Source organism: Eptesicus fuscus, chromosome 10, assembly GCF_027574615.1.
Source record: "Eptesicus fuscus isolate TK198812 chromosome 10, DD_ASM_mEF_20220401, whole genome shotgun sequence".
Classification (NCBI taxonomy): domain Eukaryota; kingdom Metazoa; phylum Chordata; class Mammalia; order Chiroptera; family Vespertilionidae; genus Eptesicus; species Eptesicus fuscus.
In genome coordinates this window covers 18,537,950-18,610,038 of record NC_072482.1, presented here as the reverse complement: position 1 = coordinate 18,610,038, position 72,089 = coordinate 18,537,950, and the positions used below count along the sequence as shown (strand labels likewise).

General features: G+C 36.5%; 4 protein-coding genes across 6 annotated transcripts in view; all 4 read left to right on the top strand.

The window, feature by feature from the left end:
* The first annotated feature begins 5,232 nt into the window (after positions 1-5,232).
* LOC103300631 (beta-defensin 112) lies at positions 5,233-11,623 on the top strand. 2 transcript variants are annotated; one of them, XM_054722552.1, is made up of 3 exons: positions 5,233-5,445; positions 6,573-6,713; positions 11,313-11,623. In XM_054722552.1, exons 1-3 carry the CDS (start codon positions 5,388-5,390, stop codon positions 11,477-11,479), a joined length of 366 nt encoding a protein of 121 aa, XP_054578527.1. In that variant the 5' UTR covers positions 5,233-5,387; the 3' UTR covers positions 11,480-11,623. The 2 variants fall into 2 exon arrangements, with proteins under 2 accessions (XP_054578527.1, XP_027989732.2); XM_028133931.2 differs by having other exon boundaries at positions 5,236-5,445; positions 6,573-6,698.
* A 17,276-nt stretch (positions 11,624-28,899) lies between these two features.
* LOC103300617 (beta-defensin 110) lies at positions 28,900-46,353 on the top strand. Of its 2 annotated transcripts, none has more exons than XM_054722536.1 (2): positions 28,900-28,992; positions 46,152-46,353. In XM_054722536.1, the coding sequence occupies exons 1-2, from the start codon at positions 28,938-28,940 to the stop codon at positions 46,289-46,291; spliced, it is 195 nt and encodes a 64-aa protein (XP_054578511.1). In that variant the 5' UTR covers positions 28,900-28,937; the 3' UTR covers positions 46,292-46,353. The 2 variants fall into 2 exon arrangements, with proteins under 2 accessions (XP_054578511.1, XP_008155712.1); XM_008157490.3 differs by lacking the exon at positions 46,152-46,353 and adding an exon at positions 34,364-34,635.
* Positions 46,354-58,784: 12,431 nt separating this feature from the next.
* Positions 58,785-59,831, top strand: DEFB113 (defensin beta 113). Its single transcript, XM_028133925.2, has 2 exons — positions 58,785-58,879; positions 59,590-59,831. Exons 1-2 carry the CDS (start codon positions 58,822-58,824, stop codon positions 59,829-59,831), a joined length of 300 nt encoding a protein of 99 aa, XP_027989726.2. The 5' UTR covers positions 58,785-58,821.
* An 8,484-nt stretch (positions 59,832-68,315) lies between these two features.
* DEFB114 (defensin beta 114) overlaps positions 68,316-72,089 on the top strand; it is a 6,172-nt gene continuing 2,398 nt past the window's right edge. The window contains exon 1 of the mRNA XM_028133924.2: positions 68,316-68,373. Coding sequence (XP_027989725.2) covers positions 68,316-68,373 — 58 coding nt within the window. The remainder of the gene's footprint in view (positions 68,374-72,089) is intronic.

Genomic DNA, 72,089 nt, shown 5'->3' with positions numbered 1-72,089 from the left:
CCTCCACTCTCAAAGAGGATATTGAGATGCATAAAGGACTTTTACAGATTTTGGAAAACATTTTTGTGTTCTGGGGACCACATTATTTCAGTAGGATTGTAAACATAAAGTTCTGTCATAATATAATTTGCACCAAGGCTTTCTTTTCTTTTTTTTAATATATTTTATTTATTTTTTACAGAGAGGAAGGGAGAGGGATAGAGAGTTAGAGACATCGATGAGAGAGAAACATCAATCAGCTGCCTCTTGCACACCCCCTACTGGGAATGTGCCCGCAACCAAGGTACATGCCCTTGACCAGAATCAAACCTGGGACCCTTCAGTCCGCAGGCTGACGCTCTATCCACTGAGCCATACTGATTAGGGCGCACCAAGCCTTTTTATTAATTCCCTGAAAGCACAATTAATTTTATTAATTCCCTGGGGGGAAAAAAAAGGCTTTGATGAGCAGCTTCCTTTTACAAGTACAAAGATGCCATTTCCTTAACCTCAAGTGACAGAGTTAAAGGAAAGAGTAAGAAGGTGGCCATTCTATTGCTCTTTTGCTTCTAGCTTGCACATTCTGGGGCCTTACACTGGTGTACGGCTCTACTCCCATATGCTTTTGTAAATTAAATTTTTTAGAGAGAAAGAAATTGATTTTACTGATTTTAGAGAGAAAGGAATAGAGAATAGAGAGATAAAAACATCAATGATGAGAGAGAATCATTGATCAGCTGGCTTCTGCACACCCCCTTCTGGGAAACAAACCTGCAACATGAGCATCTGCCCTGACTGAAATCAAACTGGTGACCTCTTGGTTCATGGGTCGACGCTCAACCACTGAGCCACACCAGCTGGCTCATATGTTTCTGTGACCATGAGCTGAAAGAAGTCGTTGCAGTAACTAAGGAACAAGGAGGATTCTCAGATAAATATTAGCTGCACACACAAAAGCTCCAACACTGTTTCAGGCCTTATTCTACAGCCAAATTCCTTTCACTCCTACCATAAATATTCGTGAATCTAGAATCTGTAAGTCAAGAAATGTTTAATAACCATGAGTTTCAAGTCAATTCTCATATTTTGTATTATTCTCCATGCCCTTGTGACCTGATTGCTTTGATTTTCATTTTTTTCTTTTTGTCTTAAACAAAGACACAACATTTATTATTCTCACTATGTTATAAAGTTTTATCACTAATCTAATGACTACCACTACTTAGAATGCCAGTGGAGGATAGATTAAGATCAAAGGGAATGCAGCATTTTAATGAAACTGTTTATTTTGAAATAGCTATGTGGTTGGATTGAAATGTTACAAGATGTTCAGGAAGAACTTTCTATATTCTATGAATTCTGTTATCTGGGCTTGATATTACAGAATGTTCTTGGGTCTTCAGCCTTAGTGATTTCACTTTGTGATCAGCCCGGACATAGTTTCCAACTTGGAGATCACACAAAAGCATTATCACTTCAAAGTTGCCTAAATTATACCTCTTCCTGCTACATCAATTCTGGGCAAAGTTTCCTTCACCTTGAACTTATTTCTCATTTGGTTGCTTTTCCTTTCATTATCTCACTGCTGCAAAACCATCCATTGTTTTCTCCAAATGACCATATCTGTACAAGACTTTATTTATTTAAGGAGAGTTCTTTCTCTCCCATCTGCAGGTTCTGTGAAGTTATATAGAAATCATGGATATCTTCCTATTTGAAATACACACATCCCATTCTTTATTGTCTATTTCTTGAAAAAAAAATACACATCTCAAAAGCTAGGTTGATGTACTTTTTCACCTTTTTATGCCATTGATCAGAGCTAAGAGACTAGCAAATCATGGCAGTCACTTAATCCTTGAGAAGGTCCTAGAGAAAGATGTCCTTGGATTACAAAACTAGCTAGAGACTGGAAGAATATTTATATCTCGGAAGGGCAGAGAAAGAATTTATGTTCGCAAGTTTTCTAAAGTAAATGTATAAGAACACATTTATTATATTTCGGTAATATAAGGGGTCTATTGTCAGAAAGAAACCTATCTGAAATTCAGGCATAGTGAGGGGAACATTAATGCCATCTTGATCAAGAGAAGATTTACTGAATTTTAAATCTTTTAAGTAAAGAGTACTTATTATGTAAAATAATAAGTTTTTATTTACTACATAAAGAAACAAATGAGGATTAAATTAAATCTGTTTTTTACGCTTGAAGGTAAAAAGATTGAAAAATAACAGAGCAAATATTTTATCTTCACTTCATTGTCTTTAAACACTGCTTACTCAATCCTTGTACTAATTTCATATGCACTTTTGAACATATGAAATATTAACTCAAAATCAGAAGTGTATACCAAACTCTTGGTACTGCGGATGAAAGAACCACAGTTGATGGTTGCAAGGAAAAATGTGATAGAAAGGTGGATGGGGATAGTTCACCCTTTTCATTTTTTCCTGCCAAATAAATACATATGGAGTGGCAGCAGATTTTGTCATTGATGGTGTCCCTTGATTTTGAATAGAGAGAATGGAACAGTTTGGGCCCCTCAGTTCAACAAGAAACAACTTGTTGATTTTGTAATTCTTCATCTCTTTTACATAGTTTTTTTTTTTTTTTTTTTTTTTTTTTAGAGTTTATTTCTTAGACTGGATTTTCTATTTTCCTCTCACTTCTTTTCCCTAAAGTGTTTTAAAATTTTTTTAAATTCTTTTTGTGGTGATTAAAAATAATAAAGTAATTTCTTAGTAATGAGGGCAAACTTAATTAGAGAGACTCTGCTTCTGAAGAAGATGGTCTGATCAGTCCAAAGGGGAGTATTTTCTTTGTTTCTTGACCAACAGAGGGCAAATAAATGTGCATTTCCATTACCCAAGATCACATGGTTGTTGATAAATTTAAATATCATAGGTCCCAAACCATTAATTGTGTTAATAATTTGCTTCTCTATAACTGAATAAGGATAATTACGAAGTGAAGAGAATTAAACAGGATAAAATATTTAATGTACTTGCTGTATTAATTTCTACTTTAATTTCCATAGCCTATGTTTTTCTTATTAGATCCAAAAAAATCCCTAGTCCAGAAACATTGTAATATTCAATCTTCAATGTTGAACTTTGTGCTATAGGAGGGAAAATATTACACTCAGAAGACACATAAGAGACTATTTTCATACAACATAGATGGCATTTATCCTCCTGAATTGTCATATATTTCTTTTCTTGTCTTTTCAAAAATAAGTTGTTCCTCAGAATATTGACAAGGTATTTTTATCTGTTTCACTACTACTATCTATATCTAAAGTGACTATGAGTTAATCATAGAATAGTGATCAATAAATCCAACCATTTCTAAATTATCCATTTATCTATGATTTAAAATTCTTTATATCTATAAGCAAAAATATAATTTAAATAATAAAAATAATAAATGTTTAAAGGAATAGTCTAGTTCTTCTATGTCAGGGGTTCTCAAACTTTTTAAACAGGGGGCCAGTTCACTGTCCCTCAGACCATTGGAGGACCGGACTATAGTTTTAAAAAAAACTGTGAACAAATTTCTATGCACACTGCACATATCGTATTTTGAAGTAAAAAAACAAAACGGCAAAAACACCCACATGTGGCCCGCGGGCCGTAGTTTGAGGACGCCTGTTCTATGTGATATCGATCCTGTAGAATGTGTTTATCATGTTGGACAACCAGAGCAAATGATTGAGATGATGCTTACTTGTTCAAAAAAGAGAGTGATTCCCTTATTCTCCATGAGGCCTGGGTCAAAAAGTATTCTAAGTGAATTGGCAGTAATGTTTTATGTTGCTGTGGGTTTTTTTTTTCCTTCAGATTTAATAAAGACAATATCCAAAATACAGTTCTAATTGGCTTCAGCCTTAGGAGGAAGATAACGGTATTTCACCTTTGTCATATCTTTGGGAAAGAATAGAATAGAAAATTAAACAGGAATCTCCTAACAGAATTCCTACTCACTTTCAGTTAAATTACAGTATCTATTCACTTTCAATTAAATTCTGGTAAACTGTTTTTAATAGAACTTGAAATTTAATTCTAGTTACTCAACTAGTACTTCTTCTCTCTCTCTCTTTTTTTTTAGTACTTATTTTTATCCACAACAATAATATATCCTATCTTCTTCAGTTATACCACAGCTATGAGAGCTGCAATAGCCACATGGTAGGTATTTGATTAATTTCTGTTGAATTAATCTTACATGGAGATTGAGCTAAATGGTTTTAAATATGTCAGATGATGGTAAAATTATCAGTCAGGTTCTAAGCTCTAAATAGAAGATTTTAAATTTTTTTAATTAACATTTTATAGAGTGTAGAAATTGGTTGTAGAAAGAAATAATTCTTGGACACATCCCTCCATTGGTTTGTTCAGGAAGCCTTGCCAAGATTCTGAATATTGATGAATGTTGTAATGGCCAACACCTCTGTTGCTGTAGAATAAGGATGAGTAATGTTCACTGGCACTCTTTTATATCCAGATGCTTAGTGCCTTCTTTGGCCTTAGACCACTTGGCCATCCTGACTTTAGTGCCTTCTTTGGGCATAGTAAGAGAGAATCAATGGACTGTTGCTCCTAACATCTGCTCATGGGGTCTGGAGAACAATTTCAGTTGCTCTTCTCCAATATCTACTATAATGGACTTTGGAAAACTTGCAAATGGGGTCAAAAATAGTCCAAACTACATAGAAAAGAAGAGAAATGCAATCTGATGTTATAACATAGGATATTTGCACATTGACATTTATGAATCCTACTTGAGTGACTAGACCCTTCTTCAGGTACAAATAAGCTATATAAGGTAATTTTCAAACACATCAGTATGCAGTCATTATTTTTTTAATATACATTTTAAATAAAAGTGATGCATATTATGAAATCACTTAACCACTCTGAATCTCAATAGTTTGTGTGTAAAATTAAATATTCTCAATAGCAATTTCAGTCTAAATTTACATTTTGGATTTCTCATTACATTAAGATTCATTTTTCACATTAGGGACATTAAAATATTAAATGTGATTATTTAAACACATTTCTCCTGAATATTATGTGAATTGCTACAAATTATTTTTAACTTGGTCACTCAGCAATTTATATCTATAATATTATAACTGTTAAAGTTTCTTAGAGATACTGACCTCAAGAGGAGTTAGCAGATATTTTTCTAGGACAATATACCAGCTTTTTCTAGACACCATCTCTTACAACAGGGCACTATTCAACCAAGCAAGAAATGTTCTTACTTTTACTAAGCCTCAGTAATCAAGACTGCAAAAAAAGAAATCTATAAATGAAATGATTATTTTTCTTCCTTATTTTAACAACAACTGAATGAAAACAGAAGGTCTGTGGACTTTTTTTCTCCTCAGAAATCATTAATAATGAAGATTCTTCTCTTTTCTTTTATTTTGTTCTTCTTTGGTGTCTTCATTCTATCAGGTAACATGAATGTTATTGCCAGTGGGATCAGCACTTAAGGGGGGAAAGGGGAGTTGGAATTTTTAAGGTGACTATTATTAACATTATACAAACATTGTATTAATACCATCAGTAAGACCACATTATATTTATATACAGCCCCTAGATGGAGAAAATACTTGAATACATTTTCAGGGGCAATACATTAATAAAACCCATAATTAACTTTGATTACATAAGATTATACATATATCTATATATATGTAAGTTGTTGGAATAATGCTACAGTGGTATACTCAATCTCTGAAATGTGTGTTTATTCAATATTCAAATTCTTCCTATTTAATATACTTATAATCTTTTAAATGGGAATGGAATAAATTTATGCTTGGAAAAAGTTGATGACAGAGGTTAAGTGAGGTTAAATGGCTTGCTAGAAAGTAAAAATTGTATTACATTCATAACTAAGACTAGCCATACATCTACTCACTTGCAGTTAAATTCTTCTTTTCCTTGTTACTATCCCTGAATCACCACGATAACTGTCATTACTGAGCTCAAAGGAAATTAACATAAAATAAATGTATTGTATCCCATTCTTTCACTTCTACTCTGCTCTAATAGTATTCAAACATAAATAGCTTTTAGCTGACAATTTCTCACTAAAAGGGGACACGTGAACGAACTTCAATTAATAATATAACTCTTGTAACTCAAGGAGTTGGAATTAAGTTAAATAAGTAATTTTTTTCCTCATCATTTTCATAAAAATTAATTGGAACAGGCTCATTAAAATGTCATCTATTTCTAGAAGTTTTCTGATACATTATGTAGATTTACCTAGATTTCAATATGACATGATGCTTTGTTTTCTTAATTGTGACTTTAATAGCTAGCATCTATTCTGCCTTTTGCCCAAACTAATTCATTATTCCTTCCTTACAAAAGCAATGTGAGGTCATCTTATTAATAACCAAGATGTTCATTTACATATTCAACCCAACTTTAAAGAAATATATGCTATAGATGTATTATTTTCTAAAACCTCTTACAGTTTATAGGATCATGAAATAAAGACAAATATATTAGTGTCTTTATTTCAAAAACAATTTTTCTTATACTTTCGAAGTAACCTTTTTCTTTTGCAGTGGGCTCTGGCCAACCTGTTAGCGATTCTATGCCAGCAGCAGTAACATGTAGAAAGAAGCTTGAGAAAGCATATTCAAAAATACATAATCCTCCCACAATATTTGAAAAGGCACAAAATCATGCAGGTAAAATAAACACAGGTAAAATAAAACAATTATAATTCTATTTTGCACATTTAATTATTAACTGTCAAATGCAATGAAGGAAATATTCTAAATATGTTCTTTGTCCCAGTCCCTATGTATTTAGCTCTTGTCTTTCACCTTCCAGTTTTATGAAGGCAGATTTTATGTTCAAAATGAGAAAGAAGTTTTATTTTAAAGTCATAGAGTCTCATTTTTTATGAAACACTGTCTAGACAAATGTCCTTCCTATTTCTGAGGAAATATTCTCCCATCATTGCTCCCAGCACGGTTTTTTTGTTTGTTTGGTTGGTTGGTTTTTAATGTTGTTAGTGCCATTATGCTTAGGATTCAGACTGCTGTCTCAGTTTTCCTTGTAATTTCTTTTGTCAAGCACAACTGTCCATTGTCCATAATCCTGATATTTTTGGAAAAATAAAAATGTATCCTATATAATAAAAGGCCAGCTACTATAAGTGTAACTACTGGAACGACCAGAGACCAGAACCACCGTGGCCCCTCGCTGGGCTGGCCCAACCCCCAAGCAAGTGGTTAGGGGAGATCAGACAGGCAGGCAGAGTGGTTAGGGGTGATTAGGCACGCAGACCAGCAGTTAAGGGCGATCAGGTAGGCAGGTAAGTTGTTAGGGGCAATCAGGTAGGCAGGCTAGCAGTTAAGGGCAATCAGGTAGGCAGATGGCCCCTTGCTGGGTTGGCCCTGCCCCCAAGCAAACGGTTAGGGGCAATCAGGCAGGCAGGCAGAGTGGTTAGGGGTGACCAGGCAGGCAGACCAGTGGTTAGGGTTGATCAAGTAGGCAGAGAAGTGGTTAGGGGTGATCAGATAGGCAGACGACCCCTCACCGGGCTGGCCCCACCCCCAAGCAAGCGGTTAGGGGTGATCAGGCAGACAGGCAGAGTGGTTAGGGCTAATCAGGTAGGCTGACCCTGCCCCCAAGCAAAGAAAGAGAGAGGCCCAGGCTACTGGCAGGTGTGAGGCTGGCCAGAGATCGCCCCATAGAGGGATGCCCAGGCCAGCCAAGCCATAGTACTCCATGCCTGTTGCCTGCAGAGGGAGGCCACCAGTGGCAGGGGAGGGAAGACAATGATGCACAGAAGGCAAGCAGTGGCAGTGGCGGGGGTGGGGCCAGCTGTCTAAACCTGGGGGAAGGGAAGCCCCGATAGGCCCTGATATCAGGCCAGGCCTAGGGACCCTACCCGAGGGGTCCCGGATTGTGAGAGGGTGCAGGCCAGAATGAGGGACCCCCCTGAGTGCACAGATTTTTGTGCACTGGGCCTCTAGTCCTATATAATAAAAGTCCAGTGACCAAACAGCAGAACGACTAGAATGACCAGTCGCTATGATGCACACTGACCACCAGGGGGCAGAAGCTCAACGCATGAGCTGTCTCCTGGTGGTCAGGGCACTACTACAGTGGGAGCGCCGCTTGACTGACTGGGATGAGCAGCTGCTCCCACTGTGAACCCCGAGCCATGGGCAGGCAGCAATTGTTGCCTCCTCACCCCAGGCTCCTCCTCCTAGCTCCTTGCCACCTCCTCTGGATGCCCGCAAGCTATGCAGTGCCACTGCCAGGTTCACACAGCTGACCATGGAGGCTGGGAGGTGGGTTCATGGCTGCAGCAGGACTGAGGCTTACTCCGTCACCTCTCAGTGCTATCGTCCCTGGGCCTGGCCCCGGCAGGGTCTCCTAGAGAGGCAAGTGCTCTGGCTCCATGGAATATGCCGGACCAGGGAGCAGCTGTTCCGAGGGTGGGTCCACAGCCGATCAGCTGACTGTGATGAGTGGCATTCCCACAGTGGGCCGATCTCTGCAGGCCACGCCCCCTACCAGTGCACGAATCCCGTGCATTGGGCCTCTAGTTGTTATATACAAAAAGTAATTAAAGTGTCCTTATTAATTCCAAAGATGGTGTAATTAAGATAACTTGAAGAGGAAGTTGAGCAACAAAACTCTGGACTGGGTGTTGGGGAATCATTTAAAAAGGAACTCTTCTCTGTCTTAGTCTTTATCTCAATCATGATTTGACATACCATTTAGCAAAATGCTTTCTTAAGTTAGCATCTGATAAACTCTTTGTGAATGATACAAGTAAATTTCTATGGGAGGGTAAAGAAAGAGTCACTTTGTGACAGTGTTAAGAAAAAGACTGAGAGATAAGGCTTTGATCAAGTTAATATACATAGGGACCACATGTTTTCTTTAGTTTTGCTTTGCTTTGTTTTGCCACTATATCAGTGCTAAAATGTGGTTAATCACAGTGATTGCTGTACAGCAGGTACTCAGTAAAGATTTATTTAATGAATCAATGAATAAATGAATAGATAGATGCAGGGATGAAGGGAAAGAGGAGAACTAAAGAAATAGTTTTGAGGATTGCACACATTTAGAGATCAAAAAGAAAAAAAAAGATGAAGACAAAGATATTACATAGATATTTGATTCATATTAATACATTAAGCTTTGAATTTATATTTTGTGGTTTTTATTATAATACAAGAAAATATTTTTAGAAAGAAAAGAATGGAAGAGTTTGTACAAAATTGTTCTTTAGGCCTTTGCTGAGGTTGTTTGGATTATGAGACATACCTTCCCCATCTGAGAGTAAATATTGGGTTTATAGTATTGTTATTGTTAGTTACAAATAATGTGCAATTGCCAGCCAAACAGGGCCATTTAGAGTGCTAGATTCTAAAACTGATCTGCAAATCCAGCATATAATTAAAGAACTAGAGGCCCAGTGCATTAATTTGTGCATGGATGGGGTAGGGCTGGCCCACCCCGATCAGAGCCAATCGGGCCAAGCCAGCCAGGGGGAGGGGCTCTGGGCCTGTGGGCCATTGGCTGGCCAGCCCCATCCCCGATCAGGGTGGGGGACATTGAGGGTGGGGTCAGTTAGTGGGAGGGGCCGCAGTCATTTGGCCAACCAGCCCTGCCCCCTAGTTGAACTTCTGGTCGAGGGGAAAATTTGCATATTACCCTTTTTTTATATAGGATAGGATACTGAAGGATAGTGTAGTCTCAAAATCTTCATGACCTAAAATGCTTGCTGAAAAATGTATCAGTAATATTAATCCTTTATTTTAAGTGATCTTATATAATAAAAGGCTAATATGCAAATCAACCAAACTGGGGAACTACTGGTCGCTATGACACACACTGACTACCAGGGGGCAGACACCCAATGCAGGAGCTGTCCCTCTGGTGGTCAGTGTGCTCCCACAGGGAGCGCTGCTCAGCCAGAAGCTGGGCTCATGACTGGCGAGTGCAGCCGTGGTGGTGGGTGCCTCTCCTGCCTCTGTGGCAGTGCTAAGGATGTCTGACTGCAGAGAGGGCACAGGCTGGGCTAAGGGACACCCCCCTAGTGCACAAATTTTGTGCACTGGGCCTCTAGTATGTATATAAAAACCCTCTGTACAAATATTGTACTAAAATATTTTTAATAAAGGGTTGATTAATTACAGAATTAAATATATTTAATTTCAAAATAAAAAGGTATGTGGGATGAAAGTATGCTGATAGATATCATTGACAATGGCTCATCCACTCTCGCACACCTTTTAAAATATGTCTAGTAGGGCTTGATTTTATTGGCCCAGGATGGTACATATATACTTTCTAAGACAAGGTATTTCATGATTACAATAAAAGCTTTAAATGTTAAAAAGTCATTTATTATATTGAACCAAAACCTGGCTCTCCATTGATCTGCACCATTTATTTCTAGTTTTGTTCTGTGGGATACAGGAAATGAAAAAAAACAAAACAAAACCCATTCCTTACATTTCAGAACTTCTGTAATGGACAAAAACAACTCCTCATTTCTAAATATCTAAGTCATTCCTTATGATTGTTGATGTTACAAAACCAAATAAATTACAATGCCAAGTGAGACTGAGAGAAAACATTTTTTAAAAGTTTTTGTTGTTTTGGAAACCTAAGTCTGAGAGAAGGGAAAAGTGGGGAGGATAGGAGTAGCAGAAACAAATTAAGAGCCTTTCTGAAATGGTTATCCCTTCTATTAATTTCCCATTCATTATGCTAATTTCCCAAAATACCTGTTTTTAAGCAGAACTCCTGAGGTGAGGGTGGGGTGCAGACCCAAGAAGACTGCAGATATTTGAATGAAGTAATGCAGTGGTTTTCAGTATTTTAGAGCTACTGAAGTCAGGATAGATACAATGAACAATGAAACCTTTTGGAGGATGAAAGGCTTCATCATGGCACAGGACCAACTTTATGAATAACAAAGGAGAAGATGGCACTTGGCCCCCCTCTTTATTCAGTGGTCCCAGAGGATGAGCAAGACAGACAGAGGGGGGCATTCATAAACTGCAAGCTCCCCAGGTATCTCTTATTGGTTCACCACCTAATCACTTGGAAATGTGTAAAGGTGAGACATTTAGCTTAGGAGTTGGATGCGCGTTGGTTTCCTTGATTTGCTTTGGTATAGATAGGGACAGAACTATTAAAAAAAAGGAAAAGTAAAAAAAAACTTTTTTTCTTTCCTCTGTGGTCTCTATTTCCTTGTGTGACTTCTATTAAATCTTCGCATTTTTTAACTTGGATTATTAATTCCATTTGTTCTTGCTTTCTTTCAGCTTCAAGTAAAGAGGACCCTTTTGTCTTAAATCGTTCAGAGATATGTGTAAAGCTAAGTGGTCAATGTAAAAGGAAGTGTGGTGAAAAGGAATTTAGGATGGTATATTGTGTAATACCGACAGTTCTCTGCTGCATAAGAGAATGTGACCCTGAGGAGTACTATTAGCTGGAGAGCCTCATTCACACACACAAAAAAAGAGGACCAACATCAACTGTCTTCTCATTCCTTCATTACTTCTCTTACTTCATTTGTGGCCTAGTATTTCTGTCCATACATGTCTCTGATGAATAAAGAATTAAATAAAACATATTTCAGCCTGAATCAGTATGAACACTGTGCCTGCTTGGAAGAAAGAGTCAGAATACAGAGTGGAGCTTTGAACTCAGGAATAGATGCAGAGTGAAGAACAGTCCGTGTTGGAACTACTGTGTTAAGTGGGATTCTGGGGCCAATTCTATGTTTAGTATGCTGCTATACAGGTCTGTGTGCAAGGTCTTAGTGTGGACATAAGTTTTCAACTCCTGTGGGTAAATACCAAGAATCATTATTGCTGAATTGTATGATAACATAAGGCTTAGTTTTGTAAGAAAATACCAAACTCTCTGAAAATAGACCAAGCCATTTTGCATTCCCACCAGCAGTGAATGAGAGCTCCTGTTGATCCCTGTCCTCTTCATCATTTAGTTTGTCAGTGTTCAGTTTTTGGTCCTTCTATTAAGTGTGCGATGGAATCTCATTGTTGTTTCCATTTGCATGACACATAATTTAGAACATATTTTTGTATGCTCATGTTTTCCATCTGCATATCTTCTTTGGTGAGGGGTCTGGTAAGGTCTTTTGCCCATTATTTAATCAGATTATTTGCCTATCGTTGAGTTTTAAGTGTCCTGTATATATTTTGAGTAACAGCCCATTATTAAATATCTCTTTTGCAAATATTTTCTTCTAGTCTCTGGCTTATCTTCTCATTTTCTTCACATTGTTTTTAATAGAGGAAGCCTAATAGCAGAAGTGTTTTTTTTTTAATAAAACTTAGTTTATTAATTATTTCTTCAACTAGAGACCTGGTGCACAAAATTCGTGCACAGGGGGTGGGGAGGGTGTCCCTCAGCCCAGCCTGCACCCTCTCCAATCTGGGACCCCTCGAGGGATGTCCCACTGCCCATTTAGGGCAGTCGAACATCCCTCTCACAATCCAGGACTGCTGGCTCCCAACTGCTCACCTGCCTGCCTTCCTAATGGCCCCTAACCACGCCTGCCTGTCAGCGTGGTCACCCCCTAACCACTGCCCTGCCAGCCTGATTGCTGTCTAACTGCTCCCCTGCCAGCCTGTTTGCCCCCAACTTCCCTCCTCTGCTGGCCTGGTCCCTTCCAACTGCCCTCCCCTGCTAGCCATCTTGTGGTGGCCATCTTGTGTCCACATGGGGGCAGGATCTTTGACCACATGGGGGCAGCTATCTTGATCTTGTGTGTTGGAGTGATGGTCAATCTGCATATTACTCTTTTATTAGATAGGATAGAGGCCTGGTACATGGGTGGGGGCCAGCTGGTTTGCCCTGATGGGTGTCCCAGATCAGGGTGGGGGTTCCCTTGGGGAGTGGAGCAGCCTGGGCGAGGGGCCTGTGGTGGTTTGCAGGCTGGCCACGCCCCCCGCGACCCAAGCGGAGGCCCTGGTATCTGGGATATATTTATCTTCTACAATTGAAACTTTGTAGCCTGGAGCAAAGCCAAGCCTTCTGCTCGCTCCGTGGCAGCACCCATTTCTGTTGGGTTTGTTTACCTTTTATAATTGAAACTTTGTAGCCTGGAGCAGAGGCCAAGGCTGGCCAGAGCAGGTGGAAAGCTTGGCTTCCTCTGTCACCAGGGGCAACCCTAGCCTGCTCTCTCCAGCTCCGTGGCTGCTGCCATTTTTCTTGGGATTTATTTTCTATAATTGAAACTTTGTATCCTTGAGTGAAGGCCTGGGTGGGCCAGGGTGTATGGAAAGCTTGGCTTCCTCCATTGCCGGGGAAACCCAAGCCTCCCTCCTACTCTCTGTGGTGGCAGCCATCTTTGTTGGGTTAATTTGCATACTCTCTCTGATTGGCTGATGGGCTTGGCTTGTGGATGTAGCGGAGTGATGGTTAATTTGCATATTACTCTTTTATTAGGTAAGATGGATTATGTCTTTGATGTTCAACTATCTAAAATGCCATCACCATTCCCAAGGTCATCTGTGTTTTCTTTTATGGTATCCTAGAGGAATTTTATGGTTTTGTATTTTACGTTTAGATCTGTGGTCCATTTTGAATTAATTATTGGCAAGAGTAGAAACTGTCTAGACATAGATGATCATGCCATCTGTGAACAGTGATAGTTTTATGTATGCCTTCCCAACCGGTATACTTTTTATTTCCTTCTCTTGTCTTATTGCATTAAAATTTCCAGTATGATGTTGAAAGGAGGTGATAAGAGGGACATCCTTGCCTTGTAGTTTATCTTAATGGGAAAGCTTCAAGTTTCTCACCATTATAATGTTAGCTGTAGAATTTTTATAGATTTTTTAATCAAGTTGAGAATGTTCTCCTCTATTCCTAGTTTACTGATAGTTTGTTGTTGTTTTTTAATCATGAATGCTGGATTTTTGTCAGACATTTTTCTGTTTATATTGATATGATCAAGTGATTTTTCCTGTTTTAGCTTGTTAATGTGATGGGTCACATTAATTGATTTTTGAATGTTTAGATATCTTGCATACCTGGGATAAATCTCTTGGGCATAATACATGATATTTTATACAGTGTTAGATTTGATATGTTAATATTTAGTTGAGTTTTGCATCTATGTTTATGAGCAATATTGGTTTGTAGTTTTCTTTTCTTGTAATGTATGTCTAGTTTTGATATTGAGAGAACATTTTTAAACTGATGATGTTTTTCTACATCAAAACCTACATCAAACACGGGGTGGAAATGGCTGGGGGGGCTGTCAATTGGGGTAAAAAAAAAGACATATGGAAAACTTTAGACAATAAAAAAAATCTACATCAAACATTATATTTTACAGTGGAATATTACATACTTTTCTCCAAGTTCAGAAACAAATTTAAAATGTCACTTTAACAACATTTCTATACATTATACTTCACAAGCACTATAATCTAAGAATGACAAATAGTATAAAAAGTGGAAAGAGAGAAAGCTCTCATTATTCACATACCATATGATTGCATATCTACAAATATTTAAATCTGTAATCTACTAGAATAAATATATCAATTTAGCAAGATCCTTAAACAAATTTAATACTAAAAAGTAAATTATATTATTGTATATCAAAAACAAATAAAAAATAAAAAAATTAAATGATATTCTTTAAACTATTTTATTTTTTAATATATTTTTTATTGATTTCAGAGAGGGAGAGACAGATAGAAACATCAAAGATGAGAATCATTAATCAGTTGCCTCTTATGCACCCCCTATTGGGGATCAAGCCAGCAACCTAGGCATGTGCCCCATCAGGAATGGAACCATGACCTCCTGGTTCATAGGTCGGCACTCAACCACTGAGCAATACCGGGTGAGCTGCAAATATTGTTTATTTTCTCTACTTGATTTACAGATCAAATAAATTACAGTTAAAATTTCAGCAGGCTTCCCCTCATTCCTTAAATTGCCAATTTAATTCTGAAATGTGTATGGAAATGCAGAGCCAGAAAAAGACGAGATAATTTTGAAAAGAACAAAGTTAGAGAACTTATTCTACTCAATACTAAGACCTGATATATAGCCATGGTAATTAGAATAGTATGGTATCAGTGCAAGTCTAGAAGTAAACCTACATGTTCAGAGTCACTTGATTTATAACATAAGACCAGAGGAGAGAGGAAAGAATGAACTTTTTAATAAATAATATTTTTTACTTGAATATCATGTGGGAAAAAATTGTATCTTAAATAGTTCCAAATGGATTACATATATAAATGTGGATGATAAAACAGTAAGCATGGAGCATCTTCATAACCAGGAATACCAAATATAACATTTTAAAAACTCAAAATAACCATAAAACTCTGTATTGATTACCTATTTTACTTCTAATCAATTTTCTTCCTTTTTTTATGCAAACCATATTTTTAGGCCCATTGATTTCTGTTTTCTCGTGAATTCAGCCAATTGAAAATACCATAGGAAGAGTGCATGGTAGATGAGAAAAACCTCAATATTTTTACTTCTTTTTAAAAATATATATTTTATTGATTTTTTTACAGAGAGGAAGAGAGAGGGATAGAGAGTTAGAAACATCAATGAGAGAGAAACATCGATCAGTTGCCTCCTGCACACCCTCTACTGGGGATGTGCCCACAACCAAGGTACATGTCCTTGACCAGAATCGAACCTGGGACCCTTCAGTCTGCAGGCTGACGCTCTATCCACTGAGCCAAACCAGTTAGGGTTATTTTTACTTCATCCCTTCTGTTTCAAGGCAGTGTTTCCCGGCACTGTTGGCTACTTCTCTTTTTGGTTACAACTCCCATCATGGTCTCATCTCTCTTCAGGTAACCTCCGTCATAGTTCTAGATCCCACTGTATAGCTTTTAGATTCTGGAAATACAACTTCTGTCTCTGTCTCCAGCTGCAAGCACAGTACCAGGCACCAGAAACCTGCTATTACTAATTTTTGAATTACATTGCCATTCTGTTTGGCTTCTCAACTTCTCTCTTACCAGTTTAACAAAATTATGTGTTTTAAATTTCCAGTTGCATTATTTAGTTTTGTTCCTTTGATTATAAATAGATAAATTACACTAAAAACAACTTTAAATAGAAACAATTAAAATAGATAATAAAATAAATAAGTACAATTACATTTACAAGCTCTCTAGAGTTTAATACATATACACAGACATACCTATATTCCCACACACACAAGATATTTTTCTTAGTGTTTATATTTCATGGAAACTTACATATAGAAAGTTCTTCCCTCAAATTGGAAATGATTTTTCTAAAGAAAATAACTTAAACATGTGCCATGTACTTTCCTCACAGCATCCTCCTTCTACAAATGAGGAATCTTGGGGATTGAGGAGTTAAAGAACCCAGACTCCCCAAATCAGTCAAGGATATTCAAATTCATAGCTTAATATGCTCTCATTATATCCTGCTGTCTTATGGAATGTAAGAGCTGAAGTGAACCTCAAGTTTTAAGATCCAGAGCAGTCAGAGACAAAGCTGAGTTTACTGACATATTTAGTTAAGCATGTGTAATGCATCCTTGGTTTATTAAAAGTTACTTAGTCCTTGAAATCAGGTAAATGAATATTGAAAGATCTTTCCATTACAATGATCATAATGACCATAACTCCACGCAAACAGTTCACTGGCCAGATAATTTTAAATATGGAATGTTTCTTCACGTATTAATAATTATTCAAATGTGAGTACTTTATATGTAGCTTTTATATTCAAGTCACTATACTATGGATTATCAATTGAAGGATTGGAGATAAATATCAGCCCTGGTTTAGTAATCCCATAATGCCTTAGGAATGCTTCCTTTTCTTATAATTCTTCAATGTCCCCAATTATTATAATAACACTCCCAGAATTCTCCCTGTAAGTTTTCACATTAATTTGGACTAAAGGGAACATCTGTAATACTTTCAACAACAAAAATAAATTTAAAAAAAAAACAACAACAAACAACATACTATGTTCAGAGAGTCCAGCTTTCAGGAATGTGCAGTATTGGATACTGGTGACTATGCCTCAGATTTCCAATTTTCAAATGGTGGTTCTGCCATTTATTAGCAAGGTGACCCTAAGCTATTTGATTATATTTTAAACCCTTAGTTTTCTCTTTTATAAAATGGAAACAATTAGAGTACACATTTATAATTAAGTCTTAGAAAAGTATAATATATGTATCATTATTGGTGGTGGTGATTGTAGTGGTAATATTAGTATAAGCTGGTCTGGATTTAAAGTCACAAATACATATGATACTTTCAGTTTTGTTGAATGGCCGAATAATGCTCAACTACTTAAGTTAAATTAATAAAATAGCAAATACCAAATAACAAGCAATTTATAATCCTTGGAGATAATATTTTTAATAGAATGAGTCAAGTTGGGGTAAATATGACAAAGGATATTTGGTAATGTTTATACCCTTCTCCTTCTACACATGACTTTCACCTTTAACAATCTAAGTAATGAATAGATAAGACAAAATTAACATTTTTACTCTATATTACAATTAAAAGGGAGCATTAACATGAACACACACACACACACACACACACACACACACACACCCCTACACAGAGTGTAAAAGTGCCAGCTCTGCATATATGGATAGTTAGAGACTAGTAAATTAGCATCTTATGTTTGTCACATTTTCTTAACTTATTTATTTAATAAATAATGAGGAAAAATTTGAGTCTTATCTCATGCAATATGCTGTTGCTTTGCTAGAGCGATGAGGCAAAAATCAGTCTTTAACTTTGGGAAGCTCATATTTCAGGCTGAAAGCAAATATAAAAATTATAGATAGGCTGTAAATAGTATTACTATACACTAGTGGCCTGGTGCACAAAATTCATGCATGGGGGTGGGGGTTCCCTCAACCCAGCCTGCAACCTCTCACAATCTGGGACTACTGGCTCCTAACCGCTCACCTGCTTGCCTGCCTGATCACTCCTAACCTCTCTGCCTGCCTGCCTGATTATCCCTAACTGCCTCTGCCTGCCTGATCACCCCTAACTGTTCTCCCCTGCTGGCCTGATCTTGCCCCCAATTGCCCTCCCCTGCCAGCCTGATCACCCCTAACTGCCTCTGCCTCGGCCCTCACCACCATGGCTTTGCCTGGAAGGAAGTCGGACATCCAGAAGATGGCCAGTCAACCCGGTCTAATTAGCATATTACCCTTTTATTAGTATAGATAGATTATATAGGATAGGATTGCTTAAATGGGGGAGGGCTTTTTCAGCAGGAGGAGATGCTCTTGGCAGACAAAAATACATAATCCCTATATCTGGACTGATAGCCAGCCATATGCACTATACTGCCAATCCGGTCATTAACACATTGAACCGCTTTCTTACACCTTACACCAAACAGCTGTTGCCCTAAACCCCCTCCCCAGCCCCAACCTTAGGTTTTGCCTTTGCAGTTGACCCAGATTAGGTTCTGATTGGTCAGTTTCTATGCCAGTCAGCGTCAAAAGCTCTGTCTCCTAGGCAGCCATTGGCTCCTCACAGTTCACCTAGATTTGGTTCTGATTGGTCAGTTTCCATGCCAGTCAGCATCAAAAGCTCCACCTCCTAGGCATCCATTGGCTCCTCGCAGTTAACCTAAATTTGGTTCTGATTGGTCAATTTCTATGCCAGTCAGCTTCTCCAGGCTTATCTCTGGGCCTGATCAGAGAGGCGAGGCTGATCAGCAGCCGCCCCAGGCTGCTGGTGAGCAGGCTGAACTGCTGACCTCTCGGAGAGAGAGAGAGAGACATGGCTTTAGAGAGGCCCAGAGAGAGAGAGAGGCAAGGGCTGATCAGCAGCTGCCATGGAGGCTGGGGTCTGACCCAGCTTCTCTCTCTGGTCCTTGCCAGCAGCCACGGCAGCTGCTGATCATTCCCACCTCTCTCTCTCTCTGAGAGGTCAGCAGTTCAGCCCGCTTGCCAGTCCCCACCCACCTGAGCCTGCTGCAGCCTGGCCTTGGGTCATCCCTTCGGTCGTTTTGGACCCTGGTTCTTTATATATATAGATGGTAATAAAGAAAAATTAGAGTAAGCCAATAGTTTGAAGATTTTGCCTGTTTTTGCCAAGTAGGTAGACAAACCAAGCTACAGTAATGATTTCTGCACTTCAGGTTGATGTGCTGATGCAAGTTCACACTATTATATTACACAGAATTTCCTGTAACTCTTTGTAATACCACTTATGTACTTATGAGATTACTAACTGCAAGACTGTAGAGAAAAAGTCAATCTTTTGAAAAATCCCTCTTTTTAGAGTCTGAGCTTATCTTTATAAAGCTACTTGTCTTCTTTTTTTTTTCAGAAATGTCTTTAACAGAGATTTCTCAGTTTACTTAAAGCTTTGCTGTCACTGTTCGCCTTCTATTACTAATTTGTTTTAAAAATCGGTGCCCATTCATTTGGATTTGAAATATCCTTAGAAGGGTAAACTTCTAAGTAAAGATACTTCTCTCCATTAAACAAGAACATTAATTTTAAAATTTATTTGAATAGAATTGCTTTTCAGTTTGAATTTCAAGGCAAAATTGAGAGGAAGTTACAGAGATTTCCCCTCTACCCTTGCCCCCACACATGCATAGCCTCGCCCATTGTCAACTTTCCCCACTAGAGTGGTACATTTGTTACTACTGATGAATCTACATTGACACATCATTACCACCAAAATTTATAGTTTACATTATGGTTCACTCTTGGGGTTGTACATTCTGTGGGTTTTGACAAATTTGTAATGACATGTATCCACCATTACAGTCTCATACAGAGTAGCTTCACTGCATAAAAAATCCATGTTATGCCTATTTATCCCTCCCTCCCCCATGGCAACCACTGATATTTTTAGTTTTCATTATTTTGCCTTTTCCAAAATGTCATATATAGCCTTTTTGGACTGGCTTATTTTACTTAATAATATGCCCTTAAGCTTCATCCATATATCTTCATGGCTTGATATACCTCTTTCCTTTTTTAGCACTAAATAATATCTCTTTCTAATAGTTTATTTATCCATTCACCTACTGGGCACCATCTTGTTTACTTCCAAGTTTGGATAATTATGAATAAAGGATAATTATAAACATCTGTGTGCAAGTTTTTGTGTGATGTCCTCATGCACCATCTCTAGATGACTCAACTATGCATACTCTGCTTACTGTAAGGTGATAGCCATTGGCAGTGTAACTGAGATTCCATCTCAAAAATCCTGCCTATCGTGGAATTTCTCCTTTTCATCAGTCTGTTCTCCTTCAAGAAATGTCCAAGTTTCAAGGTCTGTTCCACTTTTTAAATCTTTACTACAGTGGTCCTACAGTCAAATCAAGCACTAATGATTTGTAAACAGTCATATTACAAGAATAACAGGGACTGTTGTCCTGCTATAAAACAGCAAATCTGATGTGGCAAATCTTGTCACCTAATGTAGTGGAATGCTGTTTTCAGAGAAAGTGTTTACCTTGATCTATCCAGGAAGTGGGTCGATTAAGGAGGAGCCCTGACCCACAGTATCTTTCCCCCTCAAGTCCAGTGCTATCCTAAGAAATCTGGTCTTTCACACCTCATATTGAATTCATTCATCTAATCCCTCATTGTGGGCACACTGACAGGACAATGTTGAAAAGAGGATAAATAACTCGAGAGTTATTGTGCAAAATAAGTTATACCCTTTGAGAATGTTGATTGGATTTATTTCATTGGATTGGATTTATTTAATTGAATTTTTTTCTGCAGAATTCGAGGTCTTTGTGATGTATAGTAGCTTTATGACATAAAATTATTGTGACATTCATGAAAACTGTTACAAAGATACACATAAATGTTGACAAGCTGAATTTCCATTCTCTTATATCTTTACAAGCAATATGAGCTGATAAATTATTAAACCTCTCTGAACCTCACTTTTTAAAAATATATTTTAATTGATCTCAGAGAGGAGGGGAGAGGGAGAGAGAGATAGAAACATCAATGATGAGAGAGAATCCTTGATTGGCTGCCTCTTGCACGCCCCCTACTGGGGATTGAGCCTGCAACCTGGGCATGTGCCCTTGACCAGAATTGAAACTGGGAGGCTTCAGTCCGCAGGTCTACGCTCTGTCCACTGAGCCAAACCAGCTAGGGCTGAACCTCACTTTTTCTGAGTACATTTCCTTTGTATCTTCAGATTGTGTTTTTGTTTTTCTTTTTAACATACCTCATAATTTTCTAAAGTTGGAAATGGTGTGATGGGTAAAAGGAACTGAGGTAAACAAGCCTTTATTGTATGTGAGGTTTTGTGTTTATCCGGTTAAACTATGTTGAGTGTTTGCTGTAACTATAGATATCAGAGGTTAAAATGTCCTTTATTCTCCCTTGTCTTTGGGCTTCCCTCAAGACTTAACTAGTAGACTCTCGATTCCAATAATTACAGGCTGTTGTTGTTCCTTGTGATTAAGCTCTTATCCCAGTGGTCGGCAAACTCATTAGTCAACAGAGCGGCAAACCGCGGCTTGCGAGCCGCAGTTTACCGACCACTGGTCTAAGCCATTCTTTTATCTGTTATCTCTGCTCTGTTAATATGGTGGTAAGATGTGGAGAAAGGAAGAATGCTACAATTCTGTGAGCAGGCTTCAGTCTTTCACTAAGACTTAGCCCCTGGGCTGTGAACTTCACAGGTGCTTCTTCATTTTCCCCATCTACTCCCCTTAGGTGAGATGGGTAGACTATAGGAGGCTGGAGCTGGGTGTCTCCTTTCCTCACTCTTCACCCTGATAACCTGGTGGACTCCTGAAGATAAAAATGCACAAACCATGCTAACTGGTTTGGCTCAGTGGATAGAGTGTCGCCTGCAGACTGAAGGGTCCTAGTTTTGATTCTGGTCAAGGGCACATGCCCGGGTTTCTGGCTCGATCCCCAGTGAGGGGGTTGCAGGAGGCAGCCTATCAATGATTCTCTGTCATCATTGATGTTTCTATCTCTCGTTCCCTCTCCCTCTCCCTTCCTAACTGAAATAAATAAAATATATATATATATTTTTAAATGCACAAATGTGTGAAGGATTCAATAAAACTGGGATCCCAGGAGTGTTTTTCCCTCAAATCAGTCTACAGTCAGTCTTCATGAATCAGTGAAGTATCCTTCAAATGCTCCTACCAGTTGGTGGATGCAGCTTTTGCTCCCGGTAGGCTATGAATTTTGGCATTCACCTGTCTCTCTGGGTTTCAGGGCTGTGGTTTTCTGTGAACTCAATTCTTAGATACTTCAAAGAGTAGGTATTGATTTTCTATTTATTCAGCATTTTTTTGTTTTGTTATTGTGAAGATAGGAATGATGGCTTCCAAGCTCTTTGTTGGACTGGAAACCAACCTCAGTGTTTTCAATTACAAAATGAGTATCTCTAAGGTTTATTTTAGGTCACATACTATATGTTTAAAATTTTTCATTATTTGCTTTTTAAAAATATTTGATATTAAAACAACTGAATGTTAAATGTGGTTTACATTACTACCTCGGGGATCAATTATATCAGTGTAATGCCATTTTTCAGAGCTATAATTTTAAATTATAAATACCTGCTCCTAAATTGCAATGTCTCATTAAGAGGTTGTTCCAAGTATAACATGAATAGATGACGTTTTTATTCACATTTATTGAATTGTATGCTAAGTATTTTATTTAAATTGGTTCTATTAATCTTTACAAAAGTTCTATGAAGTTGTCCATTAGTTAATTTTAATAAAATTGTATGTAGCCTCTTTAAAGTCCCTTGAAGGAGAAAGAAAAGAAGATATTCCTCTCATTCATTCTTTAACCATATTTCTCTAACTCTCAAAGCATTCACATTTGTCCTTTTCAAGGGTATCTTCCCAATCCATTTAGAGAGCTCTTACTGTTGATATAACCAAATTCAGCATGTGGTAACATAAGCACTATGTAGAGGCATGATATAAGCTGAAGGGGGAAAAAATGTACCCAAATATAACAAAGGAATGACTTTCACATTATGATACACAAATACATGTCGATGGAACTAAAGTAAGTAAAATAAATATTCTAAATATATGCCTTGTGCCAATATGTTTAGAAATGAAATTTTAATTTAATCTTAATTCTCCTCTTGCAAAATTTCCAAATACCCATCAAAGTTGTATATAACATTGCTATATATTTTGTATTAACATAAAGATGTGCTGTGTTGAAAAAGTTTCACCATTTTATGAACAGTGTAATTCTTAAACCTGAAGGAGAAGATACAAATGAGTGACAAAATCAGAATTGGAGGTTGGGATAATTTTGCTTATCATAGATCCTGTTTGCAATCAAGATTTAGGATAGTGTTTCACAGAATTCCTAACCAAGATAGGGTGATATAAAAGCAGAATGACTAAAACAAATAAAGTGTTCAGGAAACAGACGTAGTCATATTTGTGAGAAAGTCCTGGGGAAATTTTCCCAGAAGAGATAATACTGGAATAAGGGGCAGGAACTCTATTGCTTATGCCTTTCAGGTACCTGAAGCCAAACTTGACATTTGGTAGATTCTTAATAGTAATTGCTGAATTAATAATTGAAAGAGGAATTTAAGAAGGAAAAACAAAGAGTTAAGAATCAAAGTTATGATCTTATGAACCAAGGTCACCCCCAAAAAAATTAATACAAAATTTAAAAAATAACATAAAAAGAGAATTGAAGTTATAATCTTGGAGTGTGCTGCCATTTTCTCTCCTGAAAATATTCTATAGTATTAATGCAAAAGTGTAAATCAAGTATTGGGAAACTTTTTGTAAAGATAAAGTATCAGATAGTAAACATTTTGGGTTTTACAGTCCATTACTATCTCTGTTGCAATTAACAACTATGCTGTAGGCAGAAGCAGCCATAGACAACATCTAAACAAATGGGTATGGCGTGTTCAACAACACTTTATTTACAAAACCTTCAATGGTCAAATTTGGCGTGAGAGCCATTTCTGACTCCTGATCTAAATTCACATGGTTTAGGACATTTCATATATCATATCTGGATTACAATTCCACCTATTCTTTCCCTCCAGCAGCCAGAAGTAGAAAAAAGTGTCACAGCAATATGGTCATGAATATGAATTATGGAACTTTTCATAGTGAGGGTGAAATGATCTGCAAAGAAAAGGAAATATTTCTTTCTGCATTGGATCTGTGACCTCTTTTGTAGGTCATTCTATGACTATTATAAACTGAATGAAACAAAGAGATACATGAGGCTATGACAGGATCATTTCATAGCATCATTCAGAGGTGAGAACATATGCTCATGTGTCTTTGTAATGAATAAAGAAAGGAAATTTAATATTAAAGCTTGAACAATTTAGAAATAATTATCATGAAGTTACATGGTGAATTTGAATTTCAATCCTTCTTCAGTGATTTCATATACAACTCTCATAGGGAGTTGATTCTATGGCAGTATAGTTCCAAGAACCAGTTCCATGTACCATGGATTTAGTGGTTACAAGTAGATCACAGTGAACCTTAGGCAGTCCAAAAATTTAGAGAAAGCATAATTTTTTAAAAATTTTATTGTTGAAAGTAATACATATGTCCCCCTTTTTCCACCATTGACCCCTTCTTGCCCGTCCCCCATCTCCCGCCCCAGGCCTTCACCACCCTATTGTCTGTGTCCATAGGTTATGGATATATGCATACAAGCTCTTTGGTTGGTCTCTTCCCTACCCTCAACCTACCCACCTTCCCTCTGAGATTCAGCAGTCTGTTTCACGCTGAAGAGCCATCATTTTTAAAAACAAGCTTTCAGTATTTCTACCTTGTCATGGTCTCTTCAGAAACAACTTTGAGGTAAGGAAATGAAAGACTCTAGATTCAGGTGATTAAGGCCCATTCACTTGGTGAAAGCTGTTGCCCCTCATGAGTTACCCAGAATAAATCCATGAGAACTGAAGAGTATGGAGTGTGTAGAATACTTGTGGTATTTTCTTGTCCATTATAACTCTGAATGGATCTGTGCAGTAACACTCAATTGAAAATATTACTATTAAGACTTCAAACCCATAAGGATCAAGGGTTGGGTCATATCTCCAGAAAAGTCACCAAATCTTCTGATGTGATAGCTAAGGGTGAAGGATATTTATAATGGACAGTGGAGGGCGGAGGGTGTAAGTGCAAGTTGAGACCCAGCAATGAATAACAGTGATGGAGGCTGAGATTTATGTCCCTATTATCCTTTACTGAGTTTGCCTTTAGGAAATAGGACCCATGAGAATCAAGGAGGAGCTGCTCTTCAAACCTCGGTGAAGTAAATCTACATGACACAAAGGGCAGATTTAGTGGGCCATGAAACTGTGACTGTAACTAATCAGGGCCCCAGGTGATAACCTCTGAGGCCCATCACTGCATTTGTGACCATCTCTGCATTTGAGATCCATGTCTGCCTGTGTGCTGAGGCCGCACTCTCCATAGCTCCTGCTCAATGACTGGTTGTAGCAAGTAAGGCCAACACTTTCCTGAGACACAGGATTCCTCAGCTTGCTGATTTTGTGGGGAGTACTCCACTATGACTTTGCTGAACCTCTTCTAGACTGCACAACAGCCTAGAATGCACCTCTCTGAATGCTTTCACTCTGGATAAGCCTGAGATTTATCCTACTACTAGGAGCCCAGCGCGTGATTCGAAATCGCGCTGTACTACCCAACCTCAAGTCACCAATCTGGTCCTGCCTCGCTCCCTGGGCCCTGCAGCAGCTGCGGCAGCTGTTGGTCCAGCCCTGCCTCCCTCTCTGGCCCTTGAAGCAGCCACAGTTACTGCTGATCAGGCCCTCCCCCAGCGCAGGCATGCGAAGGCCCCTGCTACACTGCCCCTGACACTGTGTGCGCAACCTCCTCCTGTCCAGTCAACCCATGATGGCATCCCGCTTAATTAGCATGTTTCTCTATTATATTTATATTTATATATGTAAATATATATATATACATATTCACACACACACACACACATATACATTATATTATCCTTTAATGAGTTTTCCTTTAGGAAGAAGAACCCATGAGAATCAAGGAGGAACTGCTCATCAAACCTCGGTGAAGTAAATCTCCATGACACAAGGGAAGATTTAGTGGGCCATGAAACTGTGACTGTAACTAATTAAGGGCCCCAGCTGGCTTCACAGTCTAATGGTTCTCCTAACCTTTCCTGACTCTCTCCCTTTTTTTCCCTCCTACAGGCATTTCCAATAATAAACTCCCAGCACATTTAATTCTATGTAGGCATATATTTCTTGCACACATGGACTACACACACTTTACTAGTTTAGTAAGTACTTTAAGTGTAGTTTTATTATCTTTATTTGCATACTAGAGGCCTGATGCACGAAATTCATGCACAGGTAGGGTCCCTAGGCCGGGCCGGCAATCAGGGCCAATCGGGGTCTTCCTGCTGCTAGCCAGATCCTCCCTTCCCCAGCTGCCGGCTGAGGCATTTCTTCATTCTGCACTGCCCATTAATGGTCAGCACATGTCATAGAGAGTGATTGGTCTCCCGGTCAAACTCTCTTGGGGATAATTTGCATATTATGCTTTTATATATATACTAGGGGCCTGATGCATGAAGATTCGTGCAAGAATGGGCCTTCCTTCCCCTGGTTGCCGGCACCACCTTCGCTCCAGCTGGAGCCGCCTTTCTGCCTTCCAACTCTGCCCAGGGGCCTGGAGCGGCTGGGGCGGTGTGGAATGCCTGTGTCCTCTCCATGGCGACAATGCAAGCATTCCACCCTGCCCCTGGCTGCTCAGCGCCTGTGTATGCAAATTAACCTGCCATCTTTGTTGGATTAATTTGTATACTCATTCCTGATTGGCTGGTGGGCGTCACGAAGTTATGGTCAATTTGCAACTTCCTCTTTTATTAATATAAATAGATTGCAAAAACAGTTAAAGAGCATTTTAAAAAATAAATAAATAAATAAAGCATTTTTTTTATATACATAAAAATGAAAGTTATTGCATACCTAACAATGCTTTCTGACAAGCTAATATTCACTGTGTCCTCATGATGGTAAACACAAATTAGTAGCATACATTAATATATCTTAATTGAAGTGGATATAGTTATTACTTGTAATTTCAGTGAAAAGGGATTATGGAACTGAAAAAAAGTCAAACTATTTTTGGGTCTAAAGTTATTTAAATCTGCTCCATAAAAGATATAAACATGAACTGGCAAATTTCACCAGTTTTTTCATTGCTATGTTGGAAGGACAGATTCTCAGAGATCCTTATCCCATTATTTTAGTTGGTGTTACCCTCTAGTTAATATTTTCTTATTTATTGATTTTTTTTTTAGAGAAACATAGGTTTGCTGTTCCACTTACTTATGCCTTCATTGGTTGATTCTTGTATGTGGCCTGTCTAAGGATTGAACCCACAACCTTGGGGATGATGCTCTAACCAATTGAGATACCCAGCCAGATCATCTAGGTTAATACTTGAATTTTGTGTGTGGGGGGGGGTTTTCCCCCTCCAAAATGCCATCAACTTATAGCAAATTCCTATTTAACAAATTTTAGTGGTTAATAAATATTTGGTGAATAAATGGTACATAGTGATATACTGCAGTGGTCTTCCTCTTATCAGATGATGCTGAATTCTCTCTTTTTTTTTTTCTTTTCCACAAAGAAAGCATAGTTAAATCAAGGTCCTCACATTCTATTTAAGCCCCAAGTTTCCATTTGTTTTTGTAAAGGATAACAATTGTTAGACAAGTAAGTTCATCTCTATTGATTTCGCTTCCCTCACTTAGAACATGAATGGATTTGATTAGAATTTCTAAAGAAGCCTCACATTCTTTACTAAACTATGACATAGATTCTATAACTCTGTAGTTCATTTTTCTGATGTTTTATAGCATGAATGAATCAGGTGTCTTAGAGTAATATGTGACCCCTTTACATTATTAGCATTTCATGATCTTGTTGGAAATGCAAAATTGTAGATTCTATTCTAGACTACTAAATAGGAAATGCTGGATGAGGGGTCTTGCAATCTGTTTTTAACAAGCCCTCAAGGGGGTAGAGATGTAGCTAATGTTTAAGAACCACTGTCCTAAAAATTATCTTGACTGTGGTAGGAGATAATTAATTGTTCTCTAACTACAACATCAGTTTCTGGATACTGTGCAAGATTGCAGCTCTTCTGCGTCTATATGAAATAATAGATTTTGCAATATGCAAATTGGATCAGAAATCACTTCCATTTCCATAAACAGAATTAAAACATTGGATGTAGAATTTTAAAATCAGATAATTTATTATATGAAATTTATGTCATACTTAAAAACCTACTGCATAAAATATTTTCCATTCTCATTAGTGAATCCAGAATTTGCTGATCATATCACATTTAAACCATTACATATTATCTGAATTAAAATAAATCATTCAACCTCCCTGGTTCTCATTGTTTTCATCTGTAAAGAAAAGTGATCTCAATGGAAACTCCTATAAAATAAAATCTTATATTACTGATTCAGATATTCATTAATTTAATACTATGAGCATCAAAATATTTAGCATTATATATAACATATACCAGAGAATTGTATTTCTGCAACATTTTTACTGTGATGTTTTAGCAATCCAAACCCATATTCTTCAAAAATCCCTTAAAAATTGTTTTCATGAGAATATATTAAAGTAACATAATTAGTTGTTACTTTCATGAGAAAACATAACAATCATTTTTGTGACCATGTTCTTTGAACATGGCACAATTCAACCAAGCATACAAATGTTCTTGCTATTGATAAGCCTCAGTAGTTAGACCACTTCCCAGGAGCATCTATAAATAAAAAGGGTTCTGTTTCCTTATGTGAAAAACCTGGCTTGAAAAAGAAGATCTGTTGACCCTTTTTTCCTAAGGCATTCCCTACCATGAAGATTCATCTCTTTTTCTTTATTCTTCTCTTTTGGGTCACAATTTTACCAGGTAACATAGAAAGGTTTATGGGTATATTTGTGTGAATGAATTTGAGAAGACATCCACTATTTCTGGCTAAATATGTGGTAATAAAATAGGGTTAAAAGTAATTTTTATACCAAAAGCATTGTGATACTCTAGATTTAACCCAAGAACAGAAAAGAAGGTGAACAATGATGGGAAAACAGGTGAAACATAAATGAAGTCTATAGTTTAGTTAACTGTATTATACCAATAATAACTTCTTAGTTTTAATAAGTAAGGCATAGTTACATGAGATGTTACCATAGGGGAAGTAGGCCTCTATCATTTTTGTAACTCTTCTATAAGTTTAAAATGATTTCAAGATGAAAAATTAAAAAATGTATAAGATCAACACATTAGTCTTATCACTTCCATCCTGCAACAAACAGTTAAAAATCTGTTCTTGAGGAGAAAATAGTCTTTAACATAATCAACTGTAAAGAGTAAATGGTTCATTGTTAGGGAACAATCTATTTAACTTTGTCTTCTTTTAAGCTTATGGAAGCATAGTACTTCCAATTAGTAGAAAGCCCTCCTTAATATTTTGTTCTTTGTACTATCAGCAAATCATTCCCTTCTTGACCTTTCTTTCAATATTTTTAGTCAATACTCATGTCTTTGAGTGCTACTGATCACATGAATGTTGAGTGTAATACCTTGCATATGAGCTCATTTTTCATGAGAACTTTTTTCCCCCTCAAGGACTACATCCTCACATCAGGTATGTAACACAATTCTCTTCTTCTGGATTAATGTGTGAGTATTAATTGTACAGAAATAGACAAATAAGTTTTGGTGATGGAACCATCATTGAGTCTATTCTCTTCCTAAAGAGCTTAGGGTGAAAGGTCATACTCAAGTCTACTCAATTTATGATGCCAGAACTGAAATCAGGCTCAAATTCACTAACTATAAGAATAGTTCTTTTTAGCACCTGTATTATTTTTTTATGTCCAATAGAGATCATAACTGAGGTCTAGGAGACTAAGTTAACTTATCTTTCATTGTGAATATTAAAGAGTCCATCATGACAATAAAAAAATTTACACATAATTAACTGATTAATTATCTTTGAAAGGTTGAAGTGGATACAATTCTAAATAGGGGTATCTGCTAACAAAAATGATCTCAATGGAAACTTCTAGCTATAAAATCCTATATTATTCATTCAGACATTCATTAATTTAATACTATGAGCATTATATACATATAATAGATAATTATATTTCTGCAACATTTTTATTGTTGGGCAAATATCAATAAAGTAACAAAGTAATGCTGTTGTTAATTTAGGTAAGAAAATAAATTGTTAGAAAAAGATCTCTGGATTTTTTTTAGCTCTACAAAGAGCCAAAATAAAATTCTATTCATATATGATAAATATTTTTCTGTTAATTCCAATAGTAGCTAATATTAGTAAATCACTATGCCAAGTGTTTTTTATTTTTATTTCATTAACTTATTTTTCCTTGTAGCAGCCAGATCAGGTGTCCCTACTCATAACCGAAGTTCTTAATGTATTTTTCAACAAATTAAAAAAATGTATGTGACCTGTAGACTTAGAAATTATAAACCACTTGGGGAATATAGTAACACAGATTAGAACATCAATGTTTATTATTTGTTTATTTTTTATTATATTTACAAAATTAGGTCATTGTCCTTATTAATTACATATACACAAAACTTTTAGAAGACACTTACTATTACTGACAAAAAAATCAAAATGAAAGAAATATGTCAAGATATATATTTTCTCCACAAAATTAGAAGAGATGTGGTATAAAATACAGACATTTTAGGAAATAATAAAAACAGTAAAAATCTTGTCTTTCATCTTATAGTTAGTTCACCAACGTATGGTAGTTGAACTAAACTGAATAAAATTAAATGACATTTATATGACAATCTTTCAGAGTTGTGTTTTTTTATACCTCATCTTTAAATGGTGAAAATTCTTACTCAAAATTGAGATAGAAAACCTTATTCCCAGTTAGGACAATTACAGATGAAAAAATGTCCAGATAAATGTCCTTACATTTTCTATGCAAGGAAATTTCCAGTGAAGTCACTTAGTTTTCCTCTTCATTTTCTAGAATTTATAAATGCACTGAATGTCTAGAAATGAAGTGTTATTTTATTCTCACCTATTGTTTTATTTTATCTGCTAAATTGAAAAATGTACTATTGCCAATAATTATTTTTCTTTATATTTAGTATGTATTTTGATCATAGGATAGATAGTATAGGTACTGGAAGTGTAGTCATGATTTTCCCCATTTCCAAGGAGGTGAATGGTAGCCTAAGGAATAAAATAGCAGATTAGTAAAAATAAGAAGTCATGGGTTGAAAATATTTTAGGAATAATCTTGCTCATTTCTAGCTTATATATTAAGTAGGACTTCATATATTGTTTTAAAGAATTCCTCTACCATGCGATATGAATATTACTTGTGAGAGAAATGAAAAGAGAGATCACCTTCTTGAAAATGATCAGTAGAGACTTCAGAGAGAAGATTGTATTTGAACAACATATCTGAGGGTAGAGACAATGTATGTTTGGCTTATCACAGAACCAGGAGAACAGTGGTTTTCAATACAGGTCAATTTTGTATTGTCTGGCAATGTCTGCAGACCATTTAAGTTGACACAACTGGCACCACTGGCATCTAGTGGTAGAGGCCAGAGATATAGCTAAACATCCTTCAGTGAACAAGATAGCATCCCACATCAAAGAATTGCTCATCCAAAGGTTAACAGTGCCCAGGGTGAAAACCCTTGCTGTAGAGACTGGCAAAGAGCTTAACAAGGAGTATACACAGGCTTGAACTGTGTGGGTCCACTTACTAATACATTTTTTTCAACTAATACTATAAATGCATTTTCTCATCCTTATGGTCTTTTTAATAACACTTCTTTCACTCTAGCTTACTCTGTTGTAAGAATACAGTATATAATACACATAACATCCAAAATATGTGTTAATCAACTGTTTATGTTATTGGTAAGGCTTCCAGTCAACAGTAGGCTATTAGTAGTTAAGTATTGGGGGAGTCAAAAGTTATAATTGGCTTTTTGATTTTGTAGGAGGTTGGTGCCTCTGAGGCCTGCTTTCTTCAAGGGTCAACTGTACTTAATAGTTGAATGAGTGGATGGATGCTTGCAAAGATAAATATTAGTGATCCAAAGTCACGAGTTTGGGGACTACCCATATTTAGAGGTCAGAATGAGAAGAAAGAAAACAATAATTTTAGAAAGGTGAACTAAGTTAAAGAACTAATAAGGGAAGGGGTGAGGTCAATTGGACAATAGTGACCATTGAACAATAGTGTGAAATGTGACAGATCTCTGTCTAAAGTGAGTGTAATTCAGGTTTCTTTCACTAGCAAACCATATATGGGTTTAACAATAATAACTCCTCAGAAATAGTAGACTAGATAATGATATTTAGAAGTTAAGATTTAATCTGTGCAGAGTACCTATTTTTTTCTGCTACAAGCCATATTCTGCATAGTGAGAGCTAATTTTAATGGAAGAGCTAGATTTTATATCAGCTTCTTATAACAACAATATGGATAATGTCTATATATTCATTAATAAGTATCATTACTCACCATCAACTGTTGAAAATGCAGACAGAATATCTAGCAAGAAAGACCTGGCCCTTAAAGGCACTGATTAGGACACAAAGCTGTAATTAATGGCAGAAAGTAGTGATAAAATTTATTTTATTTCATATGAGAAATATACAAAAATAGTTGAATCTGGTCTTTGGTCAGATATCTGCAAAATTTAGAATTCTCCCATACCAGTTGTCCTTAATCTCACCATATGAGTAAGAACATTACTTATAAAAACTGATGGGTGCACAAAAGAAAAAGACTAAAACAAAGGGCTTCTGAAAACACATGGGCCAACATATAATGTGAAATATAAAATTAAAATACATTTGGCTTGGAATGGATCTTATAGCCTATCAGACCAACATCCCCTGATTCTCTGAGTATCTTCCACTATCCTATATAATAAATAGGTAATATGCAAATTGACCATCACTCCAACACACAAGATGGCTGCTGCCATGTGGACACAAGATGGCCTCCACAAGATGGCCAGCAGGGGAGGGCAGTTGGGGGGGGGGCCAGGCCTGCAAGGGAGGGCAGTTGGGAGCAATCAGGCCTACAGAGGAGGGCAGTTGGGGGGGACCAGGCCCACAGGGGAGGGCAGTTGGGGGGGACCAGGCCCGCAGGGGAGGGCAGTTGGGGGGGACCAGGCCTGCAGAGGAGGGCAGTTGGGGGGGGACCAGGTCTGCAAGGGAGGACAGTTGGGGGCAATAAGGCCTGTAGGGGAGGGCAGTTGGGGGCAATCAGGCCTACAGAGGAGGGCAGTTGGGGAGGACCAGGCCTGCAGAGGAGGGCAGTTAGGGGCAATTGGGCCAGCAGGGGAGTAGTTAGGCATCAATCAGGCTGGCAGGGGAATGGTTAGGGAGTGATCAGGCAGGCAGGCAGGTGAGTGGTTAGGAGCCAACAGTCCTGAATTGTGAGAGGGATCTAAGATTGGAGAAGGTGCAGCCTGGGCTGAGGGACACCCCCCACCACCATGCACGAATTTAGTGCACAAGGCCTCTAGTTCTAAATAATAAATTTCTAATGAGTGTCAATGTATAAGCTACAAGATAAAATATGTATGTTGGAGCCTGGTAATTTTAGAAATCATGTCATGGCCAACAATGGCCACACATTCTAGACATTTCAATTAAAAAAAAGTCAATTCTGTCATCAGACATGTGTCTAAGGTAGATTATTTCTTCAAAGAATCAAAACCAGTAATACCCAGAGGAGTTGTAGGAAGTCAGACAAATTGTCTAACAATGACCTCCTTTCTCTCTGAACACTTTAGAAGTAAAATCAAGCTGCAATAGAAATCTCTTGAAGAATTCATAAAGCACAATGTTTCTTCTAAATAATGTTTGTGAAATCAGAAAAGAGGGAAACCCAATACAATGAGATGACTGTAGAGACTAAACCCAACAGAAAATAAATTATGAACACTTTTTTTCCTGTTGACTTTGGGAACTATCCTTGGATTGCTATGTATTAACTTGTAAGGCAGCAAGTGGGGCACACCTCACTTAGGTCCCAGACACTGTCTGATTTACAGGATTGACTTTGCATTAAGGGATGGTATATTCACCTCACCTTTCCTCAGTAGAATTTTCACAGTCATAAATTAGAAGAGGCATTTTTTCTTTTGCCCTGTTCTATGATATTTTGCTTCTTGAACTTTCTTTCTCCCTTTAAAATATGGGTGTGTCATAGCTAGATTGCTAATCTCAGTAATTCTTTCCTTCTTACAGCCAGAAAGAGATTCCCCCATTATGGTAGCGTGGATATGAGGAAACTGTGCAAAAAGGGTAATGGTCGGTGTAAAGTTGAGTGCCATGAAACTGAAATTAGGATTGCTTACTGCATAAGACCTGGAACTCATTGCTGCTTACAGAGGTAAAGAGGACAGAAGAAAAGAGACACATGGTCCAAGAAGAGAGGATCAGAATTACTAAGCCTTCCCAGCACATCCTTCAAGGCCCGTGTATCTCTGTAATACACAAAGAATCAAATAAAATTTAACATTGAACCATTCAGAAGTGGTTCTATGCCACATACATATCTGGTGCCTTTACATTGCATTTTCTCTTGATCTCTTGGTACCAGAGTAAGCAGAATTTATATTATGAAAGTTCCTCAACACTATTCAAAGTTCTATGTGCCTTCGGTGAGTTGACGTAGGTAATGTTTTGAGAAACCCTAGGTCAAAGAAATGGGGAGATACATTTCTGAGATACAAGCTTGCAGTAGATTTGGGCTGCTATTTTATAGTTAAACACTGCTCACTGGATAATCCCAGGAAAAAAGACAAATCCACTGGGCTTGGAAAACTAGACATTGGGAGTGCAGATCTTTTGCATGAGAGACACAGAGCTTAAGTGAGAAAGTGAGGAAAGAACAGAAGAGCAGAGGAAAATCACAACCAACTCCAATTTCTATTCTTAATATTTCTTTGAGAGAAAAAAAACTCTTTATCAGGAAATAGAAGAGGGAGTTAAAAAGGAGGAGAAGAATGTGATAAAGGCAAAGAGGCTATATGTAATTAAATATTCTGACAGAGAAAGTCAGAAACTGTGACTAATAGGTGAATTCACCTCCTCAGTCCTGGGAAATGACCTTGACTGAGAACATAGACAGAAGTAATCTTCATTCTCAGCTCCACTTTACCTGTGTTCCTCTGATTCCTACTTCCTGGGAAGCCCACAGCATTTCCCCCCACAACACACTCTTAACCTTACCTCTGTATCATACAGTTTCTATTCAAAAGTGCAAAATCTGCTACTTTTTTGAGTTTAGCAATGCAACTTAGTAATTTCTATTAATTCAGATTTAAAAAAAAACACCAATATCCCAACATAGCAATAGAAACAGTTAGAAACTTTTCTCCCTGCCCCCCCCAAAAAAATAAAATTGAATAATTTTTTGGTAATTTAACTAAATAAAAAAGGAAATTTATTGAGTGGATACATGTGGATCAGACTTGGACTCAGATGAGAAGTCAAAGAATGTCCAGGCCCAGGTTACTCTCGTGAAATATTTATTATGACACTTCATTCCACTTTCTAACTGCAAAATATGAGATCTAAGGATCTATGTTCATACTAACCATTACCTATTACAGTGATATGCACAAGGAAAGAATATTTTTCTAATTTGATAATGTTTCTAGATATATTTCTATCACAAGAAACTGTTTAATTTTTAGAGTTTTATTTTAGTAAACGTATGAGTTCCCATTATGAAACAATTACTTGCTAAGCATACATTGGATATTTACAGGCATTATCTTTCACATATTTTAATAACTTAAAATAGATTTTGACTGCTTAATGTGCTGCCTTGTAGTATAAGTATCTTCAAGAGTGATTGTACAATATTCATTTAAACAGGTTTCTCAGCCTTGGCACTATTGATATTTTGGTCCAGACAGTCCTTTGTTGTGGGTTGTGCACTGGGTCTTTAGCTGCAGGATGTTTCTCTGCATCCCTAGCCTTTACCCATCAGATGCCAATAACACTCTTTCCACTGATTGTAACAATAAAAAATGTCTACCTACATTGCCAAATATCCTCTTTGAGAGGCCTGGGTTAGAACCCCTGGTTATAATTAAGCACTCATTTACAAAAAAATCAGCAGTGTTTTCAGGTAGTCAATACATTTCCTATGCCTTGTGAGAACAAATTTCCATTTGAAATTTTCGTATGTCATTTTATATGGACCACAGATGATATATTGATGAATCCAGAAATATATTAGCCAAATCTTAGAACAATACATATATTGTTGAGAAGCATATTTACAATACACATATAAACAATACAGCCATGTTGAGAAGATTAGTAAAATTAAATGCTTGTTATAAAAGTTTATTACTTATTTTATCTAGGTAGACTCTGGGCTATCATTACATCAAGATCTATAAGGTAGAATTGAGAAGCCTAATATAGTATAATATGGGGCAAATAAGAATTGAGTTTTTCAGTGGCCACTGAGTAGTGGTACATGGTGAGAGGTGTTCTAGAAGACACTTGAGGCATTTCTGCACATGAACTAGTCTGTGCTGGTAGATCCTTCATTCTTCTGTGTTTGACAGAGAAAGTGAAAACTATATAAATTTCTAAGCTGGTCTCTCCTTGTATATAGTTAGTTCAATGTCTATTCAAGCCATAAGCATCTGCCTTCGGTTTAAGGGGGAAATGTGACAAACTTGAAGGAGAATGTAAATCTATGAGCATCAATGATGAAATTCCGAGGAGAAATCTTTTTTATTAATATATTTTTTATTGATTTCAGTGAGAAAGGGAGAGGGAGAGAGAGAGAGAAACATTAATGATGAAAGAGAATCATTGATCAGCTGCCTCCTGCACGCCCTACATTAGGGATAGAGCCTGCAACCCAAGCATGTGCCCTGACTGGGAATTGAACCATGACCTCCTGATTCATAGGTTGATACTCAACCATTGAGCCATGCTGGCTGGGCCCTGCAGAAATCTTTTAACTATTGTGTGTGATGTTATTCATTGAAAATTCTAGAAGCCCCTTTGTTAAAATTATGTAGTCTGTTCCTTAAAGGGAAAGTGGTGTCACTAATTGTTCATATTGCCCTCAGGATTAATTAATCCCAAAAAAATATTTTAAAGGAAGAAAATAAAATTTTAAAAGGCAAATACTTACAAATGCGAAGATTTCTGTCAACTTTCTTGCTCATACACTGTAATTTTTATGGCACTGATTGACAAAACAGCTAGATATTATTAAATTCATTAACTGTAAAGACCTGAAATTTTTCATTTTCCCTTCCTTTGGCCCAGAATCTAACTTTCCATGGCACTATGTATTTCCCTTCATTTTTAGTTTTCTGTGATTCTTGATTAACATTGACCCTGATTAACTAGACTCCAGGTGTTAGACACAGTATTTTTGTTGTTATTTATACAATACACTTCTGAATCAGTTAAAAATGTTATGTTGAAATGAGGTCTATCACCATCAAACCCCAGCACAGGCCTAGGAGGAAAAGAATTATAATTCAACCTGACTCCAAATATTCAAACCCAAGTCATTTCAAGATTTATTTCCCCTCCTTGTCCTGGGGCAAGAACAATATCTAATTCCAATTAGTAATTTATTTTTTCAGACATTTGATTAATGGCTTCCTTCTTCCCAGGTTTAATGCCATGGGATTTGTATTTGAAGATAAAAACAATTATAGCTCCTATCTTAAAGAACTGATAGTTATTGATCACAAACTGAGCTTTAAGTACTATCAAATTTTATAGAGTTAAAAAATTAATAAGACATAGGATCTGCCCCCAAGCAGGTCAATGTCAATTCATAACACTGACAGTACGTGAGTTAGACACTACATTCCATACTCCTTCTCTCATTTACTCACCAACTCAAAAAGTAGTCATTGAGAACCTAAAATGTTGCCATAATATAAAATTGGGACACATCAACAAACAAAGCAAATGATATTCTCTATCTTTGTGGAGCTCATATTCTAGATGTGGAGATAAGTACAAACAGTAAAGATTATAAATAAACAAATTATGTCAGAAAATAATAAATCCAACAGTCCCAAAACAATGGTAGGCTATAATAATTTTAGATGGGATTTTTCAGGGCACCCTTATTGAAAAGGTGATATTTGACCAAAATAATGAGTGGGGAAATAAGTGGTCATGGGAGCACACTTGAGATCTGTGAGGAATGTCTATGAGGCAAGAGTGACTGAGGAGGGCAGGTGGTTAGAAAGAGAATGTGTTGACAGATTTTACCCAGAGCTTCATAAGAAATAGAAAGGATCTTGCCTTTGATCCTGAGAGAAATACAAAGGGTTTTATCCAAAAGGAAAACATGATTTGAACTTTGTTTTAAAAAGACTTCTCCAAAGTGTTTTCATGAGTTAGGAGATATTGAAATAATATAGATAATACATTATGGTAGCTCAGTCCAGGGTGGTAATGGTAAAAACAATGAGGAATGGAGGGGTTCTGGATATGTTATAGGTGGAGTTACATTTCATGAGTGATTTTTTTTCTCAAAGCTATTTTCTGATCTGCCTTATTCTGTTCTTCACTAAACATTTTGAAAAACAGCCTAGACTCATGGACTCCACTTTATCAAATCTTATACATTCTTTTTCCCAATACACTCACCCACAGCAATTAATTGAAACCTTCTTCCTAATATTATAAATATTTTCCTAAAATCAAACCCCAAGTCCTATTTTAATTCTTCATCTTGCTAAACTTCTGAGCACTGCTTTGGGTGGTTGCTATTTTGACAATTATTAGTTGACCTCTCCATTTTATATAGTCTCTTAAATTCAGTGGCCTCTAGCTTTTGCCCCTGAATCCATTTTCTTCTTGTTTTATATGCTTTCCCAAGATTACCTTGTTCACTACAGAAACTTCTGCTGTCAGCTAATATATATATTTTTTTCAATCTCCTTCCCAAATGACAAAGCTGCATTTATTACTAGTTATGGAACTTACTTATAACTTACTTATCAGTATGGCCTCAAAATTTTTTAATCCTGATATGTCCAAACTCTTCTTCCTCACAAAGGCTAAAGTCTGTCCCCTTCCTTTTATTCTGTTTCACTGATTGTTACCCTCAACCACATGGTATAAAGGTCTAAAACACTTGACCCCACTGCTGCTTTCTTCATAGTACTCTTCCCCAAAATCCAGAAGTTAACTGGGCTGCTTCTAATTCATAACTATATCCTAAATTAACTTTATCCTCTATACTTGAAATTACATTAACTAAATTATCTTTCTAATTACTTTTTAAAAAATGTTATCTTGATTGTTGAAAGTATTACAGATGCCCCTTCTTTTCTTGTCCCACTGACCTCCTCCATCCCATACCTGCCTCTCCCAGGCCTTCACCACACTATTGTCTGCGTCCACGGGCTCTGCATATATGCATGTAAATTCCTGGGCTAATCTGTCCCCACTAAGCCCCCACCCCCACTTTCCCACTGAGATTCTATAGTCTGTCCCGTGCTTCTATGTCTCTGGATCTATTTTGTTCATCAATTTATTTTGTTCATTAGATGCCACATATGAGTGAGATCATGTGATACTTGTCTTTCTCTGACTGGCTTATTTTGCTGAACATAATACTCTCTAGGTCCCTCCAGGCTGTCTCAAAGGGTAAGAGATCCTTCTTTTTTTACAGCAGCATAGTATTCCATGGTGTAAATGTACCACAGCTTTTTTATCCACTCATCTACTGATAGACACTTGAGTTATTTCTAGGTCTTAACTATTATAAATTGTGCTTTGTGAACATAGGGCTGCATATATTCTTTCTGACTGGTGTTTTGGGCTTCTCAGGATATATTCCTAAAAATGGGATTACTGGGTCAAATGGCAGTTCCATTTTTAATTTTTGAGGAAACTCCATATTGTTTTCCATAGTGACTGCACCAGTCTGCATTCTCACCAGCAGTGTACTAGGGTTATCTTATCTCCACATCCTCGCCAGCACTCGTTATTTGTTGATTTGTTGATGGTAGCCATTCTGACAGATATGAGGTGATACCTTATTGTCCTTTTAATTTGCATCTATTTGATGATTAGTGACTCTGAGTATTTTTTCATATGCCTCTTGACCTTCTGTATGTCCACTTTGCAGAAGTTTCTATTTAGGTCCTTTGCCCATTTTTAATTGGATTGTTTACCTTTCATTAAGATGTATATGTTCCTTATATATTTTGGAAATTATTCCCTTATCAGATGTATAATTGGCAAATATGTTCTCCCATGTAGTGGGCTCTCTTTTCAATTTGTTGATGGTTTCTTTTGCTGTGCAGAGCTTTTTATTTTGATGTAGTCCCATTTGTTTATTTTCTCCTTAGTTTCCCTTGCCCTAGGAGATGTATCAGCAAACATATTGCTACAAGAGATGTCTAAGATTTTGCTGCCTATGGTTTCATCCAAGATTTTTATGGTTTCACAACTTATATTTAAGCTTTTTATCTATTTGAGTTTATTCTTGTGTATGGTGTAAGTTGGTGGTCTAGTTTCTTTTTTCTTTTTCTTTTCTTTTCTTTTTTTTTTTTTTTGCATGTACCTGTTCAATTTTCTCAGCACCATTTATTGAAGAGACTGTCTTGACTCCATTGCATGCTCTTGCCTCCTTTGTCAAATGTTAATTGAGGGTAATGGTTTGGGTCAATTTCAGAATTCTTTTTTTCTGTTCTTCTAAGAATAGGGACGTCCACTTTCACCACTCTTATCCAGCATATTACTGGAAGTCCTAGCCACAGTGATCAGACTAGAAGAAAAAATAAAAGGCATCCAACTTGGAAAGGAAGAAGTAAAACTATTATCATTCACAGATGATATGATATTGTACATAGAAATCCCTTGAAGACTCCATAAAAAATGAATTTGGCAACATAGCAGGATAAAAAATTAACACCCAGAAATCAATGGCATTTTTATACACCAAAAATGAACTCTCAGAAAGAGAAATTAAAAAAACAACCCCATTTTCCATTACAACAACAATAAAAAATTAAGATATTTATGAATAAACTTAACCAAGGATGTGAAAGACCTTTGCTCCTCAGCTGTATAGGTCTTTTGCCACGTGTGCTTAATTTGACTTTGCTTTTTTTTCTGAGACCCATGTCCATGTCACTTCAGTTGTGCTAAAAGTCACACCATTCTTCATCAATCACAAATTCTTTCAGAATACCATACTGATGTTTAGGCTGCCCCTCAGTTTCATGAAAACATGCTATCGGCTTTTTGAGATGCAACCAGAAGTCACATCTTCAATGAAGTGACAGAACACTCAGGAGTTCAGAGTCCCCAACATGACTAACTGTTAATCCTCCCTCCTCTTCTATTCCCTCTGAAACCTTGTGCAGAGTCTTAACTTCAGGTGTTCTTATGGGTGAAATGAGAATAGTATTCCTATCTTATATGATTGTTAGAGCATTAAATCAGGTAATAAGTTTCTTAGTAAAGAACCTGAAGCCTAATGAATAAAGCATACCTGTTAATAAAGCATACCTGTTAATAACTGGCAGGGGTAGCAATAGCCGGAGTAGTAGTAATAGTAAAATAGCCTTTTCCAGGAAGGATTTATACCTCCTTATTATATGCTGCAAGGACATTTTATTTATATACCAGAATTGTCTTCACAAGTGATACTATATTGTTTCCATTTCTATGTCATCATCGCCTAACAAACATCGACTGCTTTTTGAGGGTAAGGTGTTAAATTATTCCATTCATTTTGCATCCGTATTCAGCACAGGGCCAAGTACAACACAGCTGCTTACTAAAGCGTGCTGAGAGATCACAAGAGAAGGCACTCTCTTCATTTCAAAGTAAAAATGAAGAAAAATCAGTGAGCTAGTAAAGGGTTATTTGTAAAAATCTGTTACGAATCTATAAATCACTCATACTGATGCCAATGTAACCTTACTTGACTAATCGTAGGCTAGAGACTATTTCCATATCTATTAGCTCATTAGATGCCACATAACCCTCTGAAATAAGCATTTATTATTAAACAGGTTTTACAGTTGAAGAAGCTAGTATAGGCGTTAAGTCATTTACTCAGTTGATATGGGGGAATAACTGATGGAGAGACTGTAATAAAGCCCAGAGAGATTTTTTTAGTATATAACACCACTTATATCCTTATCTGTGATAACATATTCATTCACTGGGTCATGTTGTCAGTTATTTGCACATTTGTTGAGTATGTTGTTTCAAGCATTTTGCTACCTGCTTAAATAGACCAGGGAACAAGGCAGACAGCTGGCCTTATCTAGTGCTTTAGGACTTGAGGATTGTGCTTCCACTAGAGCAGGTCATAACCTCAAATAGCAATGCTTCACTAGGGTCAGTTTTAAGTAGGACTTCCAAAGGGAATTAAAAACAAAGGATATGCAAATAACCTAATTTTGAAGGCTTATTAGTTTTTTAACACTGTATGAGTTTACATACTTTCTCATTATAGTATTAGAACTTCACAAAAACCTCAATTTCATAAGGAAAGTGACATAGAGTGAACCAAATAATTTGTTCAATATATCACAGCTAATAAATAGAGAATTCAGGATTGAAACCCACTAGCATCTGATTCTGTAAGATTCAGACAAATTATACAAACTTTCACTGACCCATGGCCTTGCTCCTACCTTGATTTCAACTTGGACCCAGTAAAAGTACCTTCTCCTACATCCAACTCTGCCCCTCTATTTGCAGGGAGTACCATGAGGTGGGCAAAAAGTTAACCTGCAGATAAGTAATTTGCTAAGAGATGGGGAGGTATATGCCAGACATTTCTCCTAGGAGGACAAAGAACTTCCCACAAGGCCTGGGAAAACTAATATTGAATCAACTATATGGGGGCCACTGAGCTTTTAACATTGATTTCCTACAGAGTTGTCCCTATGCATATGCTTACAGGACTTGTTCCAGGTTGCTGTCCACAGTATATCTCCACCACATTTGTAGCACTTCATTCTTGCCCAGACTCCCAGAAACCTTTCTGTAATATATATTCCTTATACTGTCCCAAACTAGGCCTCATTTATCCAGGTATGTTGAAATAGTACAGAAGTTTCAGTAAGTGAAAGAGATACTACATGTCTTTCCTCCAAACAGGCTTTTTTTTTTTTTTTTTATCCTCACCAGAGGATATTTTTCCCAATGAGTTTTAGAGAGAGTGGAAGGGCGGGGGAGGAGACAGAGGGAGAAACATCCATGTGAGAGAGACACATCAATTGGTTGCCTCCTGCATGCACCCTGACCTGGGCTGGGGATCGAGCCTGCAACCAAGGTACGTGCCCTTGACCAGAATGGAACCTGTGATCACTGAGCAAAAGCGGCTAGGGCTTATTTTTGTTTTTATGTGGTATATGCCAACTAGTTTTAAATAATACATAAATACTTATGCACTCATGGGTGACATTTGTATAGCATTGTACAGTGTAGAACATTACATAACCAACTTCAAAAAAAACACTTTGAGGTTATGTTGTTCACATTTATAGTTTTCATATGACATAGCTGTGATTCCAAATTTATATATTTTTGCAAATAACTAAGAAGTGATAGAACCAATTTTGCAACATAAGCTTTTTGTTTCCAGATCATATAGTTCTGTAAGTTTCTTCATGATTTAAAACATTTCTATTATTTGAAATAATGAGAAAATAAAAAGAACATTATTATATTTTTAATGTTACCAATAACCATTATAAATCCATACTTCTCTTTTCTGAATTTAGCATATCTTAAAACTCAACATGGATTTGGTGGGTTGACAAGATATCAGGGTCTTAGGAATGTTAATTAGCTTAAAAAGTACTTATCCCAGCAAAAGTTTTTTTTTAGTTAAATAATATATCACCCTCTTCCCTACTTTAAATTATATCAAGTATGGCTCTGACATAACTTTAGCTTTCACCAAAATTCACCAGTGGCCAGGGATACTGTCATCATGAATTAGTTTCCCATTCCCAAAGGAGATACATATATTCACATGTCAAAACCCATCTGACAAATTTTTGCACTTTAAGCTTAACGTCCATCTCTTTTCTGCTAACTTTATTAACGTTAATAATAAAGTATGTACATTTAAAATCTTCTCTACATTCTATACATTTGAAGTTTCTGTCCAGTTCCCAACCTAATGCTTAGAGAAATTTAGGTATTCAAATAAATAGCAGAATATGAAATTAAGATGAAACCATTCTGAATTTCAATTAGGTACTAGGCTGGCAATTAGGTCCTATGAGTTGACATAATATACTTTTAATCTAAATTCAATTTAATTCATTCTCCGCATTTTAATGAAAATGTTTTCTTTATTTCTCTGACATGCAAAATTTAATATTCAAAATATATTTGGGCTGGCTATGTTTGTTCAAAATATATTTGGGTTGGCTATGTATATTCTGTCATATAGACAGAATGACTTATTTAAGATAAGTAAGTACTATGATAAAATTTGGGGGGAAATAAATAATTCTGACTTATAAGTCTATTTAAAGGCATTGGTCATAATTGAATTAAGAGAAATAAAATCTTAAATTAACAAAAACATTTACTTCCTTTTACTGTATAAACACAAAGCTGTGAGTTTGGAATCTCAGAACACCCTTCTTTGCATTTCTTAGATGATTCACAACAAACTGAACTAAAATGGGGATCCTCTTTTTATTAAGTGCTTAAAGTATAGCAAAACTGTGTTTCTATGCTTATAGCTAAAGTGCTTTAGTCTCCTCAAAATATTACTCTATCAGTAAGTATCTTCATGCCTACTGTGTTACAATAAAAATTATCTACCATCTCTATTTTGTATGCCTATTGGGCTGTACAGGGTAGGAGATAGCAAAGAATGAGAATAAATTATAACTAACATTTAAGGGATTATATTTTGGCTGCAAGAATTAAAGTATAACTAATGTTTAGGAAAAATACATATAATTTAATACTAAATGATGCTATTCATTTAAAACATGTAGACTGGTTAAAGGTACATATCCATTTGTTCCAGCAAAATAAAAGAATATTTCAATTTAGAGTGAGATCTGGAATGGAGAAGAAAGCATTGAGCAAATGGTTCTCTGAAGAGGCAATAAGAGTAGGTTTGAAAAAACTGAGAACAGCCCTCACTGGCTTGGCTCAGTGGATTGAGCATTGGCCTGCGGACCGAAGGGTCCTGGCTTCAATTCTGGTCAAAGGCAGGCTCCTCCCCTGCTCAGGCCCTGGTCAGGGCCTTGAAGGAGGCAACCGATTGATGTGTTTCTCTCATATTGATGTTTCTCTCTGTCTTTCCCTCTCTCTTCCACTCTCTCTAAAAATCAATGGGGAAAAATAATCCTCAGGTGAGGATTGAAAAGAATAATAATGAAAAACTGAGAGCATATGCAAATGAAAATTACATGTGTTTAAAGTACTATAAACCTCGCCCTAACTGGTTTGGCTCAGTGGATAGAGCATCGGCCTGCGGACTGAAAGGTCTCAGGTTTGATTCCAGCAAAGGACATGTACCTTGGTTGAGGGCACATCCCCAGTGGGAGGTGTGCAGGAGGCAGCTGATCGATGTTTCTCTCTCATTGATGTTTCTGACTCTCTATCCCTCTCCCTTCCTCTCTGTAAAAAATCAATAAAATATTTAAAAAAACAAAACAAAACAAAAAAAATAAAAATAAAGTACTATAAACCTCATCTTAATGAAAGCATGGGAGAGTAAATCTAGTTTTAAGAAAGTAAGAAAAAAAGATGAGAGGGCAGAGCCCCGAGGTGCCAGCTGAAGTTCAATACTGATGTGAGATATAAGATAAGGACATACACATTTTGTGCAAGTGCAATGTGTGTGGCTTGGTCACTTTCTCAAACAGTGATAAATTGTGCAATAAAACAACCATCCCAGAATCTCCATCTCTCGCAAACATGATCTCATGACTTACGACAGAATTTTTTTCTCCCCTTAGTAAGAAGATCCCCCAGTGAGAAACTGGACTGATGTCTTTCTCTTTCTTGATTGCAGCCAGAAGTAACTTTGGTGAAAAACCAAAGTTTAGATTTGAGAGATGCGAAAGAGTGAGAGGACTCTGTAAAACATTTTGTGATGATGATGAGTATGATTACGGATACTGCATTAGATGGAGAAATCAGTGCTGCATATAAACTCTGGACAAGAGATGTACTGCTGAACATCAAAGTTTGGAACAGAGGTTCATTTTCTTAATTTAAAAGTAGGTAAAAAGAAAACATTTGCAGTGTTTAATGGAAATAATGCCCGTTTGAATCTGAAATATCACTATTTACATAAATAAAAATGATCTACCATCTCTATTTTGTCTATTCATTGCTCAATTTCTTTGTATTTCAGATGGATCAACATATTAATTAAGCAAGGAAAAATACTCTAATTGTGTTTATAACCTTATTATGGCCATTTTGCCACCCAGACATGCATGCTACTTATCTGAGTTGCTCAGCTTCCTCTCTAAATGTGTGTATGTGACCGTATCACCAACTTTAATATGATAATCAGGGTTTCCTTCATATATCTTTTTGTTCCACATCAAAATATCTATATGTGTAACCTAATTCCTTCTTAAATGAAACTGCGTGTTCTCTTTCAAAGGCTTTCAAAGGGGAAGACTTTCGATCTTGTCTTGCTTAGTGATTTTTTTTTTTTTTATGGATTTAACCAATTCCTGTGAGATGACAATTTGAGATGACATGGTGCAACAGTGCTCTCAGTAGAGCAATTAATGTTCTTCATGGCAAACACGGCAAAGGGATAAATAACAAGGTCTAAGAGAAAGAGAGCTTCTTTTATCCATGCAATCCTTTATTCAAACGAAATTTCACAGGAAAACTCAATTATAGGTGTGCTTATCCCAGCAATTTAGAACTCGCACAACCATTATTATTACTTATTGTATTTTTGTCTATTAAAAATTCATAGAAATTGTTTTATCTCTTCTATTTAAGTCTGTATATAACATCTTTAATTTTGCACTTTGATCAGTTAAAGGCTGACATATTTGCCCTGTACAGAAAACATTTGCTGACCCTTATATAAAGAGTCAATACAGTTTCCAGGACCAAAATATGTTTCCTGAAACATCAGTCTTTGCAACATCTGAGAACTTGTAGAAATGCAAATTATTGGGGTTCAGACTTACTGAATCAATAGCTTTCAGTGGTGGTGCCCTCCATGTGATTACAATGCACTGAAAACTATGCTAACCACCGCTTCAGAACGCACTTAACTACTGAATTCTGAAGCAAAATTACGGCCCTTTAATTTGTTAGTGAACTTGGACAAACTTTTAGAGACCCCTGGCATTATTCACAAAACATACTCAAGTAGGAGAAAAAGATGCCAAGTAATATTTCTCTTTCTTTGGAGAAGATCTGGGCAAAAGAAAGACATCAAAAGAATCTTTTAGATAAAGAAATTAGAATTTGTTCTTGCCTATTGGTTTGTCATTAGGTGTTGTTTGACCTGTTAGTTTGAATAAAAGCTCATATTTATCTCACTGGGAGAGTTATATGAAGTAAAGGCAGCTGTAAAACTGTTTTCAAAATTTGTCTTTGTGGAAATTTTCATACAAATAATGCTCCGCCTTCCTCTTCTTCTTCCCAGTCCCTTCCCTCCCCGCCCCCCACTCTCCCTCTACTTTCTCATAGGAATTTTAAGATTCAAAAGATTGAGAAGCAGTAAAAAGACAAGTGCTAATAACTTCTTTTCTTTAATGCTCACACATAATTTGGGCACCAAATATTGCCATGTTGTATTGAAATGGCAGTATTGATTTTCTTGCTGATTCCATGAATATATAACGGTCGACTGAAGAAATGTGAGTAAGACAGCCTCAATGTTCCCCTTAGCTTTGATTGAACTTCAGATAGATTTCTTCCTGAATATAGGCCCCTGACCTCACCTTTCTTATTGAATTTACTTTAGAAAACTTTCAATTGTCAATTCTTCTTCTGTTCCTTTGAAATATATGTAAGTTTTCTCCATACTCTTGTCAGTTTTACAACACAAGAAATGTTTTTCTCAAGGACATGAGAACCTTCCCTTTGAAATGTACATTTCAAAGAACACAGCACTCTTATCTCTCAGTCTCTGTGGGAGGTTAAGAGCCTAACTTTAATGGGTGCCAATTATCAAACACCTAATCACAGAGAAATGCATTTGTAAACTCAAGGATAAGTCAAAGTGCTCAAGGAACCCACTGATTAACCTCCTCCCCTTATTATCCTTCAATGCTTTTGCATTTGCCCACACCAGAGCTTAAAAATCCTCCCACCTTTCATTTCATTGGAATTGAGCTCAGTCTCTCTTCCTTATTGCAATAGTCTTGAATAAAGCCTTCTATGACTGTTTAGTTCTGTCTGATGCATCTTTGACAAATAAAAGGACAGAAATTGGAATTGTGGGCTTGAAGCATTTATTTAAGCAGTATTCTCCCCAATATGGTTCTGACATCAATCAGACTGAGGATATTATTTAGAGAAATTCCCCTTTATGACAGAATGCTGAAAATGCCTTAAGCGTTGCATATATATGTTGTGAGAAGGCAATGGAGTTTATGATAATTTTCTTAGAATGACCAGGCAAGACATTAGGCAGAAGAAGATATTTTAGGGCAGAGACAACTGTGTAGCTTTAGATTATCAGATATTCCTAGGACCTGGCACAGAGATTGACAAAGACACTTGATAAATTTTAATGAATGAGTGAATGGATAGGTGGATGTCTACATAAATAATGAAGAGCCAAAGACCCTACCTTAAGAAATACATTTAATTTAGAACAGGAGAGGATAAGAAATATAGTAAAGAGCTAGAACTCTGAGGTTACAATCATTATTCATCTTTCACACACAACTTTAAAAACCAAGGATATTTCTTTTGACTTAGTCTACATTCTCTCTGCCCTTAAGCAAATTATGTGAAAATAAAAGAATTCATAGGAAATTACTGAAAGTAATGCAAAGGTAGAAAAAGCTGACATATGGAAAGGTTCATGAGTATCCATTTTTCTCTTCCCTGCATTTTCAAAATGAGGACAATGATACCTTCCTACTGGATATAGACACATAATTACTTACCTGTTATATTTACAAGTTCTGTGCTGCCATGTCCATGTTATATTTTCCCTTTTAGGGCATTTCTCCCATCCTTCTAGTCTCAGGTTTTAATTAGGGGTGTTAACATAAAACAACATTCAAACCTGTAATGAATTTTTGTGAGTTGCCCTAGCTGGTTTGGCTCAGCTTATAGAGCGTCTACCTGCAGATGGAAGGGTCCCTAATAGGGGGAGTGCAGGAGGCAGCCAATGAATGAGTCTCTCATCATTGATGTTTCTATCTCTCTCTCCCTCTCCCTTCCTCTCTGAAATCAATAAATAAAAAAGTATATTAAAAAAAAGAAGAAGAATTTTTGTGAGTTTATTTGAACCAAACTGTTGACAATTGCCGGAAGCAGAATCTCAAGGTATTGAGATAAACTGCAGAAGAGCAGTTTTTCACCTTGTTTCATAAATTACAAACAAAGGAGGAGACATAAGTGGATTACCTGAAATCCATTGGTGATTGATTAGGGAGGTGGGAGAAAGCAAAGTGGGGGCGGGGAAGGGGGCGGGCTCTGGGATTGGATAAAAAGTAAAATGATAGACACATGCTTCTTTTACACAGGTGGGTATAGGATAGTTAACAGTCAACAATTAACACAATAATGAGGGAATCTGTTATCTAGCCCAGAAGCCCTGAGGGGTCCAGAAAAAGGGAATTTACAAGTTACCCTGACATTTCACAGGCATGTTATCTTAGATGCAAAAAGACAATAGGCTCAGTAAAGATTGAAGTTGATTTTTGTCAGGGAAGATACTGGCCTAGGACATGACTACCCACTATAAACTGCTTTTTAATGAAAAGGTTCTAATGTCAGACCATTCTTTGGGTTACTTTAGGTCTATGAGTTTGTAAGGCCACCATGCAGGCCTTCCCTGAGTTAGTCAGGTTAGCATGTGGCTCCTTTTTGTCCACAGGGGTCAACATTTTCTTGCAATTTTTGCTTTCTGACCACAGTAACATTAAAAGTTCAGTTTCTGACAAATGTGGTTAAAAAAACCCCCACAGTTTTAACACTGCCATTTTAAAGTTGGGTTGGTGCTTTTATCAATCAAACAACCTTTCCCATTCCTTGACTCTCTGATAGGTTAGAAGAAGACCAATATTTATATACATGAGAATTACTGGGAAATAATATTAATGGGAAGGAGTTCCATTGCAGTCTTTCTTAATGCAAATCCCACGATTAACTTCTTTCATTTGGTTCAGTTTGCTTTCATATGAAATCCATTAAAGTCCATTTTCATACATTAACACTTAATTACCTGTATGACTCAGAGATTCCATTTGAAGGGTACTGAGGATCACATGAAAGTGTGTAACAATTAAAAACACTTTTGAGTACCGTATTTTCCAGCGTATAAGATGACTTTTTAACCCAGGAAAATCTTCTCAAAAGTCGGGGGTCGTCTTATACGCCGGGTGTCATCTTATAGGGCGGGTATATCCCAAACTCTATATTTTAACTGGAAAAGTTGGGGGTCGTCTTATACGCCCTGTCGTCTTATATGCTGGAAAATACGGTAATTACTATTTTAATCATGTTAATGTGGAAAAAGTATTTTTATATTATCTGGGCTTTAGTTTTCATATTTTTATAATAGGAAACAGAAATAATAATTTACAACTATAAATTGTTTTAACTAACTAGGGGCCTGGTGCATGGATTCATGTACCAGTGGGGTCCCTCGGCCTGGCCTGCGGGGATCGGGCAGAAACCAGCAGTCTGACATCCCCGAGCTGTTGCTCAGCAGCTCTTGCATTGAGCATCTGTCCCCTGGTAGTCAGTGTGCATCATAGCTACCGGCTGGTTGGCCGGTTGCTTAGGATTTTATATATATATATATATTTATATATATATATAGATATTTACTTGTGATTCCATTTTTAGTCAAAATTTACTTTTTAGATCTTTTTTAGGTTTACAGAAAAATTGAGCAAAAATACAGAAAGTTCCCATATATCCCTTTACCCTCTCTGCACATGCATAGTAACCCTAATGAAAGGTGAACATGGCGGTACACGGGAATGCTTAATAGCCCTCTCAGACAGTGCTTTAAGAAAAATTGAATTTATTTAAGAAAAAGGGAAAGGGAGATGGGATATACAAAGGGAAGGGCTGCACAGCACCAAGCCAAGGGGACATTGGGTCAATGATGGCAGCACCCAGGAGCTGAAGTTTCATCCTTATATTAAGTCACTGGTGGTGTAACAGGACAAACAATGGGTCTATGCTGCCTGTCACTACTTGAGCCAATTAAGCAGAGACAGGGTTGAATCATCTATGAGCATTTATTCCAATACTGCCAGCAATATGGGAGAGCAGAGGCCATTCACAAAAATCTGTCCTGCACCCCATCTTAAGCCGGCTGCATATATTGGTAGATGTACAAAGATTGCATGGGAAAATAGGCCAAGGGGCAAATGGGCAGTTTACAGATATGCAAAAAGGGCTGGGGTCTTCAAAGGGCTGGTGATTCTGGTTTCTGCAGCAAAGTTGTTCATCTCTCCATGATAACAGGCAACTTAAAATGGAGAGGGTGGGCTGCACTTCCAGGTGAGAATGTGCCTTCTTTAATTAGAATAAAACAATCATGGTTAACAGAGCATGATTCATATTCCTTACAATTCTAGCTGGTTCCCCAACTTTTTATTTCTGCCCCTATCCATGGGAAACTTTTGTCATCAGGGTTTGGGCACTGAGGTGATGGACTTAGAATGTGGATGGCATGCAGGTGTGCGATGAGGTGCCTTTAGGACAGTCTCAATTCCTTATAAGGTCTAACTCCTGGTTTGCAGCAAGTTTTTCCTGGTCTTTTGTTCTCTTATGGCAGCAAGCTTATAAATGGCCTTTAAGGATTATATTGCCCTTTAGTCCTAACACCCATTATCAACATCCCCCACCACAGTGGTATATTTGCTACAATCTATGAACCTATACTGACACATTATTATAACCCGAAGTCCATAGTTTACATTAGCGTTTGGTCTTGTTCATTCTGTGGGTTTTGACAAATGTATAATGACATGTATCTACATTATAATATCATACAGAATGGTTCTACTGTCCTAAAAATCAATCATCTGTGCTCTGCCTATTCATCCCTCCTTCCCATGGCAACAACTGAACCTTTTCCTGTCTCTATGGTTTTGCCTTTCTCAGATTTGTGATTCTATTTTAAAAATAATTTCTAAAGGAAATTTCTAAAGGAAATATCTGCACTTTTACTTCTAATTTACCTAGTTGAGGGACTTGGGGCCTAGTTTACAAAGAGTAAAGAAGAGGTTGGATTAGGTGCTCTAAAGGATGCAGCATGAGCCAACAGTGTGTGTGTGTGTATATATATATATATATATATATATATATATATATATACACACACACTAGAGGCCCAATGCATGAAATTCATGCAAGAGTAGGCCTTCCTTCCCCCGGCTGCCAAGACCGGCTTCCCTCTGGCACCTGGGACCTGGGCTTCCCTTGTAGCCCCAGCTTCATCCGAGGATGTCTGGTCTAATTATCATATTACGCTTTTATTATTACAGATATATATATTTGTATGTCAGGCAAAGTGAAAATGTCCCCATTGTCATTATAAGGGTGTAGGGTGACAAAAAGCACACACTTCTACCCTTCCACTCTTCTACATTCATACACAGCTATAAATACATAATACTGCATAGGTTCAGGTCAAATTTTGGTAAATATAAAATTTATTAAATGTTGTAAAAGAAAAAGTAAACTATAATTGAAAAATAATTTTTTTTAAAGAAAAAAAATATATATATCTTTTTCTTCCTGTTAGCAACTCTGGGGCCATGACTCTCAAAAATGTCTCTCTTTTAATGTATATTTTCTCCTTCTCTACACTTGATTTTTCCTAATAATGCCCTGGGCAACTTGCACAGTGACCAAAACTATCACTGCCCCAGAAGGCGAAGCACAGACCCACACCAAGTATTTTAGTGATGCTCTGCCTTTGTCTGCCAAGCTGGAACTGTTGTCATCAGGCCTGCAGGTTGATTCCATAGAGATCTTCAGAAGCAGCCATTACCTTACACAGCTTCACCATGGGTCTCTCCGAACTGCTGGTTTACCACAAAGTGTATCCTTTCAGAGTCATAACAGGCATCAGATGTAGGTACTCATTGTCAATTTGAGCCTATATCATTTAATACAGGAAACCAATGTAATCATTACCACAAGACATTACATTCATGGGCATATTATGTATCGGCCTGACAAGGGCATATTTTCTCTGTGGGCAATTCAAATGGGAAGTCAAGTTAGAAGAAGTTTCCTTCTGGGCAAAGAATAAGAACAGTGGGAATTAGAGGAGGAGTTTGAATGTTAAGTAGCATCGAAATGAAGGCCTGATACTTTCATATCTAGAATAAGTTTACTGGTAGGAGCAATATTCATATCAACATACACATACTCTTAGAGAGCTACTTTTCCCAGAAAAGTTATTTGACAGGCATGATTAGTTTTTATCTCAGGTGGCTTTGCTTCTTCTATACTTTCACTTCCAGGTATACATGTTTTGATTAACTCTGTCTTGTTTTAGATATATTGGTACAGAGAGATACTAAACAAAGTGTTTCAGACATAGGTCTTAATGTCATAGTCTCTAGAGTCAGATGGCCCAGGGCTAGTTAAGTCATATATTTTGCTAGTTGTGTAAACTTGAGCAGTTACTCAACTTGTTTAAAGTTTTGGTTTCCTTATAAATATAATGGCTGAAACTGGTTTGGCTCAGTGGATAGAGCGTTGGCCTGCGGACTCAAGGGTCCCCAGGTTCGATTCTGGTCAAGGGCATGTACCTTGGTTGCAGGCACATCCCCAGTAGGGGGTGTGCAAGAGGCGGCTGATCGATGTTTCTCTCTCATCGATGTTTCTAACTCTCTATCCCTCTCTCTTCCTCTCTGTAAAAAATCAATAAAATATATTTTTAAAAAATATAATGGAGGTAGTAATATCTAGTTTTCTAGTTTGTAGCACAGTGCCTGGCATATATTAATCAATTAGTGTAAACTGCAATATTTATGTGATATCAGATTTTAATAATCTACTTGTCATTGGACATATTTGTTTCTTTAATGTAATGACATATCTTTTATTCTACAAAGATGTACAATGTTATACTATATATTTCAGGGAAAAGAAAGGTATTTCAACCAGTGTTGAACATATGAGTTGAAATTTTATGTCAAATCACGTTGGGATGATGTGATCCTACATGTGCACTGAGAATGTAGGGAGCTGGTTGTGAGACAGAGGGTAATGGACCAAATGACCTAGTCCTAGCAGAAACGAGCATCCTGAGAAAGGAAACAGCTGAGGTAAGTTACAGTCCAACATTACAGCTGCCTCTTCTCAAAATCAGCTTTTGTTCAATTTACATTTGACATTTGTTTAGCCGTAAAATAAATTATTTCTTTTTCTTGAGCTCTATTGAATGATTCACTCTTTATTGGAAATATTAATTTAGACCAGAATAAAGAACAACTTTTGATGCCATTGATCCATGTTTATGTGTGTTTGGGTATATATGTGTGCCTTGGCAGACAGTCTATACATATTAGATGTTGCACTCAATTCCAATCAATCAACAGCAGATATCATATACTCAGAGCTGAAAGACACCAATTCAAAGGCCAAGTAACATAATCTTTCAAGGTTTGGACACAAATTATTCAGATGATAACATTAGTTATTTGAAAAAACAAATTCAGAAAAGGATATTGATTAATACTGTTTTGACTTCTGGTTAAAGATGTTAAGAAAATTCCAAATTTACACCCCTTTCTTATCTCTTTCAGAACTGTTTTGTGTATGTAGCCTGGTTTTTAAATATATATCTTTTCCACATTCATGCTTGATACTTCATATCACTAGGCAAAATCATACTTCAAAAACAAAACAAAAAATTCTCAGAGATATCTGGTTCTGTAATGCAGTAGAGAGAAAGATAATAAAGGTCCATTATTGCTATAAATATTAGACATTTTAGATAAAAAGCAATTTTTAATTGTTAATTATTTAGTTGTGTTTTTAGAATGATATAGCTTTACATACTAGATAAAAGAAAAAACCAAAGTTAGAGTGTTATAAGGAAGAGGTGAGGCAGCTCAGTGTGGGGTAGAGGTAGGGAGAGTACAACCAAAATCCAACAAAAGTCTTGAGTTTTACATCTAGGCTGCCAGAGACACAGTAGGTCTATGCAAGGCAGAGAATTAGAAATAACACTGTTCATGATAGTGACATGGAGCAGAATCGTCATACTGAGGGTGTATAGGATGCTAAGAGCATTGATAGTCCAGTTGGGAACCTTGAAAAATGAGTCACTAAATTGGAAAGAGGAGCCAAGACTTCAGTTGGAGCAGCAATGATAGCAGTAGAAGCACGGGGAGAAGTGACCCCCCACTAAGAGAAGACGAGAAGTGCAAAATCACTAAGATAGTCATGGAAAGCAGAGCCGAGAACAAACAGCAGAGTTGTAAATAAATTCCAGGCAGTGAACATTGGCCACTTCAAAGGAGAACATACTGGCCATCAAGCAGAACACAGAAGCCACAGCAGGACCCAGCAGGGGACAAGAGAGACTCGTGGGCTGTGAGTTTGAAAGTAGAATGTCTGTGGTTCAGAGACAAATTGTTCAATAACTTTCACCCACATAGTTTTTATTATATTTCCACAATTAACTGTGCAACCTGGGGCAGTAGTTTAAAAAACAAGGGTAATAAAATTTTAAAATGAAAACCGGAGATTCAGAGATCAAAAGCTTGAAACCACTGCCCAGTAGAATGCCAGGGAAGTATTATGAACAAACTTAATAGCCTTGGATGACAGCATGAAGGTTGTCTTTCATTTTTTTTTTTTTTTTTTGAGGTATGTTGGTAAAGTGTTTCAGCTGTAGTCCTGCTCAATAAACCACAGGTTCAGTGGTCTTTAAAATTGAGTAAACTAAACTCTGAACCATACAGGTAAACTATAAATATGGATATGCCTTTTATCCGAAAGTCTAGAGGACTTCATACATATAATTTCATTGTTTCTTGCTTTAAAAACTCTTACTAAACATGGGAATTGTTATTTTAATGTTTTCCTTATTTTGGGCATGCATATCTGCAAATAACACATTTATTGGAATTTTTCCTTGAAAGTCTTGTCCAGATTACTGTGTATAATCCAAGAAAATAGTAAAGTATTATGGATAAAAAATCAAGGATCAATTCAGCAGGACATGGCTAAACTTGTGATGAAGAACAATAAGATTGAAAAGAGTTTGGGCCCTGGCTGGGTAGCTCAGTTGATTATAGAGTGTTTTCCCCATACACCAAGGTTGCTGGTTTGATTCCCAGTCAGAGCACATACAAGAACCAACCAGTGAATGCATAAATAAGTGGAACAACAAATCAATGTATCTCTCTCTCTCTCTCTCTCTCTCTCTTTCTCTCTCTCTCTATATGTGTGCCTTGGCAGACAGCCTATACATATTAGATGTTGCACTCAATTCCAATCAATCAACAGCAGATATCATATACTCAGAGCTGAAAAACACCAATTCAAAGGTGTCAATTTTTAGAGAAGGAAAAAAAAATCAATTTTTAGAGAAGAAAGAGCTTGGAAGAAGTTATTGCTAGCCTTCAGATTATGGGAGAAACAGTAATTTGTTTCCTTTTTATATCTTTACTAGAGGCCCGGTGCACGAAATTCGTGCATGGGGAGGGGGTCCCTCAGCCCAGCCTGCAACCTCTCCAATCCGGGACCCCTTGGTGAATGTCTCCTAAAGTGCACATGCTTCATGAGTTCCCTCCAGGACTCTGATCCTCCTACTCTCTTCCAAACAGTTCTACCAGGAGCCAGAGGGAATTCATAAACTCTTAAATAGCTTCCATTAAAAATATAATAAAATCCACCACTTCACCATGACATAAGAAACCCAACGAGGTGGAGCCCCTGCCACACCCTGACTTCCCTCTACCACTGTGTCAGCTCACTGGCCTATTCTTTGTTCCTTACAAACATTATTGTTCAAGACAGCCATTCTAGGTGATTTGGGTATCTATATCATAAAAGGCCTGTAGTTGTGATGCCGTAACGGTGTCACGAACAAATGAGCACTGGCCCTTGGGGCAGGCGGTGGGGGGGGGGGTGGTGAGCTATGAGCAGCGATGGGTGGGGCAGCCAGCTGAGGCAAGCGGAAGCGAGCTACTCATGCTCAATTTCGTGCTCACTGGGCCTCTAGTTTAGTAATAATGGTGGCTAAGAATGCGGGCTCTGACAAGAGACCATGTTCAATTCCAGTTTTACCACTTAGCAGCTAGCTAGTTGACTTTAGGAAAGTTACTTCAATCTCTATGTGTCAGTTTCCTTCCATGTGAAATGGGGCTCAACATGTTTACTTCCTAGGGTTTTCATGAAGTTTAAATGTATTAGTATGTGTAAGTTACATAAGACCCTTTCACATAATAAGTATTAAATAGGTGTTTTTAAGGTACAGCAGATTAGGCATAAGGGAGAGGCTGAGCCTCTGACTCATGGCTTCTAAAAATATAAGTATATATGAACCATCAGTAACTATTGGCATTTGCATGAGAGCTTTTCATTACTGAAAGAAGTAAAAATTGTTGCAGAAGATTCAGCCATTGACATCTATGCAATTTTTGTTTTCTCAGTAACTTAATCTTCATTAAAACATTTTTATGATTCTTATCAATTTCAAAATATCCAAAAGCACCAATTAATCTGTCACAGGTAGGTAAAATTGGTCTCAAAATGGATTCTTTAAAAAAATGTTTTTAATTTCTTAAAATATATTTTCATTGATTTCTGAGAGAGGGGAGAGAGAAAAAACATCAACAATGAGAGAAAATCATTGATTGGCTGCCTCCTGCATGCCCCTTCCTGGGGATCAAGCCTGCAACCCTGGCATGTGCCCTGACTGGGAACTGAACCTTGAGCTCTTGGTTCATAGGTCGATGCTCAACCACTGAGCCACACCAGCTAGGCTCATAATGGACTCTGGCATCACATTACATTAGAGTCCATCCCAGCTCTACCAAGCACTACATAGAGGATTTAAGGCAATTATATAATTCCTCTATGCCACAAATTTCTCAACTGAAAAAAAAAAAAATCCTATGTTATAGAAATTGTCATGAGGATTAAACTAGTTAATATATATAAAGTGCTTAGGACACTGCCTGGCCCATAATATATGCTTAAAAAAACATGGTCAAAAATAATGCTGATTGTGTGCTTTTAGTTAAAGAATTTAGAAAGACTTTAACCCCACTCTTTGCTTGTAAATTGAAAATGAGTTCACATTTGGCTCATAGAGGTCAGAACAGAAGCAAATCCTGTAACCTGCCTGTTGCTATTTCACAATAGTTACATGAGTTTGTGCTCAATCTTGAAAGGTGACATTAATCAGAATAGTAATTACCCTGAGGAAGCTATAAAAACAAGAGTTCGTCTTTCTTTTACCAAAGAATAGCACACCTCTCAGATATTTTGAGCTCTGCCTCAACTTCACTGTAGTAACTTTATCAGCAATGAAGATACTTGGTATTTTCCTGACCTTTGTCTTCACTGTGTCTTGTGGTCCATCAGGTAATGATTATTAACATAGAAAAAGAGGGAAGGGCAAAATTTTTGTTATAACTGCTTTGCTCTGGAAAAATAAAACAAATATATGATTGTTAGGAAACTGCATATAAATTTATAATAAAGTTCACTCTATTTTGCATGGAAGAAGAAATGAGTGAAACTGATAGTTGATAATATAATGGGGGGTGAGGGTCCTCCCAAGATATATAATTAATTAAAGCTGTTTGCTGTGTTCTTTGATGAGACTATGACTCCTATGTCTTTCCCATTGCCTTCTTTTTTTAAATACAATATAATGAACTGATATTGATTATAGCTTTCTATAACTAACTAGCCCCACAATTTGTACTGGGGGAAAAGTATGTTGCAGGTAGATAGCTCTTTAGAGCATAAAACATGCAGACTATTTTTTCCACATCTTTTTTCTCTTGAGGAAGTAAGCACAGATTAGATATTTAAGGATATTCTATTTACAAAAAAACAAAACATTGCCTGTGGCAAAATAAATATTGTTAAATAATAAGAACTTAGACCAATTTACTGGGGATAAAATCACTTTTTAATACAGTTGCATGGGCATGATTTCAGAAATGAAATTGTTTAACTCTATATTTTAAACAACTTTATTTACTTATCTATTTATCATCTGTCTGTTCATCTATCCATTCAAATACATTAAACTTGGATTTGTAATCATGGCTACTTTTTCTTAGTTTCACAGAAGAAAACAAGAGAAAAAACAAGAGAAATTACAGAGAGAAAAACAGAATGTTATCTTGTTCGTGGTGCTTGTAAGACTTCATGCAACAACTGGGAATACATATATAATTACTGCAACAATGAGCCCTGCTGTGTTGCACGGGAATATATAAGGCCAACCGCTAAATACAGCACTACTACAGCTTATACACATGTAACTTCTGATTCTACTACAGCACACAATACTACTTTGTAACAATATTATTAATAATAAAGAACTTTCTACTTTCTTTAAATCTGTTTTCCCATGGGTATCCTCTGGCCTCTTGGATTACACAACAATAGCATGGCAACTAAATTGGCAGTTCTCCACTCACATTACAAACACCCTCCGTCTTTAATATGTCCCTTCATCTCTGTCCTGTTTATTTGCCCTGACAGTAGGCTAATTATTTTCATATGATCGTTTAGGTTATCAACCATCAATCATGGTTTATGCCACCTTTCCATATTTTTAGTAAAAGTGTGCATGGGTTTTGGACACAAAGTCATATACATCTTAATCAAATAATAGGAAAGTATTGATAATGGAGAAAGAATTAAACAAAACTCAACAAGGAGTAAAATGTGATAAGAATAAAAGGAAGTTAAAAACATTTTAAAGGTATTTTTTTCTTATGATAAAAAATAAGAAAATTCAGAATAACACAGAAATGTCCAACAAGAAAAAGAAAAGTCATTTCTAAGTCTACCATCCAGAACTTTTATCATAATCAATTCTGAATACAGGCAACCAATCTAAGGGTCTTCTCTCCTGGCCCTTAAGAATTTTATTTCACTCCTTCATCTTATAATTCAGTATTTGATGCTCTGTTCTTGTCCCTGTCTTCAATGAACTCATTGTGTTTCCAGCTTTTCACATTCCACACTAATTCTATTATAATAATGAATTAATGTTAATATAAAATTTCTTATGAATTATAAAGCTTTCCTTCAGTAAATGCTTGATATTCAGAATTTAAAATCTCCACTGAGTGTATTTTCTTTTTTTTACCTATAGCTATAGCACAGATCTGGATAATATAAAACTTAGGTCCAAATTATGACTTAGAGGAAATGAAAAAAAGTTTAGTGCTTTGGAGTAGGGGTTGTAAGAGGAAAGGATAATTCCCAATTTAGTTTTCCTACTTAAAAAACATTACTGAACAATGCAGTCATTCATTAGAAAATATCACAAAAGGTGCAGATTTGAAAGACACATTTTAGACATGTTAAGTTTAAACTTCTCTGCTGTATACATGAGTGAAACTTATGTAAGAAAAATGTGCTTCAAATATAGATTTGAGGAGCCATTAACTGAAGTAATAAGATGAAATCACCCAAGAAAAGACTACAGATTGAGGAGGGGGAAAAAGACTAAAATCCTCAGAAATAACAATTGAAGGATGTTAAGAAAAATTAAACTCTGCAATGAAGGGCAAGAAGAAGCAGTTAGCCCATCAGAATTGGCTCCCAGTTTTCATGTCTTTCAAGATGAGGGCCCAGACAAAGAGACAAAGAGCTAACCCATTCTCACTATGTATGCTTTGTGTTGGTTTGTGACCCACAGAACTAAGGAGCATAATAAAATGGATTTTGTTTTAAGCCTTCAAGTTTCAGGGTAGTTTGTTGCACAGCAATATTAACCAGAGGTATGTACAATTTTTAAGTACAAAAGTTAAATAAATAAAAGAAATAACACATGGTGAATCGTAGGCAGGACTTCTGGAATGAAGTAAAGAACTCCAAAAATCTGCCCCTTCATAAAAGCAACAACAACAAAAAACAACTGGCAAAAATATAATTTTTAAAACCTCTGTGAATTAACCACAGACTTGCAAAAATCCGAGCATTTATTCAAGAAAAAACACATACACTTAATTTCAGTAAGAAAAGCTAGCTTCGTGATATTTTGACTATTCTATTACCATCCGACTCACCCCAACTCTGCAATAACCTTGAAAACCTGCAGCCTCTTAACCATGGTAGTTGAAAACACATAATGAATATTTACAACTTCATAATAAAAATATCACAGAACCCAATTATAAAATAGATAAAGGATTTGGATATATATTTCTCCAAAGAAGATATATCAATGTTCAACAAGCACATGGAAAGGTGTTTAACCTCAATGGCTATCAGGAAAATGCAAATCAATATCACAATGAGTTACCACTTCCCACACACTAAGTGGGCTATAATGAAAACAACAGATAATAACACATGTTGGTGAGGGTAAGAGGAAATTGGAACTTTCATACACTGCTAGTAGGAATGTAAACTGGTGCAAATACTTCAGAAAGCAGTCTGACAGTACCTAAAAAAGTTAAGAATGGAGTTTTTATTTGACTCTGCAATCACATACTTAGGCATATGTGTAAGAGAAATGAAAACATATGTCAATACAAACACATGTACATAGATGTTTATAGCAGCATTATTCATAACAACTAAAAGGTGGAAACAATACAACTGTCCAAAAAACTGATGGCTTGGTAAACATTATGTGGCACATCCATACAATGGTATATTATTGAGCAATAAAATGTAATGAAGTATTTATTCATGCTAAAAATTGATAAATCTTGAAAATATTATAATATGTTTAAGTAACCAGTCACAAATATCACATATTACATTATTCCATGTGTGTGAAATATCAAGACTAGGCAAATCCATAGATACAAAAAGTATATTCATGATTGTCTAGGACTCAGGGAGGTGACAGCTACAGGGTTTCTTTTGGGACATGGAAATCTAAAATTGATTGTGGGGATGATTACACACTGCTGTGAATGTATTAAACACCATTGAATTGTATGCATTAAATAGGTTAACACTTTAGTACATAATTAATGCCAATAATGTCATTTTAAAAAGAATGCAGGCAAACTTCCTGTCAGAAATTATGTAAGGCAAAGGACGATATATCAACATGTTTAAGTACTGAAAAAATTCTGGCAACTTATAGTTCTACTCAGTGAAAACATGTTTCAAAAATAAAAGTGAAATAAAGACACTTTCAAGCAAAGAAAACCTTTAAAAAATGCACTTCCAGTAGTGCTTTCTTAAAGAAATATACAAAATTTCTCCAGTAGAAGAAAACATATACGAGGTATAAAATTAGATCTAGCAAAAGAGTAAATTGAGGTGGAATTTGTAAATTTGTGGCTAAAAGTAAATATCTTTTCCCTCAGTTTTTAATCTTGAAGATAATTTACGGCCTTAAACAAGAGTCACAATATATTGTGCAGTTTATAGCACTACAGAAAAAGACAAATGAGAACAATTGCCCAGGTCACAGGATGGGGAAATGGAAGTATGGGATTATAAGGTTCCTACATTATATATGTAAGTTAAAGACCTGTACTATAAACCCTAGAGTAAGGAATATAGCCAATGGGGTAGATAAATGTATCCATAAAAGATAGATAGAAAGGGGAGTAAAAGGGAACAAAGGCAGGAAGAACAAATAGAAAATACCAAGATGGCAGGTTTATACCCAACCACATTATAATCCCATTAAATGTAAATATTATGAACATGGCCATTTAAAGGTAGAAACTGTAAGACAGAATATTGTATTAGTTATCTATCTCTTCATAACAAATTACCCCTGTAAGTAACAGATTAAGACATTTACTATTTCAAAAATCATATGGGTAGAATTTCAGAAACAGCTTAGCTTGCTGCTTCGATCTCGAGGTTTTTGATGAGCTTGCACTGAAGCAGGTGACCTGAGCTACAGACATCTCAATACTCAACTGGGGCTGAAGGATCTGCTTCAAAGTTCACTCATGTGGCTTTTAGCAGGCTTCATTGTTAAAAGCTATTGAGCTTAGGGCTTCTGTTCTTTACAAGTTGTTAAATAGAGGGTCACAGATTCTAACCACATCATTTGGGCTGCTCAGTAAGAATTCTCACAAAATAGCATCTTGCTTCCCCCAACATAAGTGATGAGAGGGAAAGACAGAGAAGCAGAGGCAGATACTTAGTCACACACACACACACACACACACACACACACACACACACACACACACAAAGAGACAGACAAGGACTCTTGGGTTGCAGCCCAAGACTATTTTTAAATGGCTATATTAAAATATATAAAATGTCTCAAAGCGATGATTTAAGCTTCCATTTTAAAAATTTAGAAACAGAAAGGCAAATTAATCCTAATTTTATAAAAACATACTTTAATTAACACTTATTATTACTTAGCAGAAATAAAAAAATAAAATAAAATCAGCAATCAATTAAACATAAAATGAACAACCAAAAAACAATCAACAAAAAAGCTGGTTCTTTAAAAAGGTAACGTTCTCAAGTGACTGCTATTGCCTCTTTTTTTCGAAGAGAAAAATAACATCAAAGGGGTCACACCTAGATGATTGTGTGTGATATGTTTAATACAAATTCAAGCTTTTCAGATCCCAGCATATTTGTTCTTCCTTCTTCATCATGCTTCCTATAAAAGGACTGAGATTAAAGAAAAGATGACTAGATAATTTGGTCAAAAGCAGCAAGGTCACGTGGGAAGAGAGCTGCACGTCAGAGTATCAGGTCTGTATCGTCAAGCTGTATTTTCTCAGTATTGCAGAAAACTTAAAAATAAGAAACTAAAACATGAGCACAAGCTTCCCTTTACCTCTTGATCATTCAAACAGATATAAGTTATAATGCCTACTGGAATGGATAGAATGCTCCTATATGGTCTTTGATAGACCAAAACAAATAAAAAATAAAATAAAACAAACCAGAAAGGGTAATACAAGGTGTCAGAAGGGTGGCTGTGAAGGTGTTCATATGTAGAACATATGTATCACAGAAGAAGCAAGAAAATAATCGAGATCTAGATAACAGTAGATTCATTGCAGGAAGGCAGGTTCAGAAACATCTTAGAATGAAATAGGTGTGGGGATAGCCTATGATACTAAGAGAAATTAAATAATAAGGAATGACTATTATTTATATTTTTGCCCATTATTATAAGAAACAACAGGGAAAAATGCTTTTCAAAAATATAATTATAAAAAATAAAACAATTAAAACTAAAAGAATTGAAAATATTTGAGAAAAAAATAAAGAGAAGGAAACAATATTAAAAGAAAATGATAATAATAAAATAATAGCAATAATCCACTGGACTTTGAAACCAAGAACATTTGTCTTTGACTGGCACAGTATTGTCATATGAGACATTAAAAGGCAATATAATTTATACTGCTTATTGTATTACAATCTTTAAATATCAAGCATGAATGTCTCAATTCTGGTTATACAGAGAGTGCAAATATCCTAGCAAGATGAAAGCAAGTATGAGGCAAGAAGTGAATGAGAAGTGGAAAGTGGGGAGGAATTTCGGAGTGAATGGCAAGGGGAATAATATCTTCATTTTAAGTAAAGAAGTACTTAAAAGTTTGAGGATAACTTACAGAAATTTTCAAAAATTAATATATTTAAGTACAGCACAGTAGAGAGTGTAAGTGATCTAAATCTGCATTTCTCATATTGAAAACCAAAAGACATACTCTGTGGTTGCCAAAAAAAAAAAACACAATACAAGCTAAATTCTAATTCATATGTTAATAGTAATCAGAAACTTGAAAATAGGGAAATTGAGATGGGAAATTATTTCTATTCATTACAAGTTTTTTCCCCCAATAATTATTGTGTGCATATTTACTATGATAAAATTTAAAATAAATGAAGATTGGAGAAACCAAGATGGTGGCATAGGTAAACACCGAAACTTCTGTCTCGCACAACAATTTTAAAACTACAACTAAAAGACAAAATGGACATCATCCAGAACCACAGGAAGGCTGGCTGAGTGGAAATTCTGCAACTAGAAGGAAAGAGAAAAGCACACTGAGACTCAGAGGAGCTGCAGAAGGCAGAGGTACCGAGGCGTGCAAGCGCAGAGAGGGCTGGCAACTGAGTATACGGTTGGCTTTCTTAATTGGGAGGGAGACAAAAGCTCCCTACTGCTCTGAACTCCAGTTCTGGGTGAGACTCTGGGGACCCAGACTCATAGGAGAGAAACTGGACTGTCTGGTAGCAGGCGAAACTCGAGGGCAGCTTTCTCTCAGAGGTGCTTGCAGCAATTACCGCAGGACACTGAGACCCAGGGGCCTCTTAGGGCAGCGCTGACGGGAAGCCATTGCTGTTTGCTTTGCCCTGAGATCCCGCCCCACAAAGCCATTGCTATTTGCTCTGCCCTGAGATTCCGCCCCATCTAAGCTGAGCATAGAGGCTTTTGCATATGAATGGCCTGGTCCCTTGAATTCTAAACTTACCTAACAAACTACAGCTGAGTCAGTGAGACCCAGAACATCCAAAAGAAGGCCAAGGCCCCACAGCAGCTTGCATTGCTTCACAGCTGGGCCTCATCTGGGCACCTCCAAAACCCAAACACAGAAGAGGAATCTGCAGATCTCTCCGTAGCTCCTGCTGGAAGGCAGAGGCTAAATTAGCACCTCCTTAGAGATCCAAGAGCCAGTGTACCCAGGGGTCAGAGTGGGACCATGCAGATTACAACTCCTCAGATCCATAAGGGACACACTCAGGGGGCAGACTCAGTGAGCACCAAAGCCCAACTGAAGCAAGTCATGTCTCATAAGGGTGTCTCCAGCATAGAAGTTCTCCCATCATAGACACAGCTGATCACAGCCAATTTGCCTGGAGGTCAAGTCCTCCCAGTGATACCAACAACAATCAAGGCTTAACTACAACAAGACTGTGCACACAGCCCACAAAGGGGTGCACCAAGAGTGTCCACCTCAGGTAACTGGGGAGGCTGAGCCACTGGTCCCTATAGGACACCTAGTACACAAAGACACTCTATTAACACAGGGAAGCAGCCAAAATGTGGAGACAAAGAAGCAGGTCACAAATGAAAGAAATGGAGGAAAGCAAATGACTGGATATAGAGTTCAAAACCACGGTTATAAGGTTTTTCAAGAATTTTCAAGGATATGAAAAAAGACCAACTAGAAATTAAGCATACACTGACTGAAATAAAAAATAATATGCAGAGATCCAACAGCAGACTAGAGGATCGCAAGAATCAAGTCAAAGATTTAAAATACAAAGAAGCAAAAAACATCCAACCAGAAAAGAAAAAAGAAAAAAGAATCCAAAAATATGAAGATAGTATAAGGAGCCTCTGGGACAACTTCAAGCATACCAACATCCGAATTATGGGGGTGCCAGAAGAAGAGAGAGAGCAAGATACTGAAAACCTATTTGAAGAAATAATGACAGAAAACTTCTCCCACCTGGTGAAAGAAATAGACTTACAAGTCCAGGAAGCGCAGATAACCCCAAACAAAAGGAATCCAAAGAGGACCACACCAAGACACAACATAATTAAAATGCCAAGAGCAAAAGACAAAGAGAGAATATTAGAAGCAGCAAGAGAAAAACAGTTACCTACAAGGGAGCACCCATACGATTGTCAGCTGATTTCTCAACAGAAACTATGCAGGCCAGACGGGAGTGGCAAGAAATATTCAAAGTGTTGAATAGCAAGAACCTACAACTAAGATTACTCTACCCAGCAAAGCTATCATTCAGAATTGAAGGTCAGATAAAGAACTTCACAGAGAAGAAAAAGTTAAAGGAGATCATGACAGTATTATATGAAATGCTAAAAGGTATTCTTTAAGAAGAGGAAGAAGAAAAAAAGGTAAAGATAAAAATTATGAACAACAAATACATATCTATCAACAAGTGAATCTAAAAATCAAGTGAATAAAAAATCTGATGAACAGAATAAACTGGTGAATATAATAGAATCAGGGGCATAGAAAGGGAGTGGACTGACAATTCTAGAGGGGAAAGGGGTGTGGGGGGTGTGGGAAGAGACTGGACAAAAATCGTACACCTATGGATGAGGACAGTGAGGAGGGGGGTAAGGGCAGAGGGTGGGGTGGGAACTGGGTGGAAGGGAGCTATGGGGGGAAAAAAGAGGAACAATTGTAATAATCTGAGCAATAAAGATTTATTAAAAAAAGAATAGAATACAATAAAAATTTAATTCTGCTTTCCAGATGTTGAGGGTGAAAAAAATTTAAAATAAATAAAATAAAATAAATGAAGATTAATTGGGCTTTTCTAGGTTAAAAAGCAGAGCTCCATAAATATTCCAGTTGCATCTGAAAAAAAATAAGGCTTAATATCTAGACTTTGGTCAATGAGTAATTTGGAGAAACTGGCTATATAAGTAAGGATTTTGGATGAATGGACATACTGATAAATTTACACAGCAAATTAGTAACTAGAATATTTTAAAAAGTAGCTATGAGTTTAACTGACATGGTAATGTTCAGTTGTTTTGCATCTAAAATGATAAGTAAATATTTCTCTTAAGCCCATTTTATGCAAGATCCTTTGTGTTGATATTTTATTGATCACTATTGAGAGAAAGATGTCATATTTACAGATGTTTCTAGATAGAGATTTCTCCCTAAAGATTGCAAGTTAATTGCAAGTGTTTTCAATTTGGGTAATTCTGCCCACCTGCCTAGTCAGTGGAGCAGAGATAAGTGCACAAAAAATAAAACAATTTCCGGATAAAGAGAGACTTTCTTTCATTCAAAAACTATAAATAGTAAATGTCTCTTAGCTTTTTGGAAAGACTTCTGGTCTCTAGATTTTGTTACCAAATATTTCAGAAGCTTCTTTCTTCAGAATGAAGATCTTTTATTACTTCCTCCATTTTCTGTGTTATGTGAGCTTCATTCTACCAGGTAAAAGATGCTTTTGGCGTGTTCATAAGTAGCATTCAGATTCTAGCTGGAAATACTAGATTATGATTGGAAAATGCAGGTTCTTAACACAATATTTTCAATTAAAAGTATCTTTTGATTATGTTGAATCTTGATTTCCTCATTTGGAATAGTGTTATACAAATGTACTTTAATGACTTGATTTTGAAAATTAATATGCAGATAAAATGAGATGATCTTTTGCCTTTCAGGGGCCTTAATTTCTTTTAGATATTCAAGTTATTAAGAAAATAATAATTTATTAAATTTATTTTTAAGATTCAGAAGTAAAGTCTTCATAATAAATTTGCCCCAGGGAAGATGAATGGACTGAGAACAACAGCATATATCTTTTGGAATATCAGTAATAGAGTATTAAGATGATTTAGGATATAGCCTCAGAATATGCTGGACAATAAGGTACAACAGGAATAAAGGGGCAAGTAAAGAAATAATTCCTCAAAGAACCTTGTTGAATTAGTTAATGCATATAGGAATATAGCAATGACTTTGTCAATCAATCAATAATAAATTATAAAAAATATATTGTAATGAAGTCTTTGGTGATGATTACATGATATGATATTCTCAATAGATATAGCCTCTAAGGCAATACAAACATAACAATGGAGGTGTAAATGTATATCTGGAGGTATCCTAATTTGGCCCTAGAGTTGAAAATTCAAGAGATACATTATGTATTAGAAATAGAACTGAATTCAAACTTAGAAGATCTACTACTAGCTGCCTACTAATAGCTTGTGAAACTTTCCACTCAGAGATTTTAAGTGAATTGTCAATGTCCTTAACAAAAGAGAGAGAGAGAGAAAGAAAAGAGAGAGAAAATGTAGAGTATAAGCAGAATCAATAAAACCACAATTTAAAAAATAAAACATCTAATATAAAATACTGTGCTTGTGAATTACATGCACCTCAAACTGCAGTTAAGATTTATTAAAACAAAGTACTGGTATTAGAAAGTAGCCCAACAAACTGAAAATGAGACTATCAACTTAGATATTATTATTATTATTACAGTCATTGTTGTTATTAATAATGAAAGGTACCTGAGTAAGTGAGGACCTCAAATATAATTAGGGAAGGTGTTGGGGCCCATGGTGCTAGTGTGTCAATTGATCAATAACCCTCTAATCTAGAGTGCCTGGTGATCTCCTGAGCAAAATGCTAGACACTGAGAAAACAGAAATAAAAGACAGTAATGCTTTGGGCATACTTACAAGCTCATTGAAAAAATCAAATAAATTAATGGATTTGCTTTATTTCAAAAGTTTATATAAGTATGCTGTAAATAGTAGGAATGGTGAAATTATGGCAATTGTGGAGGTTTGGGAAAATGTCCCAAATTTTCTGATGAAAAGCTTTAAAATTTAGAATAAATCACTTGTATTTAGAACTTGGAAAGTGAAGGAAAGAAAAGACCAGAAGTAAATATTAGTGTCCAGTATGTGCCAAACATTATTTTATAACTTTTCATGTAGACATCTAATCGAACCTTCTAGGTAACATTCTCAAGTGACTGCTATTGCCTCTCTTTTTAGAAGAGAAAAATGACATCAGAGGGGATAATTTTTCAAGGTCACACCTAGATGACTGTGTGTGATATGCTTAATACGAACTCAAGCTTTTCAGATCCCAGCATATTTGTTCTTTCTTCTTCATCATGCTTCCTATAAAAGGCACTGAGATTAAAGAAAAGACTGACTAGATAATTTGGTCAAAAGCAGCAAGGTCACGTGGGAAGAGAGCTGCACATCAGAGTATCAGGTCTGTAACCATCAAACTGTATTTTCTCAGTATTGCAGAAAACTTAAAAATAAGAAACTAAAACAGGAGCACAAGCTTCCCTTTACCTCTTGATCATTCAAACAGATATAAGTTATAATGCCTACTGGAATGGATAGAATGCTCCTATATGGTCTTTGATAGACCAAAACAAATAAAAAATAAAATAAAACAAACCAGAAAGGGTAATACAAGGTGTCAGAATGGGTGGCTGTGAAGGTGGTCATGTGTAAAACATTTCTATCACAGAAGCAAGAAAAGCCTTTCAATCTACATGCTTCTCTTGTGGCACCGATTAGTTTGCTTTAATTAATTTGTATCTAGGCAATTTACAAATTGATCTTAATGTTTGTCTGTATTTTATCCACCTGACTTAAATAATTATACTTTCTCAATTTGTAAACCCTTTAAATATTCTTGAGTAAGCTAAGAAACAAATAAAACATAAATATTAATACTTTAGAACAATTTATAACATTTTATGAACTTTACATGATGGTACTATGAATTGATATGAAGTTTCTTCAATACTAGATATCAAGTTACCAGTCAAAGGATAAGAGACAAGTATAACCCTTGACAAATTCACGATGATGCTTCAAGAATAGAAAAACACACACAAAGACTTAAGTCTAAGATAAGAATAAGAGGTGGATAAGAGATGGAAACTGAATGTGACATTTAATTCTCAGTTATCATCCACCTTTAAGACATATCCAAGTCAAGAAAATTGACAAATAATTACAAATAGAGGGAATAGAATTATGTTATTTAAATTTTTCCAAAATAAATTATTTTCTGCATTCAGGTTGCAGCTTGGAAAATCATTTATTAAACATATAAAGAGTACATTATAAAAATGTATTACTAATAATTCTTTATCTATGTAAACATATTAATTTTAATAGAATTCTATCTTAAAAATTGTCACTCAACTTTCAATTTTCACATTATTCTGTAGTCACAAAATAATTAAGAATCCTAGACACATCCAGATCTACCATAAGCAGCATCTAATTTGAGCCAACATCCAGACACCTATTGAGTACTTTTCATGTCTCACTGTCCAACTTTTTCATTGTAGAGGCCATAGATTAAATATTTAAAGTGTGGATTCTGCACTTGGAACAATATAAGATTAAATCCTGGATTCAGCATGTATTCGTTTTGCGAACTTGGGAAAATTATCTGGTCAATTAAAGCCTCATATTTTTATTTGAACAACATCGGAATCAAAGTTTTATAATAGTTAAATGAGATATTTATGCAAAATATTTACAATACTTGACACATAGGTTTGCAACCAATGAAAACTATTTTCATTATTTGTTTTTTAACCTAGACTATCATGTTCTATTTCTACTCAAGGATGAAACTCATACAACATTTTGTTTACCTGGTTTATATTCTTTTTGCATAATTGTAATGAATGCAATTAAAAAAATTAAGAAAATGGAGAGAAATTTTATGTCCATGAATAGGAAGCCAATATTTTCAAGAGGCTGATTTTTCTTATCTTGACCTATACATTCAATGCAATCTCTAAAAACAATAGTAATTTCTTTGGTGGATATTGACAAACTTACTCTACAATTTATATAAAGAGGCAAAAGACACAGAATAGCAAATTCATTATGAACGAAGAACAGCCCTGGCCATGTGGCTTAGGCTCAGTGGATAGAGTGTCAGCCCATGTTATTCAGTGAATAGAGTATCTTGGTGGTAGGTGACCTGGACCTATCTAGGTTGCAGGTTCGATCCCCAGCCCAGTTCAGGGTATGTGTGGGAAGCAACCAATCAATGTTTCTCTCTCACATCAATGTTTCTCTCTCTCTCTCTCTCTCTCTCTCTCTCTCTCTCTCTCTCTCCCTCCCCCCTCCCTTTCACTATCTCTA

Bases quoted from the DNA above. Each gene is read 5' to 3' on its own strand.
- LOC103300631 (XM_054722552.1), top strand. From the start codon at position 5,388: ATGAAGATTCTTCTCTTTTCTTTTATTTTGTTCTTCTTTGGTGTCTTC. The intron at 5,446-6,572 runs GTAACATGAATG...TTTCTTTTGCAG, and splicing joins TGGTGTCTTCATTCTATCAG to TGGGCTCTGGCCAACCTGTT. The intron at 6,714-11,312 runs GTAAAATAAAAC...GCTTTCTTTCAG, and splicing joins TGCAGGTAAAATAAACACAG to CTTCAAGTAAAGAGGACCCT.
- LOC103300617 (XM_008157490.3), top strand. From the start codon at position 28,938: ATGAAGATTCATCTCTTTTTCTTTATTCTTCTCTTTTGGGTCACAATT. The intron at 28,993-34,363 runs GTAACATAGAAA...TCCTTCTTACAG, and splicing joins TTGGGTCACAATTTTACCAG to CCAGAAAGAGATTCCCCCAT.
- DEFB113 (XM_028133925.2), top strand. From the start codon at position 58,822: ATGAAGATACTTGGTATTTTCCTGACCTTTGTCTTCACTGTGTCTTGT. The intron at 58,880-59,589 runs GTAATGATTATT...ACTTTTTCTTAG, and splicing joins TGTGTCTTGTGGTCCATCAG to TTTCACAGAAGAAAACAAGA.